The sequence below is a fragment of the Mustela lutreola genome, chromosome 2, assembly GCF_030435805.1.
Source record: "Mustela lutreola isolate mMusLut2 chromosome 2, mMusLut2.pri, whole genome shotgun sequence".
NCBI lineage: Eukaryota > Metazoa > Chordata > Mammalia > Carnivora > Mustelidae > Mustela > Mustela lutreola.
In genome coordinates, this window is record NC_081291.1 from 219,556,161 (window position 1) to 219,617,108 (window position 60,948).

The following is a 60,948-nucleotide window of genomic DNA, read 5'->3' on the forward strand; positions in this document are numbered from 1 at the left end:
AAGATCTGTACTTTAAAAACTATAGAACATTATGAAAGAAATTGAGGAAGACACAAAGAAATGGAAAAACATTCCATGCTCATGCACTGGAAGAACAAATATAGTTAAAATATCCATGGTACCCAGAGCAATCTACACATTCCAGGCAATCCCTATCAAACTACCATCAACATTTTTCACAGATCTGGAACAAATAATCCTAAAATTTGCATGGAACAAAAAGACTTCAAATAACCAAAGGAATGTTGAAAAAGAAAACTAAAGCTTGCAACATCACAATTCTGGACTTCAAGCTCTATTACAAAGCTGTCGTCATCAAGACAGTATGGTACTGGCACAAAAACAGACACATAGGTCAATGGAACAGAATTGAGACCCTAGAAATGGGCCCTCAACTCTATGGTCAACTAATCTTTGACAAAGTAGGAAAGAATATCCAATGGGAAAAAGACAGTCTCTTCAACAAATGGGTTTGGGAAAACTGGACAGCCACATGCAGAAGAATGAAACTGGACCATTCTTACACCACAAACAAAAAGAACCTCAAAATGGATGAAAGACCTCAATGTGAGATAGGAAACCATCAAAATCCTAGAAGAGAACACAGGCACCAACCTCTGTGACCTCAACCACAGCAACTTATTACTAGACATGTCTCCAAAGGCAAGGGACACAAAACCAAAAATGAACTATTAGGACTTCATCAAGATAAAAAGCTTCTGCACAGAAAAAGAAACAGTTGACAAAACCAAAAGACAACCTACATAATGGGGGAAGATAGTTAAAAATGACACATCAGATAAAGGGCTGGTATCCAAGATCTGTAAAGAACTTATCAGACTCGACACCCAAAACCCAAATAGTCTAGTCAAGAAATGGGCCAAAGATTTATTTTGCTTTAGAGTGTTATTACCCAAAGTGGGGACCAAAGTTGGAACTTTAGCCCTACAACAGGCTCTTTGGAAAATGGGTTGCATTATTTGATAAGTTTGGAAAAGGCTGCATTCCTTAAGTTCTTCTTGAAAATTCACAGTTCATAATAAAAGTCCTGAGAAGTCCTGATTAGAAAGGCTGCAAGCACATGGTGATGTAAGGACATATTCAGCCAGAGCGGTCCCACCCCAGTTGAACTGTCATTTTGTTGTAAAATTAAATTGATTTTGCCCCCACCCCCAAGGGGAACTTAATTAAAAACAAGTCCAGGAAACCAGTCCCAGGTAACAAAGTCCAAGTACAAGGGTGGGTCAGGCTGGGTGGAGGTATCCAATCAGTGGGGCGCATACTATCTCCTAGCTACCAAGGAGTATGGGCCCCCACCCTTTGGGAGCCTTTTGGCACCAATCCTAACCAAGATGTTATAGCCTAAATCAAATGTCTACTAGGGTAAATTTTAATTCAGTTGGTCACCTAGAATAACTGTGCAGCTTTCTCTGTGTGTTACAATTTCATTGGCCATTTCATGTGAGGTGATGAATATCAACTAAATGTATTGTGGTAAGCATTTCAGAATATGTAGGTGTATCAGATCATTATGTTGTACACCTTACACCTTTTCAGTGTTGCGTGCCGGCTACATCTCAGTTAAACGGGGGAGAAGAACTGTGTAGACAGGGTCTCCCAAAGTTAGTTGTAAGTACCCGAGACATTGGACCCTATATTTTGTTTTTTAAATACATTTTTAATGGCCAGGGATAGACTTTGGTAAATGTTTCCCTGGCATACATCTTAAGAACCTTAAAAGCCATGTTCCTGAGTCCAGATGAAAGCAAGGGCCAAGTACTATGGACGATGGGCGACATGGCTGGTCTGGGGCCTTGAGAGAGGATCCTACTGTCTTTGGTATTGAGTACTCTTTTCCTTTATTACACTGTGTCCACTTCTTTTTTTTTTTTTTTAATTGCTGTCTACCCTATTTCTGGATCTTTTGCCTCAGGCAAAAATAGGGTAATTGGTTCCTTATCTCTTATTAAAAGGTATCTCAACCAACTTCCTGCCTAGGGGCTAATGGTGGATTAATGGGTTTCCTCCTTTGAAACAAATCGGAGCTAACCTCTGCCAGCTCCCCATTCATTCAGACTAGAGTGAGAGGCACTGCCTCCTTAAGTTTTTCCCTCGACCTTAAATCCATAACATGTGTGAGCAAAAGCAGGGGGAGGAGTTGGATGGGCTAATGAACTAATGGGCACACATTATAACTTTAGGTTATTTCTGGCCAGTAAGATATTGTATTTTGTGCGCCAATTCTTTGACCTCTGTGTGGTTCAGTATTCTCATCTGCTAAGTGGGGATCTATTAGCCTTTGCCTCACATAGCTGCAATGAGAAATAAGTGAGTTGACACATGTAAAACATTTAGAATACTGACTGGCGTAGAGCTTTAATAATAACTAACAGTAATTCACTTTTGACAAAAGATGGCTAAATGAGTTTCCCCGTGTGGGCTATGATCAATGCTCTCTCCCAGGCTACACGCAGTAAAACCAATAATGAGAAATGCTGGAAAATAGAGTCTTCACACACCAGCATTATTTTTTCTTTCACCAAGCATGGCTAGCACTTCTTATTTTATTTTGGAGCTCAAATGTGCTTCTGTGGGCATGTTCTGTGGGTTGTGTGGGAACAGCAACAGAAAGGACCCTGGAATAGCATGGCTGGGGAGGAAGTCCAAGGGGGGGGGGGAGTCCGAGGCCTGGGTCCTGGGCCTCTGCTCCCTCCCCCAATTTTGGGGGATGTGCTCCTGGGTCATTTAGCCGACCCTCAAAGCTGGCATGTTCAGAGGGCTCCATGCATGCCAGACACAGTTCCAAGCACCTTCCTGATATCTTTGTTATGCCCGAGTTTTTGTGTCTGAGAGACCACCAAGGAGCCAAGCACCGATGCAATCACATGAGGGTTTATTTGACAAGCTTAAGCTTGGGCCCAAGTACAGCCGACACAGTGGAGTAGGGACTTGGACCCCGAGTCAGACCACAGTCAGAGTTTTTAAAAGCAGAGTAGGGGTGGACTCCGTGGTGGGTGAGGACAAAGGTGGTGTTCAGAAGGGCTGTCAGAGTAAAGAAGACTGTCAGGATATTGAAGGCCTGGTTACTATCAAGCCAAGGCCGGTTTTCCCTTTAATGAGGCACGAGCATGAAGACAATTGGGAGTCTCCTGGTGGAATGTCACATTCCTGCTATCAAGCGTCCTTGTTAGTGAGATTTGGGTTTAGAAGAAATTTAACTTTATTTCCTTTTCCTTCTACCTCAGCCTCCTTCAGTTTTGTTTATGGAGGGGAGGGTGATGTTAGGGCTTAAGGAACTGAATTATTTGTCTCTGGAAATTGGGCTAGACTCGAGGTGGGTACAGCCTTGTTTTTCTTGGCCTCCACAATCCTCATTGTGGATGTGGGGCAGAGGGGACAGGGCTGGTAAGGGGCTTGAAAGCCCATGCGGCAGCCCCCGCTGGGCTTGCCGAGTGGCGTTATTAGAAGCTCGAATGAGACTGCTTGAAGAAAAAGTGCTTTGGAAGCTGGAGTGTCTGGGGAAAGTCAGTTTTGGTTCTAGTGTGATTCTACCCTATGGAAGAAGGCCAACAAGAAACACACTGAGATGAATGTTCTGTTTCCTTGCCTCACCCTGGCATGGCCACAGGTGGGCGAAGGAAGGAGTTACCTAAAAGGTAGGAAGGAGCCTAAGAAGCAGCAGAAGGACCCCAGAGTAAATCATCAGAACCTGCCAGTACTTGGCTTCCCTTGGCTTCCTCTGCTTGCTACTGCGGTCCCATTAATCCTAGTGCTGAAAACCGGAAGGAATCCCCCATCCTCCCATGTAGACATGTGGAAGGATTGTGGGGCAGAGTCCTGGGCAGAGCACGATATCCCGGAGGCAATGGAAGGAAGGGGAAGTGTTGCGGGGTCTGGTGACTGCCTCCATCCCCCAACAGAATGGCTTTAACCCACCTCACTTTTGGATGTTGGAGGCCCCCACACAGTGCATTTGAAAAAGGAGCTTCCAATGCTAAAAAAAGATAGAACACAACGGATCAAGTCCAATGACTAGTTAGAATCAACTGGCTCTGTGTACTCCCGCCACATTTCGTTAAACTTCTCTGTTAACTGTAAGGGCGTATTCAGCCAGAGCAGCACCTTTCGCTCCCAACGCCCCCACGCCACCACCTCCGCCCCGTTGAACTGCCATTTCGCTGTAAAACTTAAATTGACCGGCTCTCCTTCCTCCAGGGGATTTACTTAAGAACAGGTCCCGGAAACCAGTCCCAGGTAACAAAGTCCAAATACAAGGGTGGGTCAGGCCAGGTGGAGGTATCCAATCAGTGGGGGCGCATACTGTCTCCGAGCTACCCAGGAGTATGGGCCCCGCCCTTTGGGCTCCTTTTGGGCTCTAATTCTGAACTAGGTGATAGCCTGGTTCAAATGTCTACTAGGGTAAATTGTAATTCAATTGGTCACCTAGCATGACTGTGCAGCTTTCTCTGTGTGTTACAATTTCATTGGCCACCTGTGTGTGGCCAGGCCCAACCACATGGCCTTTGCTCTATAAAAGTTAGTCTGGAAAGCAGGGAGGGGTCATCCTCTCTGTAAGGGGTGGCTCCAACCAGTCTGTTTGACGGTCGGTCTGATTCTTGATGCTTGGCGTGAAATAAAGCTTTGCTTGACTTTGACTTTTGCTTTGTATCAGTCTCGCTCCTTTAATCATGGACCCATTATTGGGGGACCCATTTTTTGGGGAGACCCAACATTAATGTTCCTGTCCAGATCCAACTCCTACCATGGTCACTTACTAAAAAGTTGGTATTCTTCTGACACTGGCTGTCTCTGAAGGAGAAAGAGAATAACTGTGTGTGTGTGTGTGTGTGTGTGTGTGTGTGTGTGTGTGTCCTCCTCAAGAGATCATCGGTGTGTTAAGCCAGTGCTCCAGAATGTATACATTTGAAATGAATGTCCTGTCGAGCAGAAATGGTCCCTAGCACTCAACCCTCTCTTTGAAGGGCTTTCTCCAGGAGCTGTTTGATGCGTAAGCTAAGGGTTCATGAAAATCTCCTCAATTGTAGAAAAAACTTGGAGTGTGAAGTTGATTTTCAGTCTGTTAAAAAATCATTTAGCACCACACACACAACTTCTCTGCCAAGGGTGATGTGTAGCTCTAAAGCCTGGGCTTCCTGAGAAGCTGGCAGGTGCTCTGGGGGCAAGGCTGAGGTAAGGGTGTGGCTTTGCACTCCGGCGACAAAACGTGGAATTAAACCCAAAAAACGAACAAACAAAAATACCTCAGAATTAAGTATTCTAAAAAACAGGAGCATGGGGTGCCACAGGGGTGTGCCCAGCCTTGACAGCTCCCTTATGTAACCCTTACGACAACTGTCCTCACAGCCACCAATGGTGGTGCCAACTTCCTGAAATGAGGTTGGCACAACTAGGTGACCAGCGTCCTGATGTTCCTACGTCTCCATCACCTCCCTGTCTTAGAATTTGGGTCCTTAAGATTCAAGGTGAACATCTGTTGTTAGACTCCAGGAACTGCTTCTGTGTACATGCTCCCTAACTCTTGGACACATCAGGGGGAACACAGACCCGAGTGGATAATGGTGCACGGTGCTGAGAACTGAGTATCAATAGCCGACTGACAGCTGAAAATCAGTGGTTATTCTCTAAAAATCCGTTGTTTTTTCATGTGTCAAAAAATTGCATTATTTTGTGATAATCCCCAAATAAGATAAAATATCTAAATCAAAATAAGAAACACAAAGCTTCCTGTAGCAAGTTTATGTACTGTTCATTAAATTCTGGCCCTTACCTGATGGATAGAAGGCTCTATTTCTTCAGATGTGGCCAGGGTCATCAGAACTCAGCCTTCCTCCCTAATCTGATACTTTTTTTTTTTTTTTCTTTTTAAACCAGCGCAGACTGCCCTTTCTAGCCCCACTCTGGATGTGGATGCCTTCAGTGACCGGGAAGGTGTGAATGTGGGGCTCCATGTGCCCCAACCTGGAGTTGTGGCTGGGGCAGGCTTATGACGTTGTGACCCTGTGGGCCAGCCTGGCTCTGGCCAGTATCCGGAGGGCCCCCTCCAAGGCGAGGGGATCTCCAGTATCCTGCAGTCCCCCCTCCAGGTGGTGGATGCCACCAGCCCAGGTGGGGCCGACTTTGGTGGGCTATGCAGGTAGGGTGTCCCCTGATGGGCAGGCACACCGCCAGCAAGGACCCCAGACCCTAAGCGGCAGCCACTTCCTCCCAGGCCCCGGATCTCAGTTCCGACAGCCCTTCCCCTTGCTCTGTGACAGCTTTGGTTAACAGTTCATTAAGCTGCTTTGGACCTGAAAAACGTAATTCTAATTAGTACAGTGGCTTCCCTGGGAATACCATTTGCCAGGCCTCGATGAACCTCCGATGGGTCCGTTAATTTGGTGAGAGCCCTTGGGACTGTCTCAGCTGAGATGTTGGTTCCACCCAGGTCAGAAATGCAGGGTTTCCCGCTGACAGAGGCTCTAACCTCTCTGAGATGGGTGAGAAGTGGGCATTCTCCAACACACCCCCGCCCCGGCCCCGTCATCACTGGCCTAATGATTTGTGGAAGGATCCTTCTCATTCTCTGCCTCTCCCAAGCCCCGAGACCCAACCCAAGGGCATAAGACCTCTCTGCCTTCCCCACTCTCTACAGACACTGCGAGCGTTTCTGCTCATTTTCACACCGCCGCCCCCCCCCCCCCCGCCCCGCCCCGCCCCAGCCTTCTTTATCCAACAAGTACTGTTCAAGCACCCTGTCTGTGCTGGGCCCTCTGCTGGGGGGCAGTGGTCTGCTTTGAAGTCCCCCTCTGGGAGGGGAGGCCGACTGCAGAGTCAGGCAGCGAAGCAGGACCAGGTGGGGGACCGGGATGTGGAGGGATGGGGGCAGGAGGGTGTGTGCCCTGCGGGAGCGCCTGCCTGGGACCCACAGCGGGGCAGAGAGAAGGAAGCCAAGAGAACCCCATGCCCTGAATATCTGGGAAGGAGCGTTCGGACGGAGGGAAGAGGAGGCCTACAGATCCCACCCTGGGGAGATGCTCAGCCTGTTCAAGGAGCACAGGAAGGCTGGAGTCATGGGAGGAAGTGGACTTTGACCAAGGGCCCCATTATGGAACATACTGTTCCAGTCTGCTAACTGGCCCTTTTGAATGGGGCGTCCCTAAGAAATACGTGTTCTGGGGCTATTTGTGGAGCACTGGCTTCCATTTCTTCCTGTGAGAGCAGCCCTTCTCATAGGAATTTTGCTCCGTTCAGGACAGCTGAAGACAACTCCTTGTGTGCGCATGTGTGTGCTCCTAGCGTCTGTGGGTGGAGGCCAGGGATCCTGTTCTGTATCCTGCAACACACAGAACCGTCCCTACAACAAAGAACTGGCTGACCCCTAATGTCTATGCTGAGGTGTGAATCCCTGTTTGGGGTCCCAGCAACCTGGAGTCCCAACGTTGGACTGGCCGTCACAGGTGTCCTGCTCTGGAAAAGGTATGGGGTCCCGGTGAGGAACAGCAAAATCTTTCCCCCAGCAAAATCTGCATGGCTCACAGGCGAGGGCCACCTCATGGTGAAAGGTACAGAGCAAGGTCTTTGCTAAGGTCTTGACCTTTAGCAAAGGCCAGTGTCAGAGCCTTAACTACGAGCTCTGGCCCGTGAGACGGTGCTTTATTTTCTGAACAGGTGTGTCCGAGGCTATTTGTGTGCACTGACCTACCTGGTCTGCCCTGTTCTATTAGCCCATTTCCACACGGTAATACTGAGCCACGGGCAGGTGAATTCCTGTCTCAGGGCCCTCCCTGGGCCTGGAAGGCGGTGTGCTCTTTCATCTGTCTGGTCTTAGCTGGATCGCTGTCCCCATTCTCCCCCAGCCCCTTGTTCTGGATCCTGCCCCGTGTCACATCCCTCAGGGTGCCGGAAAGCCGGTGTGATGAGTCTGCTGCGCTCAGGTTGTCTGTAGCTGGCAGAGGTGTGGCCATTACTGACAGCTGCCGCACTGGAGGCGGTAGGGGAGGTGGGGGAGGTGGGGAGACGACTTAGGGAAAGGGCAAGGGGGTGTGTGAGCCCAGGGTTTACCTTATTCACCTTCCGGGCACCGCCCGCCCGCTGCCCCTGATGGCTCTCTAGGCGGCGTCCTGCCAGGTTGGGCTGGCTAAGAGCCCTGGGCTGTGAATGCACCAGGCCCATCTCGTTACCCCAGGAAACTGCTGTATAACAGCCGGGGAGCCACGCAGAATCGCGGGGGAGTTTAATCAAGCCTGCTGGTGATTGTTCTACACTGCTACTATGTTCTTACTCATCAGCCTCTTCACAGGGGGCCCTCCCTCCAACCCACAGCTCCGCAGGCTCCTGGCTCCTTCCTGGGGGGTGGGGGGGACTCCTCTTCTCTCAGAAACTCTGAAAGGATACTGCGCCTTTTAGGCTTTGGCACTCCATCTCACTCAATATTTTGGATTCTCCTTTACTCTTCTCCCCGGCATCAGCTTACTTCACCTTTGTGTGTGCAAGAAAGATCAGGCTAGCAGGGTTGGGGGGAGTGGTGGTGATTGGGCCTGGCATTGCGCTGAAACTATGGCAGATACCAGTTGAAGGAAAAGAAATCGGATTATTTTCGTCTGGGCAGAGCCCGGCGCCCTGGGAATGTCACTGTGCAGCCGGGGCTGACAAACACTGAATTTGATGATCAATGATCTGTCTCCAACTCTTAAAAAAGATACATGTGTAGTTTTGTACAGAAATGCCTGCATATGTTTCCTGCCAGGGAAAGCGGGCCCCGATGGCACCACCACGCTGATGTCTCTACTCATCTGCGCACCCTTCTCCAGTCCTTCCCTTCTCTGGGCCCTCAGCAGCCTCATCCAGGAAATGGGAATGGGACTAGCACCTACGTCAGTGGGCGGCTCAGAGCATTAAACAGCCCCTCCCACCCCGAACTCCCCATACCTTTAGCTGACCTTGACTCCGTTGCTGCTAATGAAACCACTGGCGACGCCACTAGCCTCTCTTTTCTGAAAGGGGGAGATATTCTTTCTGAAGGCATCTGGGGTTTGAGGAGCGCAGGGCCGCATTGCCTTCTCCGTACAAAGTGTTCTTGAAGTTAACTTTGGGACCGTCCCCTGGGAGGCCGGGAGGAGGGGAAACTCAAAGAAGGGGCCTAAGCATGTATGAGCAGATGTCACCCTCGGGGAAGGTCTGGTGCTCCTTGAAGGATGCTCTTCCCCTCGCGGCTACGGAGGCGGAACGCGGTGGACAGCTCCTGTCGCCACTCCTGGCGCTCTCCCGGGTGGTCCTGCCACTCCCCGAGACCCGCGCCGGGCTGCTGGGGGAGGGGGGATCCGGGGCGCCCCCCATCCCGGCTCCACCCCCGCCGCAGCGCCCCGCGTCCCCGCCCGCCCGCCGCCTCACCTATCAGATTTCCCGTGCGCATCGCCGCGCGGCTCCTCCCACCTCCTAAATGCCTTGCGGAGGGGACAGCCGCCCTCGGCCTGGACCCAGCGTCTGCGACGACCGGCCGCGCGCCGGTGGCTCTGTCCGCCGCGTTGCGGCTCTGAGCGTGCGGTGGCTGCAGCCCCAGCGGGCCGCGGGGGCGTGCGAGGCGCACGGTGAGGCCGGGAGGTGCGGGCACGGAGGGCGCGGGGGGCGCGGGGGTGCGGGCGCAGGGGCCGCGAGAAGTGCGGGGGTGCTGGAGGAGCGGGGTGCTGGGGGCGCGGCAGATGCGGAGAGGGGGTTCCAGGAGGTGCGGGCGCTTGGGACGCGGGGGTCCGGGAGGTAGGGCGGCGGAGGTTGTGCGGGAACGCGGGGGTCCGAGAAAGGTGCGGGCAGGGGGGCACGCAGGGGCCAGGGAGGCCCAGGCGCGGGGGACGTGGACGTCCAGGTGAGGGCCCCGGGGGTTGAGGGAGGAGCGGACGCAGGAGGCGCCCGGGGCGCGGACCCTGCGGGGCAGCGGGGGCTGGGACCTGAAGGTGCGGGGTTGGTGCGGGCGCGGGGGCTCTTCCGACTGCCCTGCGTTTAGGAGGAGCGCGGGGACGCCTGGCTTGTCCTGTTTCTTTTTTCTTTTTTAAATTAAGGAAAAAAAGATGGTTACAGACCAGATCTCATGAAACTTGGTCTAAAAGTGCCTTTATTTATTATTTTTTTTAAATTTACCTTTTGTGTGTGTGTGTGTGTGTGTGTGTGTGTACATTTAAGTCCGACTCTCAGCACTTTTAAACTACATAACAGAGCTATCCATTTACACATACATCCTCAGGACCTCTCCGTTTCCCGCACCCCCTAGCCCCTGGCAACCGCTTGACCATTTTCTGTTGAGTTCCACTTTTATTTTTTTTTTTTTAAATTTTGCGTGTAAGTGATATCGTGCAGTGTTGTCTTTGCCTGTTTTCCTTTTCCTCGCACTTAGCACGATGCCCTCCAAGATGATTCACGTTGTTGCTCGGCAGGATTTCCTTACTTCTTAAGATTGAATACCATTCAGTTGTTTAGTTATTTCCCGGGTTTATCTGTTTTTTGTTTGTTTGTTTGTTTTTAATGGGTTTATCTGTCCACAGATACTAGGTTTTATGTTTTTTTTTTTTTTTTTTAATGGGTTTATCTGTCCACAGATACTTGGTTGTTTCTCTATCTTGAATATTGTGAATATTGCTGCGGTGAACCCGGGAGTACAGATGTCTCTGAGATCATGTTTTTGTTTCCTTTGGACTATGTACTAAGAAGTGAGATTGTTGGGTCATGTGTTCTAGCCTTACTTTTCCCCTCTGGCTTTCCCTGTAGCTGTGCGGTGTGTGTTCCCACTGATGGTGCCCCCTTCCCCCCCCCCCCCCCTTCCGGGCAGACTTGTTATCTCTTGTCTTTTTGATAATAGACATCCGAAAAGACGTGAGGTTATCGTGGTTTTGACTTGCATTTCTCTGATGATCAGTGATGTTGAGCACCTTTGCAGGTACCTGTTAGCCATGTGGATTTTTTGGAAAAATGTCTATTCTGGTCCTTTGCCCTGTTTCTAACGGAGTCATTATTTTTATCTTTGCTATTGATAACAGCATATTCATTTACAAAGTATCATCTGTATTCACAGCACACACTTGAGGAGGTGGTGTTTCTGCGGTGGGCATGGTGCACATGTGCCATCGGAGAATTAGCTCAGGCTAGAAGCACCTTAGAGTTAAGATGAATAAACCCACCTGAGAAACAAACCCCAATCCCTGGACGCAGGTCTTAATACACAGTCTGCGTGGATGGCTTTCTGCAGTTGGGCGTTATGGAGGGCGTTGGGGGGAGGTGGGGCAGGTTGCCAAGGGTGGCTTCTTGAGAAGCCACAGTAGCGGTTTCGGCTTTGAGGAGAGGACTAGAAGGATGTCTCTTTAGGTCATTACCAAGTAAAGTGAGATGCCTGAAGATTTTATAATCAGTGTTTGTCATCATATCTGTCAGTTATGTGCATGCGTGTACACGTGTGTGTGTCTCATGCAGGGTAAATGTGTGTGGTAAATATTATACCTGACTTCATTCTATCCTATTTGTTTCACTCCCCCCCACCCCCCCGTTTAGGTGTTTGACTTGGGATTAATACAGCTTCCAATAGAAACCCCTTTCTGAGCCTGCAGTAATTGGATGTTGTGAAGTCATTTTTCACCCTTCCTTTATGTTAGCATGACAAACTTACAGAAGTCCCTGTTAGGTATTTACCTGTTATAAATATTAACATCAACTGCCCCCCTGCACTGCCATCTCCCTCATTTGCTGTTTCTGCCCTTACTTCATGAGATGCAGGAGGCAGATTTAATAAAGAGAGGCATCAGGGGAGGTGTCATTTTCCCGGGAGTGCTGGGGCTGGGGATGGCTGTAGAGTATTTTATCCATGGAAATTCCTAGAGTCCCATTTGTGGGTAAATGCGTTCTGATTCTGCCCATCCTCACATGTATTAAAATACTTTAGTTAGGTTGCGTAGTCTTGTATGGGCACATCTTTTATGGTGTTTCTTCTTTAACAGGTGCATGTAATATGCAAATTGTTTCAAAGAGAGCATTTAATATCTTCCTTTTAGTGGAATGAATCAGACAGAGGAAGACACATGTTCTCACTTATATGTGGAATCTAAAAAACAAAACAAAACAAAACAAAAAAAAAAACAACCCAGACTGAATTCATAGAGGGAAAGAATGTTATCAGTGGTTGCCGGAGGCGGGGTGAAGGTGGGTGGGGAAAATGGGTACAGGACATCCAACGGTACAAATTCTGGTTATAAGACACATAAGTCCTGGGGATGTAATGTGCAGCATGGTAAAAATACAGGTACCTATCTCTTCTTGTAAGGAATGGCTGCATGTGTATTAAGACCTGTTTTCTGTCTTTCATGTTTCCCTTTTCAAGTCAATTCATATTTTATAGTTCTTTTGTTAGGTAAATTAAAAAACAAGTAAATTTTTGTGGTCCATTGGCATTAAGTTCCTGCATAAGTGATTCAAAGCATAAAGACATTTCACTGATTTGTCGTCTCCAAACAGTGGCAAAGACAGTGTTGTCTCTACAAAGGTTGTTCCAGAACACGGGCACCATTTCTCTTGTAGGATTTCTAAGTGGGTGCTTTGCAGAGACAAGGACCATGGTTGATGTCTGATTTTATGAGAGTCTACGTACCTGAACCGAGCTTCCTTGAACAGATGCTGGTCTTCATCGTTTCGTCAGAGGATACAGTGGGCAACTCCCCTTCCTCAGCCCTGCCAGGCTGGCAGTAGTGGCTGCAGACTTGGGCCAGTTCCCACTGATCTTGAAGGGGTTTCAGGGGCTCTGACACTGCCTTCCTGAGCACGGAGCTGGCCTTGACTCTGAGTCAGGATCTGGTGTCCCAGGGGTTCCCTTTGCTTCATCAGGATGCTTGTTCATTTGAACGGGCGTTGGATCAAATTTCTACCTGGTGTTCTGCCAGGACTAGGTCCTCATCCTGAATCCTGGTTCCAGTGGCGGTGAAATGCTGCTTGGGCCTTGTCATCCTCTCTCCCCAGATGACCGGGATGCTGACTCAGGTGAACCTGGCAGACCTTGAGCTACCACATCCCTATCCACCTGAACATAACTGTCGATAGTCAGGAGCTCCCAGAAACCTTGTTTCCGCTTGTTTCTGCCATTGGAGCCCTTGGTAGACCACAGGCTAGAGACCTCCTGTGGTTTTCTCCTGACCAGTGGCATGCTTCTGCTTCCTCTCTCTGTCCCCAGGGAAGCCCCATGAATGGGTGAGGGCTCCTCCCAGCCCTCCTAATTCCAGGCTCTTTTCCTTTGCCCCTGACCTGAGGAGGGGGTTCCTTCAAGCTTTGTGGATGGTCTCCTGTGGGTTTTGATGACTTTTCTTTGCCTGCAAGGCAGTGAGAGCTGTCTGAGCCTGTGTCTGAAGAAGACAGGTGAATGGGTGGCCAGGATGACTTAGAGAGATCTTGTCAAACAATATGGCTTGCAGATGAAACCCAGAATTATGAGATTTGGGTGTCAGGTAATGAGACTCATTTGAAAACAGATCAACCAGAATTTTTACCAGAAGTTGTTTGGGACCACGTTGAGTTTGTAAAGTAGCTGGTCTTCCATTTCCTCATTCAGTAAATCCTGTAAGTCCTGTGGAGATGAGGGGCTTGGGCTCTGGACCACGAGGCCTGGGTTCATAGTCCCAGCTCTGCCAGATGCTTGTGTGACCTTGAGCATGCTCCTTAATTTCTCTGTGCCTTAGTTTCCCCTGTTGACATCCAAGACAATAGTGCTTATTTCATACTGGGAGTAGGTAGGAGGATTAGATAGACCTCTGTAAATAAAGTGTTAGAACAGTGTTACTGTGTAAATAAGAGCCACACAAGTAGCCATTATATTATTATTATTGGCTCATTTTGTGCCAAGCATTTTACCATGCTGAATAAGACTGTCTTGGGTCAAGAATGAGGCATAAACATAATGCAACAAAATCAGTTTTCTATTATTGAATTAAAAAAACACACGGACCTCGCTTTTAAAGGTCATTGCCAGAAAAATGTGCCCAAACTGTTTTGTGCAACAGCATTTTGCTGGAATAAAATGACCAATGTCAGGGGAACGGTATTTAATTTTTGTCTAAATTTTGGTCTCCGACTCTTTTATTGAACCTCTGGCCTTCTGTAGTTATCTGAAGCCGTTCCTGAGCATCCTGTTTGGGCTTACAGCTGTGTTCTCTGTTCCTGCTTCTTTGTCTCTCATTGGTTTGACTTGTTTGCTTTGGCTCTCCACATGTTTCCCGAGCTCTGCAGGTTCCCCTTCTCATCTCTCTCACGTTGTCATCTCATGCTTTTGTTCTTGTTTTGCTGATTTCATGTTCTTCATGTCTTATAGCAGCAGATCGTTTATTGTAAAATCTTTCATTTCATTTTTAAATTTTTATTTATTCATTTTCTTAAGATTTTATTTATCTATTGGACAGAGAAAGAGACAACAAGAGAGGGAACACAAGCAGGGGGAGTGGGAGGAGAAGCAGGCTTCCCGCCGAGCAAGGAGCCTGATGGGGGCTTGATCCCAGGACCCTGGGATCACGACCTGAGCCGAAGGCAGATGCCGAATGACTCAGCCGCAGGCGTCCCCTGTGGTCAACATGTCTAAAGCTTAAAGTGCACCATATTACAACAACAGCTTTTTTTAAAATCACCGTTTATTGTACTAATCATTCCAGTTGCTAATGAAATATTCTAAATCAACCTCCAGGCTAAACGTGTTCATCTAGAGATGGAGACAGGGCTGGAGAAATTTCATCCCCTCCAGGGGTAGTTCCCTTGTGTTCCCTGAGGGTCACAGCACCCACGTGAGAACTTGTAACCCACTGCTGGGAGTCTGTTTTCTTCCAGGCTGGCTTCTTCATTTGTCTTTCACACATTTCCTTCCCTGTGCTGTCCCTTCTTTTCCGTGCTGTTACACCCATTTGCTGTTTCTCCCCGTCAAGTATCTTTAAGAAGGGCAGATGCAGCTATACCTTCAGACGTAATTTGAATGAATTGTCCTTGGCTGCTTCTGTCCTTATGTGAGAATTATTATTGTTGTTATTTCTTGCATGGAGCTTGATGTTGTGTTCTGGATATTATGTTTTATCTATTTTTCTGTTGTCTGAGGATATGAAGGAGGAGAAGGAGTTGGAATTGTGGTTAATTACAATTGGTGGCTTTAGTCTTTCTTTGTGCATCCTGTAATTGTATAAAAAGTTGTTTTCGGGGCACCTGGGTGGCTCAGTGTGTTGAGCCTCTGCCTTCGGCTTGGGTCATGATCCCGGGGTCCTGGGATGGAGCCCTGCATCAGGCATTCTGCTCAGCAGGGAGCCTGCTTCCCGGTCTCTCTCTCTCTGCCTGCCTCTCTGCCTACTTGTGATCTCTCTGTCGAATGGATGAATAAAATATTAAAAAAAAAAGTCGTTTTCAGCATACACTGGTGTTTCAGATTGCCTCCAAATTCATAATGTAGCTTGGAATCACTAATTTTTTTTTTCAAATTATGAAGTATTTCAAATATACAGATGAGTTAGGATTTAAAATATATTAAGCATTTAATTCTAGAAGCTACACCGAGGCAAATTTAACATTTAAAAGGCAAGAAAAGGAGTGCCTGTGTGGCTCTGTGGATTAAGCCTCTGCCTTTGGCTCAGGTCATGATCCCAGGGTCCTGGGATTGAGCCCCACATCGGGCTCTCTGCCCAGCGGGGATCCTGCCCCCGCCCCCGGCCGCCTGCCTCTCTACCTACTTGTGATCTCTGTCTGTTAAATAAATAAATAAATAAAATCTTAAAAAAAAAAAAAAGGCAAGAAAAAACAAAAATGAAGATACAAGTCACAATGAATGAAATAGAGAATACAACAGTTTGCGGACTCAAAAACTCTGTTAGAAAAACCAGCGATGTAAAGCCCAGCAAGATTTAACCAAAAAGAGAAAAGAGCATAAATAAACCATATAAAAAATAAATACGGTCCGCAACCATGGAAAAACAACAATTTTATTTATTTATTTTCATTTTTTTTTACGGAGAGAGAGAGAGCACATGCACATGAGTGAGGGAGGGAGGAGTGAAGGGAGAAGTGGAGAAAATCCCCAGCGGACGCCATGCTGAGTGTGCAGCCTGACTTAGGGTTTGACCCCAGGCCCCTGAGATCACGATTCGAGCCTAAATCAGGAGTGGTTGCTCAACCAGATGAGTCAGCAGGCACCCAAGAAAGAGTTTTAAATCACAATAGAATGTTAAAAACAACTTTATGCCGTTACATTTCAGAACCTAGATGAAATCATTTTGTAAAAAATCACAAGTGACAAAGTTCACTGAAGAAGAACTAGAACTTGAATAAAAAATAGGAATGAAAGACATGGAATTTGTAATCAAAATTGTACCTGTTTCCATCCTAAAAGACAACAACTCCCCAAAATTTAGAGGTGAATTTCATTAAATATTAAGGGAACAACAACAACAAAAACCCTTCTGTTGTGCAAACTATTACAGAAAACAGAAGAATTCCCAACTTCAGATAAGGACAGTAAAAGAAAAGAAAATTATTAACGGTATCTCTTCTAAATATGAATGGGAAGTTCCTAAACGATCCATCAGGTTTTTATTAATATATGACATCAGTAAATTAAAGAAGGGAAAAAACACTAGATTACCTCAAACAATGCAACCCAAAATAAAAAATCGATGAAATTCAGCACTAATTCATGACAAAGAGGGAACTTTCTTAATTTGTCAAAGGTATTTATCAAATACCTAACGTAAATATCATATTAACGGTGAAACTTAAAAGAATTCCTGTTAAAGTCAAGAGCTAGATAAAGATCTCATGATCACTGCTTTTACTAAATGTTGTACTTGAGGTTCTAGTCTGTGTTAAGAGCGGAAAAGAAACTAAGTCATTCTTATTTGCAGACAGTATTGGATCAGATCAAATAGTCTAGATAATGCCACAGTAATAGATCTTACCCCCCATCTCAGATCTTAAGGCTCTAAGTCTGTTTTCACAGAAGCAAGGTCTACTGCTGATCCAAGCAACTTTTGGGGGAAGCTTTCCTTCATGTACTGATATACCAACAGTATCAACTATATCAACAGTATCAGCAGTATCAACTGTTGTATCAGCACTCAACACTCAACACCATTTGGATCTTATGGCATATTTGTATCAGGTAGAACAGAGAGCTAGAAAATCAAGCATCTGCTCTGAAGTCTCTCGCCATTCAGCACTTTGGCTCGCATTTCACTGGCCAGAAAAAGTCACATGGCTGTGTTTAACTTCCAAAGTTTAGAAAGTGAAGCCCTCCCACAAATAAACAAAATATCAAAGTTATATACATTAAACATTAAAAAGAATCTATTAGATTTATTTATCCTCTGTTGCCCTAGTTATTGAATAAAATTTACTAGTATTCTTCATCAGATCGTTATTACTACTAGTTTTTGGTTTGCTTGTGCTATTTTCTGAGATGTGTACAAATACAATTTATCCCTGTAATACTGTCAGTTTTTGTGATATGTTTTGAGCTATGTTGCAACAAGTTTGTAAGTTTATCAGGGATCTATATCACAAAATCACATAGTGAGCTGCTGCGTTGTATTGATGCTCTTGGCTTGAATTCCCTTCTGTCTGCACTAGGGCTGCACTGGGGATCTCCCTGACCTCAGTTCTTGAAGGTGTATTTCCCACCGGGCTTTGTGTCTTTACTTTGCTGTGTCATTTGAACCTGCATATGGAAGGAATTTTTTTTCCAATCTGATAAATTCTGTTTTTAAATAAGTGAGTTTAATATATTTATGATTTCTGAAGTACTTGAACTTATTTTTATTATCTCCTGTGTTTTCTCTTTACCCAGCTTTTTCTTTCATTCTCTTTATTATTTGTTTCCTGTTGAATGAATAAACTTTGCTGTGTTCCCAGTTTCTCCCTTTGTTTTCAAGTTGCAGACTGTATTTCCATTCTTTCATGGATTATCCATAATTTTGAGTTATGTGCTTTAACCATATATAAAGTTTCTCAGTATTTTTATCAATTTCTGTATCATGACAAGGATCTCAACACGGTTTAATTGTCAAATGACCTCTGTCATTTATTTAATAACTGTTGCCTAGTGTTTGGTTTTAAATGTGAATGTTTTAATGTGTTTTAAATGTGAAAAACTAGTTATTTTTATGGACATAAATTAAATTTAACCACAGAATTGGTAAATTTCTATGCTTATTGTTGTGTCTTATGTTCCTTGATGTAGGTCTGGGTTTCTATATCTTGCTTAAGTGCATCCATTAATAATTCCTTCAGTAAGACTACATGGTGGTAAAGTTCCTATTTGTGTGTCTGAAAATGTTTTAATCATGGCTTTACTCTTGCGTGTTATTTTAACAGGGTATAAAATTCTAGATGGACGGTTATTTCCTTCTGGTGTTTTGAAGGTAACACTGCATTATCTTCTTTTTTTTTTAAGTTTAATTTTATTTTTTATGTGTTCCAAGATTCCAATCAAGAGGATTGTTTATGTCTCAAACCAGTGCTCCATGCAATATGTGCCCTCCTTAATACCCACCACCTGGCTCACCCATTCCCCTCCCCCCTCCCTTCTGACTTACATCATCATGGGAAATTTCTGTGCATCTAATTGTCAGGATTTTGTGGTTAGTTTGCCTTTCTCTGGTAGGCTTTGAGACTTTCTCCTCCCTCTTGACGTTTACAGTTTCGCTAGAATGTTTTGAGGTGTAGATTTACCTATATTTATCCTGATGGATACTCAGGCTGCAGTTTCAGTTGAGGACTCCTATCTTCCATTCTGGAAGGTTCTCAGCTGACATTTCTTTCATAAGTCTTCTCTGTTATTCCTTTTATTCTTTTCTGCAGGAACTCTTATAATACTAAGTTGACACTCTCAACCTGTCTGCTACATCTCTTTTGACTTTCTGGTAAGTTCTGGTTCTGTTGGAGGCAGTTAGCTTTGGCGGTGGTAAATTCTCCTTGATGTTAGCCTTCCTTCACTCTGTGGAAAATGTAAAGGCAAGTGTAGAAGTTTGACCTGATTTTACTCTAGAGGTCCATTTCCCTCAGGTTTCCTACTTACGACCCTGTTCATTTTTCTCTGGCTTGGGAAGGGAGATGAATAAAAATAAGACTTATGAATTTTAGGTCCTCACCTTCCCCTTAATTTTACCACCCCAATTAAAGGGTAATATAAAATTCTGGCATTTTCAGTGTTTTACCCTGGCTACCATGTTTAAGGACCATACTAAGAGCTATGTCTTTCGTTTGAGTGTTGCCTGTCTATTTTTGGCTAGTTTAAACTTACTGTTTTATGTTAGTGTGGACAAAGTAGAGAAACAAATGTCTCAATATGCTATTACACATTTAAGCAATAATAATTGATAGTGTTATTCATCCCATGAGCCGTAAGTTCAGAGGGTGTGTTCAGTGCCCCACTTTTGTATGAAGCCTAGCACAATGCCCACATGTTTGACAGCTTTGGAGGGAAACAGGTACCTATTTGAATGAGGCAAATAAATGGTAGATTGGGGGATGGAAGGTCAACATACCATAGACACAGCCTGTTACCAAAGCTACTTGGCTCACTCTGAGTTTCCTGGAGCTTCCATAAATAACTGAATTTGGATTTGTTTTTGATACTCTCATTTGGTTTTCTCAAGGACATAAAGCTCAACTTCCTTCTTTTCTACTTAGTAATAGTCAGGTGACGCCCTCCACAAGTGAAAATAAGATTTATCATCTAGGACTGTAGTTTATTCTTCCCATCCTGACTCTCTCTTGTGAAACTTGGTTTTACCTCTAAGAGTCAGGTTACCAGCTGAGTCTCCCATGGGAAAAAATAATATGTACAAAAAATAACTAAACAACATGCAAAATAAGTAATCGCCTCCAGATTTTTGCTTCTCATTTTAGACTTACATTGTAGCACTTACGTCCAATATTGACTGATGGGCACTTTTTCCTGACTTCTAACACACAGTATTAACACTTGTCTCATTGACACTCTTTCTTGGGTCATCTGCAGGACCCTGTGGCCTGTCAAAGCAGGGTGGTTTGCACACGTTATTCCATCAAGAAAAACATGGAGGAGCTTTTTCAGACTAATGGAAATTGATAGTGCCAAGCACCATGGGGGAAGTTTAAATGATTAGAGAAGCCAAATTATGAGGTCAGAAAGACATTTTTCATGTGGTTGGTTTCTAGTTACTCAGATTTGTAGAGCCGTGGCTCTCACCTGCTGACCCACCTCACCTGTGCTGTTGACCCAGCGATAACCCCACTTGGTCAGTCTTTTCTTTATCTGTTTGCTTTCTTCATTGGTCTGTGGGCTGTGTTCCTCACAGACTGTTCTAGGATCAAAGAAATTTGGGCAACCCTGCCCATGAATCTTCTTTTTTTTTTGAAATTTACTCTGAAAGTTAACTTTGTAAAGTTTCCAAAAAGTCCCGCAGTGAAGAAGCCTGTCTAATTTTGTATAATCCACGGGTTCTCCCACTTGCAATCTACCTTTCTCCTACCCCCAGGCACGCATAGATCCTCTTGGTGTCTGGTGGGCACGGTTTGGGAAAACCTGCCCTATAGTGATAGGAAGGTTCTCACGTCCCCTCTAGCTCTGATCATGGCTTCCTTTCACCTCTTGATTCTTTTTTTCCTTTTTTGTGCTTTACCAAAGTACAATATCATATAAATTTTATGCACAAAGCTTATAATTCAACACCCCCCTTTTTGCTATTGTGGTAAGAGATACATAAATTAAGTTGGTTACATTAGTTTTAGTACATTCATGATATTGTGCTACATTCCCTACTGTCTAGTTGCAGAACTATTTTATTGTGCCTGAAGAAAACCTTGTGCCCCTTATCAGTCACCTCTCCCCACAGTCCCCCTACTCCTGGCAACCACCATTCTACTGTCTGACTCTATGCATCTGACTACTCTTGGGACCTCATATAAGTGGAATCATAGAGTATCTGTCTTTTTATGACTGGCTTATTGTATTTAGCATTATGTCTTCAAGGTTTATTCATGTTGTAGCAGGTGTTGAATGTGCTTCCTTTTTAAGGCTGAATGCCATTGCACTGTATGGATAGACCACATTCTGTTATCCATACATCTATTAATGGACACTTGGATTCCTTCCACCTTCTTACTGTTGCAAATGATGTCACTATGAACATGAGTGTACAAATATCTCTTTAAGTTCCTGCTTTCTTCTTTTGGGTAGATACTCAGAAGTGGAGTTACTGGATCATGTAGCAATTTTATGTTTCATTCTTAGAGGAATTGCCATACTGAGGAGTGTCACACCATTTTTACATTCCTATCAGCATCCCACAAGGGTGGGCTCCAGTTTCTCCAAAAGCTTGCCAATACTTGTTAATTCTTTACAATTTATTTTTATAATAGCTATCCTGGTGGGTATGAGGTGGGGTTTCATCAAGGTTTTGATTTGCATTTCCCTAATGGTGAGTGATGGTGAACATCTTTTCGTGAGCCTCTTGTCCATCTGAATTCCTTCTGTGGGGGAATGCCTATTCAAGTCCACTGCCTGTTTTTCTTTTTAAGATTTTATTTTTTTATTTGACAGAGAGAGAGAGAGAGAACAAACACAAGCAGGGGGAATGGGAGAGGGAGAAGCAGGCTTTCTGTTGAATGTGGGGCTCAATCCCAGGACCCTGGGATCATGACCTGAGCTGAAGGCAGATGCCCAATGACTGAGTCACCCATGTACTCCTTATTGTCTTTTTTTTTTTTTTTTTAAATCAGTTTTTGGTTTTGTTGATGAACTCCTACTCGTTAACACATAAGACTTGCTTCCAGTCGTAAACTTGACTGCTGGGAAAGATGTTGGCAGCATCAATTTCTTTTCTGCCATGCTCTCCTCCTCCTGTTTCTCTATCAGCCATCTGATGTCTGACTGGCTGGACCAACCAGCTCCTTTAGTTTCCACCCATGTTTTGGACCTTACAGTCCATACTTTGAACCCTTATCTCGTTAGCTGTTGGTTCCTAGGATGGGCAGTTTTGTTTAAGCCCACTCTGCCATCACTTCCTTTTTCTTCCTGAAGGATTTTCATCTGCTGTCTAATTTTAGCCACGGTTATTCCACTGAAGCACATTGTGGAAGTCAGAGCACTCCTGGTCCCATGTCTTCTATCGGATTGACCACAATGATGGCCCTTCCTTCTCTAGGCTTCTTTGGTTCCAGAGACACTTCCTGTGACACTGAGATGGGGAGTGAGCAGCAAGTGCAGGACTGTGGGCCCTGGGGTACCTTAGCTTGGCTGTAGATGCTGACTTTGACCATGAACTCACTCTAGGGCCCAGGCTGATGACTTCACTCTGCAAGTTTCTTCTCAAAAAACAAACAACAAACAAGCAAACCCCGCCCCAAATTAGTGTCCACCTTGTCGATGTATGGGGACGACTTGTGAATAATCACATGAAAAGCACTCGGAACAGTTGCTGGCATGCAGGAGGTGTTCAAGTTAGCCACTGTGGGGACGTTAATGTGGGGTTTCTCCTGTGTATCCAGCTGATCCCTTTCCATTCCCATTTCCCTCTCCTGACTCATGTTTTCTAAATTCTATTCTTTGCTCTTCATTATTCTGTTCCTAGACATTGTCTCACTCTTGCCATTTCAGTGTCTCCTTTATGCAGTCAAATCTATCCAGGTCAGTTCTCTACACTTTAGTAGGGAGGCTTCTTATAGCACGTTAACTGTGCTGTAGGGACATATGTTTTGGAGGACATTTGACTCTTGTCAGATCACTGCACACCAGCTGCCCCCTCACCGGCTCATCCACAGCCATGGCAGTTCCACTTCAAATCTGGAGGAATTTGGATTTCCACCAGTTTCTATGACTTGCATTATTTTGAAGATGAAATTGCAAATATCATCCTGCACAGTGGACCCGTGGGACCACGTCAAGTGACTGTATCCCGGGAAGGGTTAAGATGGGATTGTAGAGATTTGTGAATCAAACAAACTAGCATCACATAAGTCTTAGGAATGATCTAGAGTGTTGCCTGAGTGCTTACTAGTTCCTGGGAACTGTGAAGTACTTACCCGACGTTCACAAAAAGTTTAGGAGTTGGTTAGCATTATCCTATCATTTTACAAGTTTTGTGTTTTTCATTTATAGAGAAAATGGAGACTTAAGAAGGTAAATATTCTCAGTCTTATAGTTAGCAAGTGGCTGACTTAAGATTTGACCAGTTCCCTTGCGTTCCAAACATAGAACTCTTAACATCTTGATTATCTTCTCATTTTTTGTTTTATTTTTTTCTTTCACCTTTCCCTGTTTATTGGATATGCTAGGGCTTAGTCCATTTTAAAGAGAGGGTGTATGTATATTTCTTAGTATTGTATTTTTTAAAGGTTTTATTTATTTTTTTGAGAATGAGAGAGAAAGAGAGGGAGATGCTGGGCAGGGAGCCTCATGTGGGGCTGGATCCTGGGACTCCAGGATCATGATCTGAGCCAAAGGCATACACCTAACCAACTGAGCCACCCAGGTACCACAGTAATATTTTGTTTTAATGTTTGAATTAACTCAGTCTTGCTTTTGGTTTTGTTAACCCTGTTTTTTTCTGTAATTTTTGTTTGTTTTCTGAATTCTTTGAGAGCTTAGTTTCTTTAAAATCTTTCTTTCCTTCTTTCTTTGTTAATAATGAAACTATTTAAGGCTATGCATTTGCCTCTGGAAGCAACTTTGAACACTTCCGAAGGAATAATATGTGGTGGTCTCATTTGCTTTGTTTTATGGGTTATTTGTTATTACACATTTAATTTCTCCTTTGACCTCTTAGTCAATTTTCTTTATCTCCAAGTTTTTGGGATTTTGGATGACCTTGATTAAACTTAGTGTTATTCCTTTGTTGTTTTATGGTCAGGATGATGGCTTACTGTTTTCCTCTTTAGTCTGTATGCAGTTGGAGTGCTATTGAGAAGTACATGTAGTTGTGATAATGGAAATACTGGTTAAAAAGAAAATGAGTAGGATTTGAAATGGTGCCTATAAGTCACTTATTTTAGTCTAAATTTTTGTTCGTGTTTTCCAACTGATGTATTTTGTTTCTTTTTATTATTAAAATAGAATATATATTCTCAATAAAACTCTTGGAGCTTATTTCCAGTTTCGGTTTTTTATAGGAAAGTAGTCCCCGCCTGTTGTGTAATAACCAGCACTAGGAGCCAGATACCAGTGAAAAAATGAGGAGGTGTTGTTAAGTGGAACAGGACGACACTCTAACAAACCCACCAATGTTTAACAATTTTAATGAACTTTAAAAAAGTGTCATATTTTCACTGTGAATCATTTCACATTAAAATCTGGTTTTCCTGCCAGAGTTATCTTTAGTGAAAGCTGTGTACTTTCAGCCAGATTTGGAGCAGAGAGAATATTAGTGAGCTGGAAGCAGATCCCTCAAGAAATCCGGTGTCAAAGGGGGAATTTCCTGAGTATCTGTTTCTTGGTTAATATTCCCTGTGACAGTCTTAGACACACTCCCTGATACACGCATGGCAGTTACTCAGTCGGTATGACTTGAACATGGGTGATTTAGGCCCGTGAAATATTTCTCTCACACATTTCTGGCTTCTCCCATTGATTCATGGCATCCGTGCTGGGTTTTCAAGGAGAAGCAGTGAAAGACATGAGGGAGCGACTGGCATTTGACTAGAGATGATTTTTGCATGTTAGCGTTTTCTTTTTGTATCTCTGGGAACATGGTTTCTGTAGATGCACCAAGACACTGTGGTTGCCTAGAGGCGGCCTGAGGAGGGAAGGTAGTGTCTGGGAGACAGGATGGGGCAGAAATATCCAAGGAAGGGCAGGACACAGGTGAATGGACAGAGCCCCCGAGCTGTTCTCAACTCTTACTGTAAGCATTTGTCTTTGATAACTATTCCTCCCTGCCGAATTTTCTCCAAACAGAAACAAAAATTTAGTGTGGAAAAATTATGTGGAAAAAACCATTTTCCTTTTCAAAGTCTTCACAGAGAGAGGAGGAAGAACACGCTGACAGAATTCCTTGCTCGTGGGCGGAATTCTGTCTAACACCGCTATTGTGTTTGCTGCTTCACAAAGCACACTAAAGGCACATTACAGATATTCAGGTAATCACTGCTTTGACTCATCTTACCCATTTATTCCTTAGTAAAAGTGTCCGAGGGCTGCCTTAACAAGTTCCCACAGACCGAGGGGCTTAAACAAGAGAAGTTTATGGTGTCACACTCTGGAGGCCAGAAGTCTGAGGTCAAGTCTGAGGTTGGTTCTGAGGGCAACGAGGGAGAATCTGCCCCAGATCTCTCCCCCAACTTCTGGTGGGTCGATGGCAGTCCTTGATGTTCCTCGGCTTGGGAAGCATCACCCTGATCTCTGTCTTCATCTTACCTGGTGTTCTGTGTGTATGCCTGTGACCACATTTCTTCTTTTCATCGGGGTACCAGTCATACTGGATTAGGGGCCCATCCTACCCTGGCATGGCTGATTTTACTGCATTTTCAGTGACCCCATTTCTAAACAAGGGTCACATTCTGAGGTTCTGGGGGTTAGGACTTCAGCATATGAATTTGGGGGGAGAAACAAAGTCCAGCCCATAACGGTAAATATTTATTTACACTCAATAAATATTTACTGAGCATCTATTAGGGGAAAAGTGTGATAGGAGGTATCGAGATCAAATAAATATTAGTGAAATATTTTCCTGTTCCAAACCACTTACAGTAAAGTAGGAAAGAAATAAACATAGAGCTGTGATTGGCAGAGTTACGGTAAAGGAAGCAACAAGGAACTGTGGTGTCAAGAAGGGAAATGGTCAAGCCCACTCACGGGGCAGGATGCCTCTGCGGGGACAGAGTTTGAACTGGACGTGAAGGGGTTCAAAGGACTTTACTATATAGACAGTATGAGACAAAATGGCACATTCACTGAACTTCAAGCTATCTTGTGGCAGGAGTATAGGGTGTGCTAAAAAGCTTTAAGCAAAGCTTTAAGCAATGTTGTCAGACTTCTGGTTTGGGGAATGTTCTTCTGATGGACTGCATGGAGCTGGTGTGCGGGTGGTTAAGTCTAGAGTTTGTGAGATAAAACAGTGGAAATGGCCATGAGTCTGGTGCTTGTGTCACCGAGTGGATTCCAAGGCCCTTCATTTTGAAAAGATGGAGTTTGAGATGTCTATGGGATGTCCAGTGGCAGTTGGATTTGGAATTCAGCAAAAAGTATGGGAGGAGGGTATGCCTTTGGGGATTATTTTGTGTATAGCCATGGGATTGGGTAAGGGGCACTGTGTCAAATACAAGAGAGGGTCAGGGTGCACCTGAATTTAGGGGCAGAATGAAGAAGAGGAGTCAACACAGGAGAGCCAGAGAGAAAAATCAGGGAGGCTGGGACCAGGGGGTCCCCCATTGAAGCCCAGGAGTCACAAGAAGAAAAGCTTGGACAGAAGCACCTAATGGCACAAGTAGATCATGGAAGATAAAGCCAGTAAAGCCAATGTGCCCTGTGGCTCAGTCTTGACATTATGTTTTCAAAGTCTTTTCTGATACGTATGTATTGGTTTGATATCCAAAAGAGAATCTGAACCTTTACTGAGATCTTTCAAAGGACACCAAAGATGATTCCATTTTTAATGTCCAGCAAAATGTTCAATTTTTGTTACTCTCTCTTTGTATCTGTCACTTCCTGAGTTCACTTGTTCCCCTCCTAAATTTTCAAAATATTTCTCTGATCTAGCCCCCAACAGCCCTTCTTTTACCCTAGAAACTCTTATCCTCCATGTTGATTTCATTCTGTTCCTCTAGCCATTCTCTCCCTTTTCCATCATTTCTCACTTTTCCCCTCATCTCCTACCCAAACTCTGTGCAAGGAACAAGTTGGTAAAGGCAGTGCTCTTGGTAGATCAGGGAAGAGGAATAGGCTCTGAGTATCCCTGTGTTAAATCTTTCTCGACCCAAGGCAGGCTGTTGGTCATCTTTGGCAGAGCACTTTCCGATAAGCAGTGGGAGTGGAAGCAGCTTGCCGTGGGTTGAGGATTAATTAATTAATTGGTGGGTGATTTAGTGCAAGTGGCGAGTATAAACTGTTTATTCCAGGAGCTTGATTTGGAAGGGAAAGAAAATAAGAGGCTGACCAGGAGATGTCAGGCAATTGAGGTAAGGTCCTTTAAACATTTTTCTGGAGTGAATTTTTGTTTTTCAGTCATACTTAGAGCAGAGATCCACACAGGCACTGACTGTCATCTTAAGAGAAAAATCAACACCATTTGCTTTGCTCATTATTATTTATTGTCATTGGAACTGACGAGGAAGTTCCACTGGACCTGAAGCCTGGATCCCAGACTATGGGCAGGGTTGGAGATGTGAATGTGATACACCTTGAAGGGAAGGAATGAGCTGAGCATTGGACTTACTGATGTAGTGAAAGAGGATTTTTTGTTTTATGGGCATAGACGCTGCCCAGATATTCACCTCAGATCAGTTATTCAACAAATATTTCTACACCTCCTACTATTTCTTAATCACTGTGTTAGGCCTTGAGGTACCTGGAGCTCTGGGGGATAAGCAGGACAGGTGCATATTCCATCATTTCTGTTCCAAAGATTTCCAGTGGGAAGTGACTATGGGGCTCTTCTATTAGAAGGTGGAGTGATTGAAGTCTGAGAGTAGGGCAGTGGTGGCCATGATTCAAGGGGGAAGTGGATGTAGACAGCTGGCTGCAAGCGTCCCTTGAGGGCCATGAGACCTTGCCTTGACTAGCTGCCTTCCACCTTGGTCCCTTGGTAATAAGGGAATCCTAAAAAGTAGGTGTAACTCAGCATTACTTGTCACCACCATGGTAAGGTTTTCTCAAGTTCAGTAGTTTGAGGAAAGGTCAAATTCAACTCATGAAATAGTTATTTTGTATAATGACATTCACTTTCTCTGCGATGGAGGTGTCTTGACAAGGCTTGCACTATGATCTGGGTAAGAGTATTTGAGAGAGTATTTATATACAAATGGCAGTTGTGAAATTTGTTTCTAGTGTGTCATGTAGAAATTCGCTTTCTTAAGAAGACTACTAAGATATTTGCCCAATCTCCCTTCTGTGTGCTATTTCTCCTCAAATATCTACTGTTTTACCCTTCATGGCTCATAGTGGTACGTGAAAGTTTAAGTTGAACAGTCCTGGGAGGTGGAGTGAAGTCTCTTGGTGACTGTGTAGGTGTCAGTATTTGAATCATGACAAGGGAGCCTTCACCCTGCCTGATCAGTGAGTTTCTTTCCCAAGTGTCATGGCCTCAAAATTTTGTCTAGAGCCTGGGCAGAAGCATCTGCTTCAGGCCGTGCCAAGTGATCTTGGGCCAGCGAGCAGAGATCATGAAGTTTTGCTTTACTTCTATTGGAAAAACAAAGTTCATTTCCTCAGCACGTGTCATCCATGGAATCCTTCTCAAAGACAACCAGCAAGTAAGATATGCTAGGGGACTCGTGTGGTCATTATGTAGGAAAAAAGGACAGGTCTAAGGACAGGTTTTCATCACCTTGAGGTAGAAATTGCCCAGCTGTTATAAGAGCATCCATGTGAAACCAGAATCCTCTACTCCACCTCCTGTGGTGAAATCAGGGGCCCATGGTCCAAGGGCATTCTTTGCAATGACAAATGGTCATAATGACATTATCATTACTAGAACTCTCAGGAATGGGCCTGCTGGTCCCAACCCCACTGTAGATGCTTGGATTCAGCTTTTTGCTCATTTGTAGATTTTTGTGATCCTCTTCTGTCAAGGTTGAGAGGTAGCTGTGAGTGACAAAATCCATAAAGAGAGAGTTTTCCCATCATCTGAGGAAGTAGCAGGTTGAGGGTGATCTTCATGTGTGCTCATGAAGAGTGCAGTCATGAGAGGGAAGGTGTTTGGGTCAGGGGGTGTTCTGCGGAGGGTCAGCTGTTTTTGGAAGAGCCCCTTCTGCCATATTGACAAGTCATGTATGCTCTTGACTTTTGTGTCTGGAAGGCCATGGTTTATTATTGTGTATACGTACTATTTTCTCAACAAAATTTGTCTTCCATTCTCTTACCTATATGCCTACCTCCTGGGACCAACAGGCAAATTAATGTGGCGAATGTGCTGTTAGTTCCTGCTTTTCTTCTCTGCACAGCTTTTGTTCCCTTCTCTGCTAAAGCTCTGAAATTATTTCTGAACACCCTAATAACTGTCCACAGGCTGCTGCTGGTGACCCCCCAGCCTCCTCAGTGTGAGCGATAGGGGGTGAGTCTGTCAGTATTGCTTTTTCTTCCATTGAAGTAAGCCAGGTTCTATTTCTTCTGGGAAATAATTGAAGTCTTATGAAATGTACACAGAATAAAAATACCTAAGGCACTGAAATATTCTGTGAAAAATTTCATCCCAAGGAGATGTCACATAAAGTGAGTGTTTGCTTTCAAGTAAGAAAATGTCTCCATGTTGCAAAGAAGCATGCTTTGGCTTTTGGAGACATGGGTATCTTCTCAAGGACTCATTCAGAACTTCCCTTTGTGCTCTTGTATGCGGCAAATATTGTGTGTTGGTGGGTGCTGTAATGGTGAAAAATACGGAAGATGGTCCTTGATCTGTGCCAGAGTTGTCAGGCAGTGGGAATGCTAGTCCAAGGTTTGCACAGAGAAATAATAATGTATGATCTATGAATGAAAGTGAGAAAGTATCATACAGTGGGTGCCATGAGTGGTAAATGAAGAAATGGCTTTGCTGAGGAATTGGCGGGGTTGGAGGTGAGCTAGAGTAGCTTAGCAGAAGTGGTGTGATGGTGGGAGGCCCTGGTGGAGGAGGCCAGAGCACAGAAGGGAAAGAATAGTTCTGTTCATAGGGCTGAGGGGAACAGGTGTAGCCTGAGGGTAGAGGCGTGGAGGTGCGTTGGAACAGAGAGTGCAGGACATGGGCTAATGATAAGTAGCTCTGTGAGTCATCATCTTGAAGATCATTGAACCTGTTGGTCAAGAAATGAAATTTCAAGCCGTGAAGACACATTGCAGGCAGCACAGTGCGACCCGAACACTGCCTGTTGCTTCCATTGCTTCTTGTTTAGGACCTTCATGTAAATTGAAATACGGGCAAGCCCCATTTCCAGAATGGTCACATGCACCGTTGTGTTTGTGTTTGTTTGTTTTTGTTTTTTGTTTTTTTTTTTTTGGTGGTGGTTGTTTTTACTAAAGATTATTACTTTTATAGTTATTTTTAAAATTCAAAATTCTTTTCCCCACCATAGAAACAATGTTAGAAATAGGAGTTGGATTCCTTGACTAGTTCACAATCTTTTTTAAAAAAATTTAATTTAATTTAATTTTTTTTTTCAGTGGCCTGGTGGTGGGTATTCAGGAGGGCACATATTGCAGAGAGTCCTGGGTGTGGTGCATAAACATGCACCGGTTTTAATTATTTTTCTTCCTTCTCTCCCCTATTCCATGGTTTGCATGATGAATTCCTGTCACTGCGGAGTCCTTTAGTAAGGGCACTCAAGCAACTTAGAGTCTATGTCTCTACTATTTGGGCCACAAGCATGAGGAATAATCGGGGAGAGATGCTCCCTAAGAGAAATCTCTCGTATTTGTTTTCAAGGTGTTTTGTCGGCTATTGAAGGATGCTAGCCTTCCTATATGTCATCAGACCCAGGCAGACAAGGAGCTTTTTCAGCTTTTCCAGATTTTTCTAATGTAGTTGATTGCACAAAATAATCAGCAGCCCTATTAATGGCATTCTGCTGTATCCCTTCTGCTATGTTATTAATTGGTTTTGTTTAATTTTTGGTTAGAAGAAAGGCCGTAGGTCTTAGCTTACAGAAATAATCCAAAGCTTGTTTAAAAACAACAACATGAGATGGGAATTGGGAGGGAGACAAACCATAAGAGACTCTTAATCTCACAAAACAAACTGAGGGTTGCTGGGGGGAGGGGGTTTGGGAGAAGGGGGTGGGATTATGGACATTGGGGAGGGTATATGCTTTGGTGAGTGCTGTGAAGTGTGTAAACCTGGTGATTCACAGACTTGTACCCCTGGGGGTAAAAATATATGTTTATAAAAAATAAAAAATAAAAAAAAACAACAACAACATGAGAGACTATGGACTCTGAAAAACAATCTGAGGGGTTTGAAGTGGCGGGGGAGGGGGTGGGAGCTTGGGGTACCAGGTGGTGGGTATTAGAGAGGGCACGGATTGCATGGAGCACTGGGTGTGGTGCAAAAACAATGAATACTGTTATGCTGAAAATAAATAAAAAATGAATTAAAAAAATAAAAAAATAAAAACAACAACAACACTGTAGATTGGCCTTCCTAAATCTGTGGGCACCACTTTGTTGTCCTTCCTTTTGACACTGTGGATAAAACTGTCCCATACAGTTGTTCAGTGTTGTTTGGGCCATTCAGAAGATAATGCTTTGGAGGTTTAAAGAAATTGGGTTTTAAAAACCTTGAGTTGTGTTTTTGGTTTCTGAGAGTTTGGGAGCTGCAAGTAAAGCATTTTTTTTTTTTTTTTAAATAGAGAGAGCTTCAGCAGGGGTAGATTGCAGAGTGAGGGGACAGCAGGGTTGCCTCTAGGCCCCTTCCAAAGCACATTCATGCTGCTCCCTCTCAGTGTCAGAGCCCAGGTCACCAGGCCACTACTGTTGTCATTTCTGTGTTCAGGAGGGAATCAGTCTAGAGGCTCTGGAAGTGGCCCTTCCCAGGGGAAACCTGGTGGATAGCCTGGGAGAGTGATATGCCTCAGGGTGGTAAGTTCATGAAACTGAGGACGATCTAAGGAATCCAAGGAGACCCCAGGCCACTCCCAGTGACCGGCATCCACCTTCACATGGTGGGTGCTCAGTAAATATTTGGAGATTATCCCTGCTACGGACTAAGCTGCACTCCCCCCATTCATATTTATGTGGTAGCATTTGGAGGTGGGACCTTTGGGATGTAATTAAGTTTAAATGAGGTCATGAGTGTGGGGGATGAGTGTGTTTGTAAAGAAAAGACCCAAGAATGCAGGAGAGCTCTCCTGCACATTCTCTTTCCCCTTTCCTCCCTCCCTCTCATTCTCTCTCCCACCCATCCCTCCCTCTGCCACAGGGACACAGGGAGAAATCAGCTTTGGCGAGCTAAGAGGGGGGCTCTCACCAGAAGCCAGCCATGCTGGCAGCCTGATCTCTAACCTCCGCCTCCAGAGCTGTGAGCAAGAAATGTCTGTTGTTCAAGCCACCTAGCTGTGGTATTTTGTTGCCTAAAATGTCAATCCTGAAAATGCCTTCCTCAAGCTCTAAATTCATCGACTCTGAGACCAGTGATCATTGGTGAGAACCCTGTGCTGTGTCTCCTCAGATTGGAGCGGCCATATTCAAAGTTAGTGGGAGGCTTGTCTATTGTATTATGAGTAGGAGAGAGAAGCCCCATCAGACTGCAAACTCATCAGTGTGTAAAGCCCAGGGAAGGACTGTGGACACCCTAGTATCCTCAGAAAAGGCCAGCCCCAGAGCCCGTCCTCTGTACACCGCCCTGTTTCTGGAACCCACCAGACATTTCGGATTCCCTGCTTCTGCCCATCAGCCTCCCCAGAGCATCCCCCCTGCAGACCTCTGTCCTCTCATCTGCCCTGGCAGAGGAAAACCAGAGCAGGACAGCAGATAAGGAGCAAACCAGAGTGGATTCTGGAACTACTGTAGTGGGGGAGAGACCCCAGGATAGAGCTGGGTTCAGTTACAAACAGAGCAAGACGAGCAGGATGGATGGTCAAGAGCAGGGTGGTGGTGGGGCGGGGGCAGCTGATGAGCGATTCCTAGGAGGAGACATCAGGGGGCAGGGTGCTGGTCAAACCAGCCTTGCAGGATTCTAGCTAAAATTGGGTAGAATTCTGAAGGTCAAGGCCTTTTTTGGAAAGGAATTGGAGCCTGATGGGACCCTGGGCAGGAGTGTTGGGCTCACACTCCACCCTGCTACACTGAGCAGCAGATCCGGTTCTGCTGGTGCAGAACCTCGCAGGTCTGTCTTCTTCATCGTGGAGCCCCTGGCCCTGGGACCCTGCCTGCCACACGGGAGCCTCTCAGGACTGGTTTAATGAGGCACAGGAGGGCCTGGGGTGAACACACAGTGTTGGCGGCATCATCATGGCCACAGGCTATGCCGAGAGCGTTTCCAGCAGGATGTGTTCCTGTCCTCATTGGTCAGCCTGGAAGGACAGGCGCAGGATGCCCCCGAGGCTGCCACCCCACAGCCGCTGCCCCACCAGAAGTGGACGGTGAATGGGTTTTTGTTCTCAGCCCCTGTTGAGGCTCATGAGGTGATGTGAAAGGCAGAGCGACACTATTCCTCACTGGGTGGGACTCTTGAAGGTGCTTCTCACCAAAGAGGAGCCCCATCCAGGGGCCTGCGTGTGCAGGGCTGGGCTGCTGGCTCCGACATGCCCACGGTGGTCGGTGGTTGGGCTCCTGGCAAGAAAGCCTGCAGCTCCACCGCCCCCTGTTGGGCCTCCAGTGAGCCACCGTAGGAGAGAGGGAGGTGGTAAAACAGTTTGTAAATGCAAGAGGGGTTGAAAAAGACTTACGGTTTATTTTATTAAATAGGAAAAAATTATAAAATTAGAAGCCACTGTCACCAGTTAGAAAATACAATTAAAAAGTATGTTTCATCCAAAAAAGTTGTTAAAGTCTGCAGCTCACAGACATCCCCAGGCTGCTTGACCCCAGCTCAACTGCCAGGCCCCAGCTCAGCTGTGGCCCAGCCAGCCGGCGAGACCACGGAGAACAACAGTGGGCACAAAAGCCTTCTGGGAGTAACCGGCAATGTAGGGGCCGCCTGTCTCCCCCAGTGCCTCCCATTTCCACGGTGTCGGCTTCCTCTCCAGGCACCCCACTGCTAGTTCTGAGTGCGACCATCCACAGCTCAGGTGTGTGACTTTGTCCAGTACGTGCTGTGTGGGACCCTGAGTACCAGAGCCGAACGGATTACCTGGGGTAATCCACACTTGGGAGTTTTCAGAGAAAGCAAGTCCTAGACTTTATTTCCCAGGGTCATATAAATCCCGTTTTTAATTTTCTACTTACTATGTTTTGGCATCTTATTTCTGGCTGCGGAGGAAGTGCCCCTCCCAGGGGGAGCCCTTTCTTAGAGATAAGGAAGCATCCAGCCTGGACCAGGTCTTTAATATGCAAATGAACCCACCCAGGGCCACACTGTCTCTGTCTGGTCTTTATGACTCAGGAGACCCAGGGCCAGATAGTAGCTAGGGGCTGCCCTATAGCCAGCTGCGCAATTACTCAAACTCGCCAGTCCCAATCTGTTCACCTTGCCATGTGTCTCCTTGTCTACAAAAATACTCAATAAAGGCCATGACCCGAACCTGTCTGTTGCACCTGTGAGCCTCCGGTGGCCCACCTTGGCCAGCCATGTCTCTTGTTTCTAAGAGAGCTAAAGTAATGTTAATGTTTTCTTTTAGGGACATTCACTTGTCTGGGTTGTCATTCAGTCATCATTATAAATTAAAACCCGGACACAAAATGAGTTTGTTCTGTGAGGCACCGTGTCCCATGAAATGCACTGTGTAAAAAATCAGAATAGGGGTCAAATAAATTCAGGCTATTTTATAGAAGGTATCACCATTCAGAGATTTATTTTTATTTAAAATTATTCAAAAATATTAATATGGAATGACTTACATACAGCAAAGTACACAGATCTTGGTTGGATGATTCAATGAATTTTTATCTATGTAACCACCTCCCAGACCAAAAATAAAATATATCCAGCTCTCCAGAAGGGCTCTTACCCCCGTTCCTGGTTAATAATACCTCCACAAGAGGTAATTACCACTCTGACTTCTATTATTATTGATATATTTTGCCAGGTTTTGAACTTTTTGTCAATGGAATCATTGAGAACATATCTTCCAAGCCTGCCTCCGTTCATTCAACATAATATCTATCAGATTAGCACATAGTGCATTTATCAGAAGTTTGTATTTTTTAATGGCTATGTAACATTTTATTGACTGATTCACTACTGATGGATATTTCTTGCTTACATTTGTGCCATTTATTGATGTATTGCCTCTCGGCTCCAAATTCATGGTTTTTTGACTACTCTGTGAAAATGGCTCTGGGCCCTCAGTGACTTCTCTGCTGTTACCACTAACAGCCAGGCTGTGCCCTTGTCATGGAGGTCTGCGTCTCAGGCTGGGGTTGGTGGACTTACCTGGAGCTTTCATAAGCTAGAGGCAGTGCTGCTCCTTATTCCTGCTTTTCCTGTGTTCGTAGAGACTTCTTTACTTCCTGCTAATCCCTCATCACTCAGATCCTATGGTAGAGGAACAATCCTTTATGTTAAACTTACCCTTTGAATTACCGGACCCAGATGGAAGGTAGTTTTTGGTTACTGTGTGCAGCAATGTGCTGTGCACATTCTTGGCCATGCCTCATTTCTGTTGGGTACGAGCTCAGGTGTGGTGGCGGGGTCAGAGCATATCACGTTCCCTGCAGTCGATGCTGCCAAATAAATATGGCTTTCCAACATCCCACTTCCTTTTAGTCATCTCCATGGGTGGCACTGGTCCTTCATTGTGGTTTTATTTGCGTTTCCCTCATGACTAATGATTCCCGGGTTTTGGCCTTTTCGATATCTTCTTCTGTGAAATATCTGTTCACAATTCATCTTTTAAGATTGTGGGTTTTTTTTGGTTTTGTTTTGTTTTTATGCTTTCTTTGTTGATACATAAAAGTTTTTTTGATATGTTCTTGATATACTAGTCCTTTGTCAGATATATGTATGACATATGTTCTCCCTTTCTGTGGCTTGCTTCTGAAGTCTTTTGACAGCATTTTTTGAAGTTCCATTCGTCATCCTTTTTTTCAGATCCAGGAGGCCCTCCTCTGTCTCCGCACCCCTAGCCCCACTAAACTGCATTCGCAGACTGACTCTTTGGCTTTCTAGCTCTTGGGAATATGGACTTCCAATCCCTTTGTCATCATGCGCTATAGTCCTAGGTCAGGAGTCCTACTCACCTGGCCTGGGCAGGGAGGGACCCTCTGTTAGATGGAGTAAAGACAATGACTTCTGGGCTCTCGACAGACAGCCTTTCCCTGCCCTAAAGAGCTAGCTTTTAGGGTTAGCTTTGTGCTGTTACTTACTTGTTCTTCTGTAATTTAAATGTGCCTAGTCTAACCTACACACAGCCCTCTGGGGTGTTAGGTGGACATGCCCCTGGCCCTCTGGGTGCTCTGACCCAGAAGGGGCACAGTGTCCCCGGCCTGGAGCTGATGTGACACCTGCAGAGGCTGGAAGCAGAGGAGAAGGGAGGGAGGGACCTGCCACCTTCTAGCTTGCCTTGATCTATAATTCATGCACACTGCTTATCTACTCCAGTTCCGAGGCTCTGTGTCTGTGTCTGTATTGCTCCTAGGTTAAAAGAGCAAAGCCTGGTATCCAGAATTTGCTACATAAGCTGTTGCTCCATGACTGATTGGAAAGCCAGGTGACACAGGCTGGCCCAGGTGTGTTTTAAAGGTGGGGTTTCCAGCAGAGATAGTTGCCTGTTCATGACTCTGTCCATGGAGCTGCTTTATGCTAAGGGCTCCTGCCTTTTAGCCAAACTGTGAGGGACAGAACTGGGGGATACATGTTTCCTTTTCTAGAAACATGCTCTTCCAGGCTCTGTCCCTTATTGGTGCTAGGTGTCCTTCCCAAGTCCCCTTCAGTAGGTCCTTATAGCACAACGTACAGACTCAGTTGAAGGTGTAAATGGGATATGAGGTGTAACTTCCTGGTCACAACTGGAGGTAGGAAATGTGTTCCAACAGCACATGAAAATAAATGACCTCAGGAAGCATTGGCCCATCAGACCTCGTGGGTGTCTAGTGAGAGACCCATGAAGTGAGTGAGCTGAGCGTCCCTCCCTGGGGATTGAGGTCCATGCGAATGACCCTGAGAAAAGGTGCACTAGGGGAAAGAGGTATTAAGGCTCACCAGTGAGGCCACCCACCGAAGAAGAGCAGACTTACCCGAGAAAGGAAGCAACATAGAGAGATACCATCTTTCTCTTGATTTGGTTTGTGCATTTCTTTTTAAAATGTGTTGTGGGGGGAAAATGCAATTTGGTTCCCCTTATCCCTTCTTCAGCCAGAGTAAACTACACATCGTACCCCTGCAAATAACTCTTCTCAGAAAGATGACGGATGCCTGGGTGGTTCCATCAGCTAAGCGTCTGCCTTTGCTCAGGTCATGGTCTCAGGGTCCTGGGATTGAGTCCTGCATCGGGCTCCTTGTTCTTCAAGGAGCCTGCTTCTCCCTCTTCCTCTACTACTCCCCCTGCTCGTGCTCTCTCACTCTCTCTGTCAAATAAATAAATAAATAAATAGATAAATAAATAAATAAAATCTTAAAAAAAAAAAAAAAGGAAATAGAATTCTCAGCATCCTGCCAGCCACGGCTCAGAAAAGTTCTTGCCATCCATTTCCCTCCCAACGCGATTTCTCTGAACTGTGTGGGGCCTCCAGCTGAACGAAACCTTCTTGGGGCCATGAAGGACAGGAGCCAGACTTAGTTGGCCTCCAGAGAGTTAGCTGGTTGTGGAAGTTTCCATCATTATTCCTTATCTTTTATGGAGAAGGTATTTGGAACAGAATTTTAAGTGAATGAAATTTCAAGGTCCTGTTTTGCCATGAAAATAAGTGGCCCTTTCTTCCTTCCTCTTGGGTTTTTTTTGTTTGTTTGTTTGTTTTTGTTTTTGTTTTTGCCTTGCTGGTCCCTCTGAGCTCACCCAGGATGACATTTTGAAGACAGGGACACTGAGTTGAGAACTGATGGATCTCTTACCTGTGTCAAATTCTGTAAACACTAGCCATGGGCTGTTAGGTAGGAAGGTCACTTGTTAGCATGAGACATAGGACTGACTTATGGGTCCCCTGGGTCCCCTTCCAGAGCTCTGGGCACTATCTTAGTGCATCAGGCTCAACAGGCTTCTTGGAAATTTGCATGCTGTTATTGTGAATGCCGTTGTTGCACCGTGTGTGAAATCTGTCTTGATCTCCTTCACTTAGCAGAAGAGAAGAGTGGGGCTGGAGTGGGGCCCAAATGATCCTCAAGGTCACCTGGGTAGGTGGAGAGGCGGGTATGCAGCATGCTGGCATGGCCGATGGGGAGGAGCTCTGATGAGCTGTAGATGATTTGAATGGCGCTCTTCTTTTTGTTTTTTCCTTACAGTGACTCTGGAGGAAGGGAATCATCGTTTTGGGTAAACGAAGTGAGTCCAGAACTGGACAGGGCCCAACAGCATTCACTCACAGCTCTTTGGCAACTTTCCTCTCGGAATCTACCCTGTGGTTTAGCTTTCCAACCAGAGTGTCATCAGAGCCAGAAGAAAGTGAGTTATTTGTTTTCTTAATGTTATAACATTGACATGGGTGCTCCTGGATTTGGTGAGAATTTGCTGAGAATAACAGAGGTGTGTGGCTACAAGAAGAAAGAATCAGGAGATTTAAAGAAGTAACCCCTAAAATAGAATAAGTACCTCTAGTAGGGATGGATTCCAAGGTACAGTGTTCCCGCCTTATTCGAGCTTCTGTGTTTTGAGGTTTCAGTCACCCGTGGTCCACTGTGGTCCAGAAGCAGATGGTCCCCATCTGGACCCATTGTCAGAAGGTTGGTAGTAGCCCAGCGCGACATCACACGCCTGCGTCACACACCTCACATCATCTCATCACGTGGGCATTTCATCATCTCACGTCATCACAAGAAGGGTGAGTATAGCGTGATAAGGTATTTTGAGAGAGAGACCATATTCACATAACTTGCATTACAGTTTGTTGTTATTGTTGTCCTATTTTATTGTTAGTTATTGTTGTGAATTTCTTACTGTGACCGATTTCAAAACTAGAAGTTACAAGGATGCATCTAGGGTTTAGTACTGTGGTTGACTTCTGGCATCTGCTGGGGATCTTGGAAGTTATTCCCACAAATAAGGGGGATGAGTGTAGTTGTGTAGATCAGAACATTGGTCTTACTTCTTTCTGGATGCGATACAATGGTTCTTGATTCAATTAGAGAAGAATGCAAATGGTTCATGCCTTTACATCCAGAACATGCGGTTTTCTGTCTTGCAGGCTCTCTAGCTGGACTTCATTATGAAGTCAGGGATGGACCGAGCTGGAAGGACCTCATGGGAGATCTGGTCCCATATTTTCGAGGGGAATCTGATAATCCCACGGGTGAAGGGTGGGCTGGCCTGGAGCCCCGTGCTCTGATTGCACACTGTTGGGAGTCCATGCTCACTGTTGGACTCCCGCTCTCAGCTCTGTGTGCTGTGAGACCCCAGAGTCTCTGGCCCATGAGCTGTGAGACATGAGTGTCTTCCCCCCCATAAGCCTCCCTGGGGCAAAGCTAGACATGCTCCCCTTCTTCTGAGGTCTGACCATTCCACCTTGTTCCTTTCAGATGGCTTACATGAAGATGCGCCTGCTGTACATTTCCCTGGTGCTCCTGGGAGCCCTCTGTTTGTATTTTAGCATGTACAGTCGGACTCCTTTTAAAGAGGAGCCGTTTGTTTTCAAGAAAGAAAGGGGGAACTTCCTCCAGCTTCCAGATATCAACTGCAAGCAGGATCCCCCTTTCCTCGTCCTGCTGGTGACCTCCTCCCATGAACAGGTGTTTGCTCGCACGGTCATCCGGAACACGTGGGGGAAAGAAAAGAATGTGAACGGAAAACGCATAAAAACCTTCTTCCTTCTGGGGGCCACAGCCAATAAGGACCTGTCGAAAGTCGTCGCGCAGGAAAGCCAGCAGCATCGCGACATTATCCAGAAGGACTTCATGGACGCCTACTTCAACCTGACCCTGAAGACCATGATGGGTATCGAGTGGATCCACCGCTTCTGTCCTCAGGCGGCTTTCGTCATGAAAACAGACTCGGACATGTTTGTCAACATCTACTACCTGACCGAGCTGCTCCTCAGGAAAAACAGAACCACTCGGTTTTTCACCGGCTTCTTGAAACTGAACGAGTTTCCGATTAGGGACAAGCACAACAAGTGGTTTGTCAGTAAGTACGAGTATCCGTGGGAGAAGTACCCGCCCTTTTGCTCGGGCACTGGCTACGTGTTTTCCAGCGATGTGGCGAGTCAGGTGTACGAAGTGTCCGAGAGCGTCCCGTTCATTAAACTCGAAGACGTCTTCGTGGGGCTCTGCCTGGCGAAACTGAAAATCAGGCTGGAGGAACTCCACTCGGAGCAGACCTTTTTCCCAAACGGACTGGCCTTTTCCACGTGTCGTTTTAAGAAGATTGTGGCCTGCCATTTCGTCAAGCCTCGCAACATGCTCAGCTATTGGCAGGCTCTGGAAAATTCCCTGGAAGACGAGTGTCCAGCTGTCTGAGGGGAGCCCAGCGGCCCACGTGGACACACTTGAGGCAGCCCGCACCGAGAGTGTCGGAAGATCTTCAGGCGGCATCGCTGAGGATCACTGTGCGGGCAGGGGGGGAGTGAGGGGGGAGGAGGGGGAGTCAGGTGAGGGTGATTCCCTGTAGGGCTGCCTGTCTAGCGGAGTCTGTAAGCCTGAGCGAAACCACTTGGTGCCCAAGCAATAACAGATGCCATCTCTTGATGCACCTCTGCGCTGAGTGCCTGACGCATGCCTCCACTTTCCCATTTCTAGGATCAGTGTCTCCATGTCACGGTGGGTGGTAGCATCCCCCCCTTACACACCAGGCAACAGTAGCTTACAGAAACACAGGGCCTTGTCCCACGTCTCCCAGCCATCAAATCCTGGGGCAGGGATGGAAATCCAGTGCTGTAGAAACCCAGGCACAGCCCCTGGCTCGAGGCCACCCTTTGGTCCTGCCTCCCTTGGCAGGGAGTGGAGGCCAGGAGGGCTCAGAAGCAGGCCTGATGGTGGCCCCTTCGGTTCCTTTCAAGAGTCCCGTCCGCTTCAGCTCCCAGGCCTTGCGCTTTCAGGGCGGTCCCTGGGGAAATCTGCAAGGCTTCACTCACTGCATTGGACCCAATCGGGATGCTGAGTCCCTGTGAGCACTCAGCATTCAGCTCAAGGCAGAACAAGCCCATTCCCCACCATCGCCCCTAAGAAACGGCCACCTTGAGGCAGGAACCGTGGTTATAGCTTTGGTTTTGAAATAACTGCAAAGCCTGGCCTGTTGATCAGACTTCTTGGCCAGCGTCCCCAAGGACACTGTGTGAGCTCACTGAAAGGAACTCTGGTCAAGGGGTGCTGTCTTCCTGAGCCTGCTTCCCATGCCTGGCCCAAGCTCATCTTTTTGGAGTTTCTCAGATGGCCAGGGAAGAACTGAGTTTGTGAAGTGGAGGTTGACCTTCTATTTCCTTCAGCCCAGAAGTTTGTAGGAGCCTGTTCTGCATTCAGGCTGTGGAGGCGAGACCTTGCTTGGCAGGGGTCTTCACCCATCCAGTTGCTGTGGGATTAGATGCAAAGTCGCCTTTCTTCTGGTCCTAGGAATGATTCAGACTTATTTTTTACTTTACCTGACTTGACTTTACCAGCACACACAGTGAAGGCCTCACATGCCTGGATAACCCACAGATGCCGGGCCAAGCTCCTACCTGTGCCAAGGAGGAGGTATTTGCTGCAAAATGCCTGTGGCCACATGAACTTCAACAGCATTTCTCACATCTGCTGCTTCTCTGCAGATGTGTTTCCTTATCCTGGCTGCTCGCACATGCTGGGCCATGTTCAGAAAACCTTCCTTCTCAGCTGGGACAGTCAGGGACTGAGCTTACTGTTGGAAGCCCAGATTTTGCTGGAGCCCTGGTCCTGCAGGAAGGCTGTCCCCTGATTCGGTAGATAATGGTGGTAGGGGGTGTCGAGGGTGAAGGAACTTGTCCGGGAGCAGGGCGGGGTCTATGCCTAGATGTCCACCCCTTGTGGGTGGGTGCCCATGTGGCTACTGGGCTCTGTGGGAGGTGTGGGGGACTCAGGATCGGGCTTCTCATCAGCCTGTAATTCAGTCACAGGGACCATGTGCACAGGTGTGGGTCTGCCACCTGAGTCGGGTTCTTGGGTCCAACAACTCTAGAAGTGAGGCAGGATCCAAAAGTCTAAGGCACAGGCAGCATTCTATTGGACAAAAGTCCCACCAGTGTTCCCACTCCTGTCTCTTATGCTAAGGGACGGAAAAGTGCCTTGTCCCAGTTGGTGGATGTGAGCAGGCAACCCAGCAGCTCACGGTGTTTTTGGAGCTGTGGTCTTTCAGGTTAATGGTGTCTCCATTTGTTCCTGCCTCAGCAGGATATGGGCCCGGCTTTTGTTTGAAGTCCTGCTGGTTGTGGGTTGGAACCTGGTTCTGCTCTGTGAGAAAGTCAGTTCAGGAAGAACAGCCGACTGGAAGTGTCCCACGTGCATAATGTTTTTCATTAGAGTCTTGTTCCTATGGTCCCTGACTGCCTTATGTTCCCCCCAGAGAGGTTTCATCCCCTGATGCTTATGGGGAACATGGTTGGAGGTCTCATCTCCTGTGTCTACATCCTGCCGATCAAGGACGTAGATGCTACCTCTCATTGGAGGTCATGGCAATGTCTCGCCTTCTGATTTAACTCTGCTGTGGAAACGTGGTCCCCAGCGGATATGGGCTGAATCCCTGTGTGAGCATCAGCTGGATCTGGGGCTGTTGTCATCCCGAGGACACAAAGTTGACAAGTAAATTAAAGAAACATGGTCCAAATAGGAAGAGCAGTGAAATGGCTACTAAGGTCATGAGGAAAGGCAAGAACCAGGTAACACTTGGCAGGTACCCCTTGATGGAGTCCCAGATGGTTTGAATGTGGGGGTCTTAAAATGATGGAGCCAGGAGGCCTTTTGGAGGATGATGTCATCCCTTTGTTCTCTTCTCCAGAAACATGAATGTAGAAACAATAAGATGGGTTTGCAATAGTACATACTTGCCCTGGTCCAGCCAGTGAGAGTCTAAGGCTAACTGGTGATCTAAAACCATGGAAGCCAGAGTCTCATGATCTTAGATAAGCTCAAACTCCTGTCCGGTTTCAGTCCCAACTGTGGATACAGGGGCTGTGACATTTTGTGTGGCAGCATCATTGTACATTATTCTCCTGCCTGATCCTATCAAGGATCCAAACCAGGGGAATCCTCTGGCGATCAGCAGTCCTACGGCTCCCCTGGACCTTTGTGGTCATAGCTGAGTATTAGAAGGGTTATTGGTAGGGGAAGGTGCTACATGTCTCACAGCCCAGCCGCCACTAGTATTACTGGTATCAAGACATTGAACTACTGTCCCTTCCCATCTGCCATTCATAAGAAGACTGTTCCTTTAGCTAGACCAAGAAGTCCTGGGGAGGGGGGGTGGGCACTGAGGGGGCGAGTGGTGGTGTGGTGTCCACAGGGAGCACTTTTTATTATCCGGGTCTCCTTTATCAGCAGTGCCATACACCTGTGGCCCTGTGTGACAGTCTGGGTAACCGGGGCACCAAGGCCATATGTTCTAGACCATATGCCATGTTTGAGCTGTGGAGGGTATTGCTGCATATAAAGGGGGACAGGACTGGGGGTGGGGTTAATCACACTTTCTGGGGGGCAGCTGCATGAAATGGTACTAAGTATGTGGGCTCCTTTGGCAGTCAGGTTATCGGTGGAGGGCACAAAAGGATCATATAAGGGTCATGTGGGGGCGGCCTGGGATCTACCTTGGTATACCGGTGATGGCTGATCGATAGAAACATGTTGTTATAATCAGGTCAGTGGGCGTTGGGTGGATGCAGACGATGGGGTTTGTGTGAGGTTTGGCTCTGTAAATGGGGTGGGCTTGGACCTGGGACCACTCTGCAGGCTTGCCCCACCGAACATCTTTATGGGCCTCTCCAGGGTCTTGTTCATGACATACCCAGTGGTCTGATAAGTTTCTAGTGTGGTCTGAGACAGTGTTTTTACAGTGTTTTAGTAATTTTGAGCAAAAAATTTTCTTCCCCTTTCCCCACATTTTACTTTATACCCTATTACGATCAGGGAAGACATAAGCACCAGGACAAGAAGGGGTATAGTTAGTTTTATTTTTCCTTCACCTAGCAGGGACAAAAGAGGTATAATAGGATAAGAGAACAGACCCAGATCCATCCCATGAAATGTTAGACTGAACTGGACCCCTTATCCAGCAGGGACAAACCAGGTGCTTTACAGGGGGTGGGGCTGCTCCAAGCAGCAAAATTATGGGAGACACAGATGTAAGATAAGAAGGTGTTGGGGACAGTGGTCCACCATGTTCCTTGCCTGTTTGTGGTGATGACGGTCTTTTTTTTTTTTTTTTTTAAGATTTATTTATCTATATGAGAGAAAGAGAGAATGAGCATGAGGGGCAGAGGGAGAGGGAGAGGGAATCCCAAGCAGACTTTGCACAGAATGCAGAGCCCTGTGCAAGGCTTGATCTCACAACCCTGAGATCATGACCTGATCCGAAACAAAGAGTTGGACACTCAACTGACTGAGTCCCTCCCCACCAAGGCACCCAATGTCTGTCTTTTGAACGGGTATTTATCGAAGCTTTCATTGGTTCCCAGGTGTAGGTGTGGTTGGCCAGTGGGTCCTATAGAAGTTTTGGAGGGGGATGGACAAGTTTAATCCTGGTGAGATGGACCCAGCAAGGTACTCCTTCCAGCTCTTTGATGGTGGGAGTCGCCAGAATTCCCTGGTTGGGTCCTTTCCATTTGGGTCAGAGTTGGTCCTTTGTGATCCCTCTTCCCATGTCCTAAGCCCTGCTTGTCCCCAGGGCCCAACGTTTGGTTTGGGAGGACAGAGGGATCCCCATGGGATCTGGCAGGATTTTATTGGCCACATTGTTGTAGGGCCTGTTGAGTTTTGCTTCAGTTACCCTAGAGGGGAAAGAGGTCCCGCTGTCGCTCTGAAGCGACTTGGGCAGCCCCAGGTCTTGGAATGATTTCTTTTAGAAGACATTTGCACACCTCAGTAGCCTTCTCTGTCCTTGAACAGAAAGCCTCTATCTAACCAGTAAAAATGTCTCCAGACACAGGAAGATGTTTACAACCAGCCTTGGGAGGCATCTGAGTAAAATTAGTGCCCACGTCCTCAGAGCTTGTCTGCCGGGGACCCAGGTTCCAGCTCCAGCTGTGTTCCTGATGCCACCTTGCCTGACCACAAGGCATGCTTCACCCACCACAGGGCCTTTGGACTGGTTATTTCCTTTTCCAGGATTACTCTTCCCTCAGAGTGTCTCATGGCTTACTCCTTTGCTTCCTCAAGCCTTTGGTCAGATATCATCTTCTTGGTGAGGTTTACCTTACCCCTTCCCATGTCCCCTTACCTTGTGCTATTATAATATCTTTTATTCATTGTTTTATTTCAACCCACTTTAATGAGAACTCTGTGCAGGCATGGATCTTTGTTTCCTTCATTGATGTACCTTAAATCTTTTTTTAAAAATTAATTTAATCTTATTTTTTCAGTGTTCCAAGATTCATTGTTTATGCACTACACCCAGTGCTCCATGCAATACATACCCTCCTTAATACCCACCACCAGGCTCACCCAACCCGCCACCTCTCCCCTCCAAACCCTCAGTTTGTTTCTCAGAATCCACAGTCACTTATGCTTCATCTCCCACTCCGATTTCTCCCAATTCACTTTTCCTTTCTATCTCCTAATGTCCTCCATGTTATTCCTTATGCTCCACAAGTAAGTGAAAACATATGATAATTGACTCTCTGCTTGACTTATTTCACTCAGCATAATCTCTTCCAGTCCCGTCTATGTTGATGCAAAAGTTGGGTATTCATCCTTTCCGATGGAGAAGTAATACTCCATTGTATATATGGACCACATCTTCTTTACCCATTCATCCATTCAAGGACATTTTGGCTCTTTCCACAGTTGGGTGATTGTGGCCATTGCTGCTGTGCACATTGAGGTACATAGTCTCTACACCTAGCATGGAGCCCAACTCAGGGCTTGAACTCATGACCCTGAGATCAAGACCTGAGCTGAGATGAAGAATCAGACTCTTAACTAACTGAGCCACCCAGGCACCCCGCCTCCCGCCCCCCCACCCCGCAGTGCACCTTGATTTAGCACAGCTCCTGGCATATAGTAGATGTTCAACAAATATTTGTTGAATGAAACTGAAATGGTCTTTATGGGAGATGGTTTTGGAGGAGAGTCGGAAAGCCTAGCCTGAAAGGGGGAGGATTCTAAAATACATCCAACACTACGGCTCCCAAGGCATTATAAAATGAGGATTACACTTTTACTGGAAACTATGACCTGAAAGCTTAGAAGGGCTTTACAGCAGTGTTTCCTGACCTCATGCCACCCTCTCTTGGTAGTGGAAAGCCTCAGACACTGGGAAGCCGGTGGGACTCTGTAATGCACTCTGTGTGCCTGCCCTTCAGCCTTCACACACCAGCCTTTTCTCACCTGACACCCCCTTGACACCTCCCTTCCATTTCTTTTGATGATTATAGAAATCTTTTCAACTGTATCGAACTTTTATTTATTTTAATTTTTAAAAAGATTTTACTTATTTGTTTGAGGGAGAGAGAAAGAATGTATAAGAGAGGGGCAGAGGCAGAGAGAGAGAGAGAGAATCTCCAGCAGACTCCCCCGGAATGTGGAGCCTGATGCAGGGCTCGACCTCATGACCCGGAGATCATGACATGAGCTGAAACCCAGAGTTGGATGCTTAATCAGCTGAGACACCCAGGTGCCTCAACTATATCCCATTTTTAGTCCCAGAAGAATGAAAACAGTAAACCAAATTGTCAGGAAACTCACACAGGATCACTAATATGACTTTTTTTTTTTTTTTTTTTTTTTTTTTTGTGGGTAGGAGAAGAATAAATGAAACAAGATGGGATTGGGAGGGAGACAAACCATAAGTGACTCTTAATCTCACAAAATAAACTGAGGGTTGCTGGAGGGAGGGGGTTTGGGAGAAGGGGGTGGGATTATGGACATTGGGGAGGGTATGTGCTTTGGTGAGTGCTGTGAAGTGTGTAAGCCTGGTGATTCACAGACCTGTACCCCTGGGGATAAAAATATATGTTTATAAAAAATAAAAAATTAATAAAAAAACCTAATATGACTTTTTAGTCCTACTGTTTTCTGTATGTGAATAACTACATACATAGCATCTTCGGGATGCTAAAAACTACACTCTGGATTTGAGGTCAATTTTCCAAAACCATGACTATAAAGCAATGTCCACTCTGTTGTGCTGTGCAGATGCATTTGGGACATGGGGTTATTCCATGGTCAGTCCAGGTATAAGGAATGTGGATGGCCCATAGTTTACTCGGGAAGGGTGTCACTGGATTCCTGTATCTCATGGGGTTGCTTTGACCCCTTGAAAGGGATTTAGTTGCTGAAAGCTGGTCCTGGCTCAGGAGGCAGTTTCCCTGATCAACAAACCTGTTGCACAGATTTCAAGGACCATGTTTGATAGCAGAAGACTGGAGTTTAATCACGTACATGCTGATTGAATTAAGGAGCTACATAGATGTTGTGATGTCGAATAAATCATTCTCACATGACAGCAACAGAAATTGTAGGGCATCCTAACTTTACAAGCTGCAGTGCCTGCCATTTATTGAATTACTGATATTGTTCCCTTGATCTCCAGTCTCAGAGAATCTAAGATGAATCACATCAGTCATTTGGGTGGAGATCCTGATACTGCTTCTGCTTTGCGTAGATGCCACTTTTGTCCTCATGTCTAACTGAATTATCCTGATCCTTCAGCTCCTCTTTCCTGCAAACTATTGAACTCTTTGACACCTTTATCCGTCTTCAATGTTGTCCACACATCCTGTCTCTCAAAACCATGTCCTTGCACAGAACTCAGACTCGGAATGCTGCTCTCACTTGCTGGTGCACTCTGGGGTGACCACCTTCTCAGACAAGATCACCTGTGCTGCAGCTCTCGTTCTGGGAGCCCTAAGATTCTCTGGCTTTTCTTTCCTGCTGTCAGGGCTTGCATGGCCAGGAGTGACAGTCCTTGTTCCTATGTTCCTTGTTCTCCAGGCGATGATACCTAGAATAAAAGATGTGAAAACAGTTTCCAATGCAAGTAGAATCTCTGGCTTCTAGACATGAGGAGAATTTGGAACTCATTTCTATCCCTCAGTTTGAGCGTGAAAACCAAGATTTGCAGCTGGTGCTTCAGCTCTGCACTCAGTGGGACCTCCTGACCCTCAGTCTGACACCATACCTACTGTGACATGTTGCTTTTTAATTTTTTCATTCTAAAGGTACTTAATTCCTATTTGTCTTAAAACACACCATTGCAGCCCCATAGTGCTCTGTGTAAAAAGGAAAGAAAACTCTAACAGAATTTGTCAGGCCCCCTCTCCCCGAGTGCCATTCAGTAGTCTGATAAACATCTCCTGGGTACCCCCAAGATGCATGCAATGCAGCCTAGCTACAACCAGACTCCATGAGTCCCTCCCCTGCACCTGGTCTCCAAAGTCAGAACTTCCTGTTCTCAGGAAATGGGCCACTACCCATCTGTCCATTCAGTTCAAGTCAGGGCTCACCCTTGTGACTTTCCTCTCACTCATTTCACCATGCATGTCTTGTGGTTGCTGCTCCCTGTGGATCTGGCCTCTTTCCATGTCCACCATTCGAATCCCAGTCTGGGCCACCATCTTGGCTCTAATAAATGCGTGTTGCATTCTCCTGGTTGGTCTCATGGATCCAGTCATGCCGCCTGCCAACCCATCCTCCACTTTACATCTGGAGTAATTTCTTAAAAAGCAGATCTCATTGGGAAACTCAGAGACCCAGGGAAGCTGAGCAATTGTTGCTGGACACCTTCCTTCCTGTTCATGAGCTGCAGGCCATTGCAGAGGCCAGAGCAGTGGCCCCCTGCCCCAGCTGGGCATCCTGGTACAGCTGCACTTATTCTTAAAGTCTGGCATAGAGTCCTGAAACTGAGTTTTAGAACAAAAGGAATCCCTTTTCAAGCAACGTCTTTAAAAAAAAAAAATTTATTTTTTAAATTTCAGTGTTCCAGAATTCATTGTTTATGCACTACACCCAGTGCTCCATGCAATATGTGCCCTCCATAATACCCACCAAAAGGCTAACCCAAACTCCCACCCTCCACCCCTTCAAAACCCTCAGTTAGTTCCTCAGAGTCCACAGTCTCTCATGGCTCATCTCCCCTCCAATTTCCCCCAACTCCCTTCTCCTCCCCATCTCCCCATGTCCTCCATGTTATTTTTTATGCTCCACAAATAAGTGAAACCATATGATAATCAACTGTCTCTGCTTGACTTATTTCACTTATTTCACTCAGCATAATCTCTTTCAGTCCCGTCCATGTTGATACAAAAGTCGGGTATTCATTCTTTCTGATGGAGGCATAATACTCCGTAGTATATATGGACCATATCTTCTTTATCCATTCATCCATTGAAATGCATCTTGGTTCTTTCCATTGTTTGGTGACTGTGGCCATTGCTGCTATGAACATTGGGGTACAGATAGCCCTTCTTTTCACTCCATCTGTATCTTTGGAGTAAATACCCAGTAGTGCAATTGCAGGGTCATAGGGAATCTCTACTTTTAATTTCTTAAGGAATCTCCACACTGTTCTCTAAAGTCGCTGCAACAACTTGCATTCCCTCCAAAAGTGTAAGAGGGTTCTCCTTTCTCCACATCCTCTCCAACACATGTTGTTTACTGTTTTGTTAGTTTTGGCCATTCTAACTGGTGTAAGGTGGTATATCAATGTGGTTTTGATTTGGATCTCCTGATGGCTAGTGATGAAGATTTTTTTCATGTGTCTGTTAGCCATTTGTATGTCTTCATTGAAGAAGTGTCTGTTCATGTCTTCTGCCCATTCTTTGATATGATTATCTGTTTTGTGTGTGTTGAGTTTGAGGAGTTCTTTATAGATCCTGGATATCATTCTTTTGTCTGTAATGACATTGGCAAATATCTTCTCTCATTCTGTGGGTTCCCTCTTTGTTTTGTTGACTGTTTCCTTTGCTGTGCAGAAGCTTTTGATTTTGATGAAGTCCCAAACGTTCATTTTCGCTTTGTTTCCTTTGCCTTTGGAGACATATCTTGAAAGAAGTTGCTGTGACTGATGTTGAAGAGGTTACTGCCCATATTCTCCTCTAGGATTCTGATGGATTCCTGCCTCACGTTGAGGTCTTTTATCCATTTCGAGTTTATCTTTGTGGGTGGTGTAAGAGAGTGGTCAAGTTTCATTCTTCAACACATAGCTGTCCTATTTTCCCAGCACCATTTATTTATTTAAATATTTTTATTTATTTATTTGACAGAGATCGCAAGTAGGCAGAGAGGCAGGCAGATAGAGAGGAGGGGAAGCAGGCTCCTCGCAGAGCAGAGAGCCCAATATGGGGCTCGATTCCAGGACCCTGAGATCATGACCTGAGCCAAAGGCAGAGGCTTTAACCCACTGAGCCACCCAGGCACACCCCCAGCACCACTTATTGAAGAGACGGTCTTTTTTCCATTGTATATTTTTTCCTGCTTTGTTGAAGATTATTATTATTATTATATTTTTTAAAGATTTTATTTATTTATTTGACAGAGAGAGAGATGACAAGCAGGCAGAGAGGCAGGCAGAGAGAAAGAAGGAAGCAGGCTTCCTGCTGAGCAGAGAGCCTGATTCGGGGCTCGATCCCAGGACCCTGAGATCATGACCCGAGCCAAAGGCAGCGGCTTAACCCACTGAGCCACCCAGGCGCCCTGTTGAAGATTATTTGACCATAAATTTGAGGGTCCATATCTGGGCTCTCTACTCTGTTCCACTGGTCTATGTGCCTGTTTTTGTGCCAGTACCATGCTATCACAGCTTTGTAGTAAATCTTGAAATCAGGCAATGTGAAGCCTGATTTTGTTTTGTTTTTCTTTTTCTACATTTCCTTAGCAATTTGGGGTCTCTTCTGGTTCCATACAATTTTTAGATTGTTTGAAATGACATTGGAAGTATAGATTGCTCTAGACAGTACAGACATTTTAACAATGTTTTTTCTTCTGATCCATGAGCTTGGAATGGTCTTCCATCTTTTTGTGTCTTCTTCAGTTTCTTTCAGGAGTGTTCTGTAGTTCCTTGAGTATAGATCCATTGCCTCTTTGGTTAGGTTTATTACCAGGTACCTTACGGTTCTTGGTGCTATAATACACCAGCTGTCTTTACACCTTAAAGAACTAGAGAATCAACAACAAATTAAGCCAACCCCACACACAAGAAGGGAAATAATAAAGATTAGAGCAGAGATCAATGAGATAGAAACTATAGATATAGTAGAACTCATCAATGAAACAATGAAACTAGAAGGTGGTTTTGAAAGAATCAATAAGATCAATAGAGCACTGGCCAAACTAATCCAAAAGAGAAGAAAAAGAAGATACAAATTAATAAAATTATGAATGAAAAGGGAGAGATCATGACTAACACTAAGGAAATAGAAACAATCATCAGAAATTATTATCAACAGTTATATGCCAGTAAGTTAAGCGACCTAGATGAAATGGATGCATTCCTGGAAACCTATAAACTTCCAAAACTGAATCAGGAAGAAATTGACGACCTGAATAGACCAATATCTAGTAATGAGATTGAAGCAGTGATCAAAAGCCCCTCAAAAAACAAGATCCCAGGACCTGATGGGTTCCCTGGGGGAATTCTACCAAATTTTCAAAGAAGAAATAATACCTATTCTCCTGAGCTGTTTCAAGAAATTGAAGCAGAAGGAAAAGTTCCCTCAGTTAGTTCCTCAGAGTCCACAGTCTCTCATGGCTCATGAAGCCAGCATTACCCTGATCCCCAAACCAGGCAAAGACTTCACCAAAAAGGAGAATTTCAGACCAATATCTCTGATGAATATGGATGCTTAGATTCTCAACAAAATCCTAACTCGATTATCCACCATGACCAGGTGGGATTTATCCCTGGGTTGCAAGCATGGTTCAACATTTGCAAATCAATCAATGTGATAGAACAAATCAATAAGAGAAGAGAGAAGAACCACATGGTCCTCTCGATTGATACAGAAAAAGCATTTGACAAGATACAGTGTCCGTTCCTGATTAAAATGCTTCAAAGTATAGGGATAGAGGGAACATTCCTCAACTTCATAAAATCTATCTATGAAAAACCCACAGCGAATATCATCCTCAATGGGGAAAAGCTGACAGTCTTCTCTTTTGAGATCAGGAACAGGACAAGGGTGCCCACTCTCACCACTCTTGTTCAACATAGTATTAGAAGTCCTAGCAACAGCCATCAGACACCAAAGAGAAATAAAATGTATTCAAATTGGTAATGAAGAAGTCAAACTCTCTTCACAGATGATATGATACTTTATATGGAAAACCCAAAGGACTCCACCCCCAAACTACTAGAACTCATACAGCAATTCAGTAATGTGGCAGGATACAAAATCAATGTACAGAAATCAGTTGCTTTATTATATACTAACAATGAAAATACAGAAAGGGAAATTAGAGAATCAATTCTAAGCAATGTCTTTGATCTCTTAGTGTGGCTATTCTGGGTCCAGGTGGCTAAGTTTGAATTTTACCTTTGTCCTTCACTTCCAAAAGTAAGATACTTACTTCACATCAGTTTTCTCATCTGAAGAATGGGACAACAGTGGCTCATAGCATTGTTTTTAAGACAATGTTAAGACATTGTTGCTGAGACAATGTGTGTAAATTTAGTAACATGGGTGTTTTTGATGATAGTATTTGGGTGGTGAGTTTTGGCAAAGACTATGATGGTATATTTGTAGTGATCTGTGCACAAATCAAGAAATCTTTGGGTTTGATCTTTAAGACTTTTTCTTTCCTCCTTGAGTCTTCCCTGGCACTTTTGGAAAAATTCTGGTATCTGTGGAGTTCTTCAAAATTGCAGGGCATAATGTTTTAGACTCAGTTAATTCAGAGTGTATATAAATCTGAATAGGTTAAAAAAATGGAGCTGGAAGGTGCCTTAGAGATTATCCGTGGTTTAACAATAGCCTCCTTTTTACTGATGAGAAAACCAGGTTTAAGGAAAATGGGATGGCTTTTCCAAGACCTTCAGTTAGCGGCATTGCCCGGGTCAGACGTTAGCATTGGAAAGCTAATGTCAGTAATTCATTCTTTATTTATTTATCCCTTGGTCATATATTCTCAGTGTTTTTTTTACAGAATGTCAGGAAGGAGAGTCAAGCCATGGGTTCTTGGCTGTGGGTTTTGCAAACAGATTTAGTTATTTGGTAAGTACACAATGTCAAGAAGGTGATTGGGGCATCCATTCTCTTGGCAACTGAAAGAAAAATCACTTGTTCAGTACCTTCTTTGTGGGCAGACATTGTGGTCTCTTTCCACAGAAGCTGTTCCAGTGAACCCTCACAACAATGTGTGGGGGTTTCCATTGTTAGCACAATTAATGCCCTGGATTTGAACTGAGGAATCTGAGTGGTAGCTCAGTGATTCAGTGGGGCTTAGACATGGCAGAGACTTGGCAGCATGGTCTTCAATGCCTTGCCCTTCACCAGGGCATGGCTGGCAAGTCCTCCCACAGGGCCAAGGATGGACAGGGTCTTCCCTGTCTTCCACAGGAACCCAGGGCTGGCCCCACCCAAAGGGTCTGCCATCTTGTCCCATTGCCTATGACAGCACACTTCTTTTCTGAGTGTTGACACATGTCTCCATTTGCTCTTTCCCATCCTATTTGACCGTCTGGAACTTGGGCCTTTGTCATTTGTGGTGTTCCCAAGAATCTCTTTTTAGCTGAGTCCTCTGACTTGCCCTGTCCCAGTCCCTCAGGTTTCCCCCCAAACAAGTATCTTGTTCCAGAACATGAACCCTCCAGACTAGTCAAGCCTCTGGTTCCACTTTCTTACTACCTAAAATCCTGGTGAAATAAGTAATCTGTCAACACTCCAGACATGCTGCTTCTCCCTGTGTGTGTGTGTGTGTGTGTGTGTGTGTGTGTGTTCCAAGGCTCTAAGTGGAGGCACCATGCTCCACAGCAGCTGGTTTCCATGGGTCATCTGCCCTCCCCAAGAGTTAGGGAAGCTCAATAAAAGAGCAATCTGGTGTTTGCTTATGGGGGATGTGCAGCCACAGGTGCCCCTGGTGTCCTCCTCAGTGTTGGGACACCAGTATGGAGCTTGAGAAGTCACTTGTTCTCAATATTGTACAATCAGTTATGCACCTGTTACACAGTATGTACCATGTGGGGTGCTGGGGTGCTGGAAACATGAGCTGTGAGATACTGCAGTCACAGTGTTTAGAGGTTGTCCTGGACTCCAAATTCCAGGCAGAAAGTTAAAAAGTGTGAAATACAGTGAAAGAGATTGAGCAGCCTATTGACTATGGATGTGTTTTTTACATGCAAGAACCGGGTGCAGTGCCATCCAGAGTCCTCTGGTCTGAGACACAGGCTGAAGGGACAGCCTGGCATTGGTGATGGTTGTGGGCTTGCCTCACTAAGATCCTATGGCTCTGTGATAGATTAAATAATTAACAAGTCTGTTTTACTATAACAGCTGCTGTGCCTTCTCAGTTTAAAAATAGATGAGAAGATGTTTATCTTTTCTTCATGTCTTCCATTTGAAAATATTTGTTTTCTCACTTTTTTTAAGAATTAATTTTCTATACTTCTCACAACAGGACTGATGTTTTAGCTATTTCCTGGAGACTGTAAACTTTCCTAGGCTTACTCTTTGCTTTGTCAAGTCTCTGGCACCATGCATGGTAGAGAGGATATACCAATAATTATTGGGTGGGTTTATTTTATTTTATTTATTTGAGAGAGAAAATAAATGGGAGAAGCAGCAGAGGGAGGGGGAGAAGCAGACTCCCTGCTGAGCAGGGAGCTAGACATGAGACTCGATCCCAGGACCCTGGGATCATAACTGAGCCAAAGGCAGACCCTCAACTGACTGAGCCACCCAGTGCCCTATCTAGTGGGTTTTAAGGTGATTTCCAGAAGGACATGCTCAGGCAGAATGGTGAGCTGGAATACAGGAATTAGGTGAACCGTAAGTTCCCTTCCAACACCCAATTCTTTTTTTTTTTTTAAAGATTTTATTTATTTGACAGAGAGAGAGAGAGAGAGATCACAAGTAGGCAGAGAAGCAGGCAGAGAGAGAGGGGGAAGCAGGCTCCCTGCTGAGCAGAGAGCCCGATGCGGGGCTCGATCCCAGGACTTCCGGGATCATGACCTGAGCCGAAGGCAGAGGCTTTAACCTACTGAGCCACCCAGGCGCCCCTCAACACCAATTCTTGAAGCCTCTTTTATAGATTGTTATTGCTGCTTATTTATATTTCTTTTTGGTGCCACAGGGCTAAAAAATCTGTGTGTGAACACTAGGGAACTTCATCGTGAGCTGAGATGTATATCAAATAAACTCTCTGTTATGTCTCTGTGATATGAAATGTGATTGCCTTCTCAGTTTTGAATATAGATGGAAAGATTTGTAGCTTGTGGCCCTTGGGAACTCAGAAGCATGAGCTCCTCATGGTTTTCCTGCTTTTCAAGTGGTAATACCGTAGTAATACCAGTAATAGTCCTCACTCTCCAATTGGCCTGGAAACCGAGGGGGAAGCCACCTACCCCCTGTATGGGGCCAAGAACCACGAAGGGCTGGTGAGCACACAAGAGGAGGAAGGAGGAATGTGGTCTAGCATCTGCCATCATGAATACCTATTAACAAAAAATCAGATTTTAATTAAAAGAATTCCTTCTTTATCAGACCCGATCAACTTTAGCTATAAGTACACAAGTCACTTACAGAGCCAAATGTGGTTTTTGGCATTCCATTGTTTTGCATTGTCTGTTCTACTACTTCCATTCTATGGTTTAAGAAATGAGTACCTGATATGTGTAGAGTGGAGATGGCTGGTTGGGTATCTCCTCAGCCTGGTCCAGAGCTCCTGTCATACACGTGCTCCTGGGAGGCCAGTGCTAGGTCTGTTGTCTCAAGGGGCCAGTGCTTTAGGCCCCAAAGACATCAACCAAAGAAATAGTGAAGCCCTTCATTAAATTCTGCTATAGAAACCATCAGGTTGGGGGAGAATTTACTTATTTTACACATGGCCATATGAGACATCAAGGAAAATCCAAAATGACTAGAAGTTTCTACTGTTAACCAAGGAGATTTTGTGGTCAAATTTTGTTTTCCCCAAAGACAAGAAATGAAAGTTAATTTATATGTTACTGAGTGATATTTGAAAATGTCTCTCTGTATTTTAAGGGGGAGTACTAGATTCTTAAAGTCATTTTTTGGGAGTGAGCATAGATATTTATAACTTATTAATATTCATCTTAATAAAAAGTTATTAAAATGGCATCATTCATTTAACTTGGTAGGTCTAAATTGTAGTTAGATGTGATTATTATATTTTTTTGTGTTGATGTTTCCTATATTTTTAAAATTTGACTATGATTTTAGAAAAATGTGCTGAACAATGCTGACATGCTTATCTTTGTAAGATTTGGGGATTTCTTGCTTCCCTGGAATTTGGAAGGAAAGAAAAGAGGCTCTGACTCTTGGAGGGTCTTTAGGGGGACAGTGTCTGGGTGGGTGGTGAGGGCTGAGGTATCCTGAAGGAACCATAATCACAGGGCAGGAGGAGGCAGGCATCCTTCTGAATGTTCTTCCTCTCCTGTACATTTATATTTTTTGAAAGCTGTCATTCAAGTTTAAGAAATCAGGCCTGGTGAATTAAGATCTTTAGAATCTTCATAGTAACTTATCTCTGAGGTATAGGTTGGATCCTTGGTCTTTCAAAGTGTCATTTAATGGAATTAAAATGCAACGGATGCTTTTTTCTTTGACTTCAATGTGGATTTGCCACAATTCTTGTGGTACCGCACACCTGAAATTACTGTCCATCCCTGCTCCTCGCACCCCTTCTCAGACACAAAGTAGAATTTGTGCGGGCCGGGGAGGAGGTTCAAGGCTGCGGGTCAAGGAGCCTGGGATGTCTGGCGGTGGGCAGAGAAGGGAATGTCTTCAAAGGATCGATGACTTGCTCTTCCCAGTCCTCCAGCCAGCCTGCCCTCTTGCCAGTGACAACATGGGGTATTGTGGTCCCCTCAGAGGTCTCTCCTTTCTGCTTTCCCTCACAGAACCCACTCATCACCCCACCTCCCATCCGAAACTCCAGTTGCAACTCCCTCCCTCCTAGAATATTCCCACAGCACATAAACATGGACTCACTTCCCACTCAAGGACGAACTTCTAGACCTCTCTCTTTTTCCAGTACTGTTCCCTATCTCTATTTTTCCTTAATAGGAAAATTTCTCCCCAAAGCAACCTTCTGCTGACCACCTTTCCTCAGCTCCCATTTCCCCTCTCCGCTATGCTGCACTGAAAGAGTTCTGGTGGAGGCAGCACTGCTCTCCTGGCTAGCAGCTGCTGCTGAGGGCGCTGGGCCCATTCTTCTCACTAGGGCTCCCTCCCCTGGCTTCCAGAACCCTACAGCCTGCAGCATTCCCTCTCAGGTCACCTCCTGGTCCCTCTTTCCTATTTCCTTCCATGGGTCAACTTCTTTTTCTCAACCTAGCCACCCAGCATTTGGAGAACAGCAGGGCTGAGACCTCAGACGTCTTCCCGTCCTCTCCACTGACGCTTGCTCTAAGTCAAATCACCTGTTTCTAGGTGTACTGGTCTTCTAGGGCTGCCATAACAAAAATCTCAAACTGGGGGGCTTAAACAACAGAAATTGATTTCTCACCATGCTGCAAGCTGGAAGTCCAAGATCCAGGTGCCAGCAGATAAGTTTCTTGCAAGGCATGCTTTCTGGTTATGTTTTTATATGGTAGAGAGAGAAGTCTTATTTCTTTGGTGTTTCTTCTTATAAGGACACTGATCCTTTCATGAGGGATCCTCTTTCATGACCTCATATATATTTAATTACCATCCCCCCAAAAGGCCTACCTCCTGATACTATCACTGTCATGTTGAAGGGGCCATATGTCAGGGGATTGGGGCTTCAGCATAAGGATTTGAGGCTGGGTGAGAAGGTGGTGGAGTGGTGGGTGGGGACAGACATAGACATTCCATCTATAGCAAAATCATACAGCTAGAAACTGACCCAGAGTTCTCTGACTCCACTGCCTAAAGTCTGGAATTTAGTCAGAGCTAGACATATGCATTTTAAAGGAGTTTTCTAATACTTTACTTAGTGACAATTACTACACATTTGTTTATCAAATTTTTGTTGAATGTTTATTGTGTGCCAGAGTCCCTGCCCTATGGAGCTTGCTTTCTATTAGAGAAAATGGTTGGTAGACAGGTTTTCACAGAACAGTGTGATAAGGCTTTGATCAGTTCCATGCTAGGGGAAATGGGTGCACAGAGAGGGCACTTAGTATACTCTCGGGGGACCAGGAAAGCTCTCCAGAAAAAAGTGAATTCTAACCCGAGTAGCTACATGGGAGGAACAGGATGGCTCAGATTAAAAACCCAAGAGAGGCTGGATGTGAGGAGGAGCATTGTTTAGCTGGGCACTTGCCTGGCACCTGAAGCAGAGTCTAAAGGGGTAGGACCAAGAATAAGACTTGCCATGGACTGAATGCCTGTGTCCACTCCAAATTCATATGTTAAATTCTCACCTCCAGTGTGGTGGTATTTGGAGGTGGGATTTGGGAGATTAGGTCATGAAAGTGGAGCCCTCTTGAATGGGGTTAGTGCCCCACAAGAAGTGCCATGTACAAGATGATCTCTCTCCTTCTGCCACACGAGGACATGGTAAAAAGGCCCAGAAGGCATCTGCCTGAAAACCAGGAAGAGGGTTCTCAACAGAAACGGAATTGCCCAGCGGCGCCTTGCTTTCCTTGGACTCCCAGCCTCCAGAACAGTGAGAAAAGTATGTCTGTGTTTTAGTCGCCCAGTCTGTGGTTTTTTTTCTTTTCTTTTTTATGCCAGCATGAGCTGACTAGGACAGAACAGATGATTTAGAGCCAGAGGATGCATGGCTTTGTAATATTCTGACATTGCCAGGATCCTGAAGCGGTCCTGTAGGGTTCCCTACTCTGATCCCCATGTCTCTGAACATAGTAAGGCATCAAGGCCGTGGTATGTTACATTATACAGCAAACAGGATTTTGCAGATGTAAGTAAGGTTGCTAACCAGTTGGCTTGGAGTTCATGAAAAGGGACATTATCTGGGTGAGTCCATTCTACTCATAGCCCTTTAAAAGCAGTTTTTTCTGGATGGTGGCAGATGGAGAAGTGGGAGAGACGCCATGTTCAGGAAGGGTGCAGTGTGTTGTTGCTGGCTTAGTGATGGAGGGGCCGTATGTCAGGAAACATGGGATTCTTTGCTGACAGCCAGCATGGAAGCGGGACTCTGGTCCTCCAAGCACGTGGAATCACATCTGCCAATAACTTGTATGACCTTGGAAGTGGACATTTCTCCAAGCTGCCAGATAAGTGTCCATCCCAGCTGGCACCTTGGTCCAGATGAGGGGCTTAGTAGAGCCCTGGCCAGAGCCATGAGGTACTGAGTAGTCTGTGCTAGGTTTACATAGCAGTAGAAAACTTATGCTCAAGCCAAGTTAAAAACAATTATACTTCATCTGAGAAACAAGAAGATGATGTCTTTTGAGAGTCCAAGTACTTCTAGCATGGATTTCTGGAGGACCCAGAGAGCATGAGAAGGGCAATCTTCCCAGACTGTCCTTAGATACAGAAGAACCAGAAGAAGGAGATTATTAAAAAAATAAACAATTAGGGAACCAAAAAGACTTCTCTGAACTTAACAATATGGCAACAGAGAAGGGGAATGCTTGGGAGGAGGTGGAAGATAGGCGTGAGGAAATCTAGTAATGGGGCAACAAGACAAAGGTGGAGGATGAAGGAGCAGACCATAAAATGAGAGGTTGGATCACACCTTAAAACAGAAGATCCCGAGAGAAGGACCAGAGTAAAAGGAGGGGAAATGGGAGGGGAGAGACCTGTTAAGAGATTATTGAAGAACAGTTCCCAGCGTTGAGAGACACATATCTCCAAATTTTATGGGGCCACCAAGGTGCTCATCAGACTGGATGATGACAGAGTCATACTGACCATAGGACATTTGAAACACTTGTGACAAAGAGAAGATCCTAAAAGCCTTGGAGGGAAAAACAACGGGTTTCAGAGTTGTATTGGATCTCTCAGCATCAGTATCAGTACCAGAGGGACTTCTTCTTTCAGGGATTATTGTTTCCAACCTTGCCTTTTTCACTTGGCCAAACTATCCACTAAGTGTAAAAACAGAAGAAAGATATTTTTAAACATGTAAGGGGAAATAAAAGCATTTTTGTAAAAACAAAAAACAAAAAACAAACAAACAAACAAAAACCCCTGGGATTTTACTATGATACATCTAAAGGAGGAAAACATCACTGCACACCGGATGCCAGAAAAAGAAAATTAAACCCAGAAAAGTAAATACAATTAATAACTCATGCTAATAGACATTTGTGAAGCCCTACATGGACAGAGGGAAGAATAAGTAATAAGTCTCTTTCTCTCTTTTTCTTTCTCATGGAGAAGGAACATTGATAAATACTGACCTTCTTTAGGCCATGGAATAAATGTTAACAAATACCAAAAGAATGCTTGTTATATGGACCACATTTTCTGACCATAGAGTAATATAAAAAGAAATAAATTCACCCCCCCCCAAAAACCCCACTCTTCCTTCCTATTATGTATTTAGAAACTGAAAAACATTTCTCTAAAGAATTTGTGTGTTGTAGAGGCCAAAATGGATATCACAAACTTACAGAACTGAATGAAAAAGTATTTAATCTGTTAAAACTTCTGGATGTAACTAGGGCAGCTGTGCCCAAGGGGACTTGGGCAGGGGCTTGGGACACTAAAGCATCATCATCAGGTGTGCCCCATGATGCCAAATGACATCTGCCCAGATGAAGAGCAGCTTTTCCTCTTCCAAACGAAAGCACCACCAACCAAACTCTGCATCTAGAAACTTGAGTCTACCCAGAGAGAACAACATTTGAAAG

General features: G+C 45.2%; 1 protein-coding gene across 2 annotated transcripts; it reads left to right on the top strand.

Moving 5' to 3' along the window:
• The first annotated feature begins 9,454 nt into the window (after nt 1–9,454).
• B3GALT5 (beta-1,3-galactosyltransferase 5) lies at nt 9,455–46,983 on the top strand. Of its 2 annotated transcripts, none has more exons than XM_059164751.1 (4): nt 9,455–9,587; nt 38,181–38,340; nt 38,551–38,716; nt 39,411–46,983. In XM_059164751.1, exon 4 carries the CDS (start codon nt 39,411–39,413, stop codon nt 40,344–40,346), a length of 936 nt encoding a protein of 311 aa, XP_059020734.1. In that variant the 5' UTR covers nt 9,455–9,587; nt 38,181–38,340; nt 38,551–38,716; the 3' UTR covers nt 40,347–46,983. The 2 variants fall into 2 exon arrangements, with proteins under 2 accessions (XP_059020734.1, XP_059020735.1); XM_059164752.1 differs by lacking the exon at nt 9,455–9,587 and adding an exon at nt 37,445–38,072.
• Nucleotides 46,984–60,948: the final 13,965 nt, after the last annotated feature.

What these genes read in the sequence shown, in the direction of transcription:
- B3GALT5 (XM_059164751.1), top strand. Translation starts at nt 39,411, where the DNA reads ATGGCTTACATGAAGATGCGCCTGCTGTACATTTCCCTGGTGCTCCTG.